The sequence below is a fragment of the Macaca mulatta genome, chromosome 19, assembly GCF_049350105.2.
Source record: "Macaca mulatta isolate MMU2019108-1 chromosome 19, T2T-MMU8v2.0, whole genome shotgun sequence".
Classification (NCBI taxonomy): domain Eukaryota; kingdom Metazoa; phylum Chordata; class Mammalia; order Primates; family Cercopithecidae; genus Macaca; species Macaca mulatta.
This window is the reverse complement of record NC_133424.1, coordinates 56,344,865-56,416,466: the sequence shown is the minus strand read 5'-3', so window position 1 is coordinate 56,416,466 and position 71,602 is coordinate 56,344,865. Positions and strand designations below refer to the sequence as shown.

The 71,602-nt window shown below is 40.6% G+C and overlaps 3 protein-coding genes and 2 long non-coding RNA genes across 19 annotated transcripts in view; 2 read left to right on the top strand and 3 right to left on the bottom strand.

The window, feature by feature from the left end:
- ZNF222 (zinc finger protein 222) overlaps positions 1–1,301 on the bottom strand; it is a 14,034-nt gene extending 12,733 nt beyond the window's left edge. For 2 of the 6 annotated variants that reach the window (XM_028839330.2, XM_028839332.2), the window contains exon 1: positions 1,168–1,301. Coding sequence is in view for 1 of the 6 variants with exons in the window: in XM_028839329.2 (XP_028695162.1) it covers positions 1,168–1,209 (42 nt within the window). In the remaining 5 variants the exon portion in view is untranslated. The other 4 variants (XM_077983202.1, XM_077983200.1, XM_077983201.1 and 1 more) reach the window with 4 other exon arrangements.
- Positions 1,302–1,387: 86 nt separating this feature from the next.
- Positions 1,388–9,812, top strand: LOC106994790 (uncharacterized). The gene is made up of 3 exons (XR_001441475.3): positions 1,388–1,531; positions 1,627–1,748; positions 6,061–9,812. It is a non-coding gene; the product is annotated as an uncharacterized LOC106994790 (long non-coding RNA).
- On the bottom strand, positions 8,184–36,774 carry LOC711566 (uncharacterized). 5 transcript variants are annotated; one of them, XM_077983187.1, is made up of 7 exons: positions 36,512–36,774; positions 33,653–33,752; positions 30,524–30,650; positions 30,263–30,355; positions 24,827–26,070; positions 19,480–19,509; positions 8,184–11,302 (listed from the first exon to the last, which is right to left on the bottom strand). In XM_077983187.1, the coding sequence occupies exons 2-7, from the start codon at positions 33,665–33,667 to the stop codon at positions 10,691–10,693; spliced, it is 2,121 nt and encodes a 706-aa protein (XP_077839313.1). In that variant the 5' UTR covers positions 33,668–33,752; positions 36,512–36,774; the 3' UTR covers positions 8,184–10,690. The 5 variants fall into 5 exon arrangements, with proteins under 5 accessions (XP_077839313.1, XP_001107945.2, XP_077839315.1 ...); XM_001107945.5 differs by lacking the exons at positions 19,480–19,509; positions 24,827–26,070; positions 30,263–30,355; ... (1 more) ...; positions 33,653–33,752; positions 36,512–36,774 and adding exons at positions 13,292–13,378; positions 13,546–13,672; positions 15,378–15,460; positions 19,003–19,190 and having other exon boundaries at positions 8,184–11,886; XM_028839326.2 differs by lacking the exons at positions 8,184–11,302; positions 19,480–19,509 and having other exon boundaries at positions 22,325–26,070; positions 36,613–36,774.
- LOC114674061 (uncharacterized) lies at positions 19,266–26,435 on the top strand. The gene is made up of 2 exons (XR_003725018.2): positions 19,266–19,861; positions 22,950–26,435. It is a non-coding gene; the product is annotated as an uncharacterized LOC114674061 (long non-coding RNA).
- A 3,149-nt stretch (positions 36,775–39,923) lies between the features above and the next one.
- On the bottom strand, positions 39,924–65,698 carry ZNF221 (zinc finger protein 221). 6 transcript variants are annotated; one of them, XR_013410784.1, is made up of 7 exons: positions 65,526–65,698; positions 57,979–58,061; positions 55,684–55,810; positions 55,441–55,533; positions 52,995–54,961; positions 51,611–52,364; positions 39,924–46,344 (listed from the first exon to the last, which is right to left on the bottom strand). XR_013410784.1 is itself a non-coding variant. In XM_028839323.2 (5 exons), exons 2-5 carry the CDS (start codon positions 57,991–57,993, stop codon positions 53,406–53,408), a joined length of 1,791 nt encoding a protein of 596 aa, XP_028695156.2. In that variant the 5' UTR covers positions 57,994–58,061; positions 65,516–65,698; the 3' UTR covers positions 52,988–53,405. The 6 variants fall into 6 exon arrangements, 2 of the variants coding, with proteins under 2 accessions (XP_028695156.2, XP_077839318.1); XR_013410785.1 differs by having other exon boundaries at positions 51,620–52,364; XR_013410786.1 differs by lacking the exons at positions 39,924–46,344; positions 51,611–52,364 and adding an exon at positions 50,386–51,606 and having other exon boundaries at positions 52,599–54,961.
- Between the last annotated feature and the right edge of the window lie 5,904 nt (positions 65,699–71,602).

The following is a 71,602-nucleotide window of genomic DNA, read 5'->3' as shown; positions in this document are numbered from 1 at the left end:
GAATCGCTCAACCTGGGAGACGGAGGTTGCAATGAGCTAAGATCACGCCACTGCACTTCAGCCTGGGGGACAGCAAGATTCCCTCTCAAAAAAATAAAAAAAGAAAAAGAAAAAATAAAATAGTAGATAAGACTAAAAAAAAAAAAGCCAAAAACAAACAAAAACTCCTACAGAAGTCCAAGCCCCTAAGCCTTGCCTCAAGGTGCCTTCAGTCAAGTCCTAACTATGTTCTCCACCTGTCCCTAGCTAGTTTCTCTGCCTCAGTGAGAATGCATTCAAGAGATGATCAACTCAGGCTGACCTGGACTGCCTAGGTTTCAACCGCTGCTCCACCTGTGTCTTACGCCTATCTTTAAAATTAAAAAGGCTGTACCTCTCCACAGTGCCACTGTGGAGATCATGTATTTTGGGGTATAAAGTACTTGGAATAAAGTTACCAATTAAGGCTTAATTATTATCGACACCCATACCCGAGGGACAAATCCTACACCCTCTTGGTTGAGGTAAGCATCTCTGTCAAAGAAAAAAGCCAAAGATCACTCACGTAGAGGTTTGCCCTCAGTAGCCAAGAAGTCCCCTTCCTGCTGCTCTTTTAGAAAGGTCGGGGTCGGGGAAAACAAAGCTGTGAAACACCCTGACCGTTCTGCGGTCCCCCATAAAAGTTAAATGCTCCCCTCGCTTTCCTAAAAAGAAGTCAGAAGGCGTCAGGGATCGTCCAGCGTCCTGTAGGGATCAGGGAGAAGGGTCGGGGCCCCGGCAGCTGGAGCTCTGACCCCATCCGGGGACCTGACAGGCTTCGTGGGAAATTAACAATAGACCATCAGACAACGAGGGACAGGGACTGCTTTTAAGGCTCTCATTTGTGTTACCTCTTTCAGGTCCCAAAACGGTTCTACTAGGAGGGTCTGAAAAGTCGCGTTACAAAACAAACAAACAACAACAACAACAGCAAAAAACCAGCAATGGAAGATAAACGGACATTAAGTGACACTCCACGCCACACTGAAAGAGGCCGCAGATGTAGGAAGGAGGGAGGCGGACTGAGCGAGGTCAAAGCAGGGCACACAGGGTCGCGCCAATCCCACTCCCTGAGACGCTAGCACAGACCCCCGAGGCCATAAGGCTCAGCGGACCGGAGCGGCAATCCCCGCCCTCGCCCCTCCAAACCTCTGCTCTCCGCCCAGGCTTCTTTTCTCCTGAATCGATCATTGGGTGGTTGCGAGCTCCGAGCAAAGGAGACTCGTTCGGAAGGACTCGCAAGATATGGAAATAACTCAAACTACTATGGTAAGTGAAATAGCGACGTCACAGTTGGGGACCGGAAGTGCTCGAGCCTCCACAGAGCGTCTGGACTCCACTTCCCAGAATCCCCCGGACTCGCCCGTCTGAGACAAAGGGCCCGCGACTCAAACAGAGCATCTGGACTCTGTCACTCTAACTCTGCAGCAAGCTTTCCTGAAGTGGAGTTGGAGATAGCATCTCAGTAAATGTCCTGTACCCACTACTTATTGAGGACACACCCTGTTGACTGGTGCGTGCAGTCTCCATTCCAAACCCCTATTGCCATTCCTATCGCTTCCATAAAGCCTAAGAAATCAAATATTTTCTTTCTCTGCCTTCATCTAGCTAAAAATTTTCATGGGACACAATTCTGGGAAGTGAGACATTAGGAGAAGTGAGCTGTCCTCTCCTGACAAGAGATGTGCTTGGCAGGCTGTGAGGAGAGGAGGAGTTACAAGAGTAAAAAGGTAATCATCTCAGTGGACTGTAGGTATTGGCGAGGTTCTAATGTTACTGATGCTAGCATGCTGGTGGGACCAAGGTGGAAATACAAGTCAAAGTTGTTGGAAAGTAGTGCTGCAAATTATTATGGAGGAATATTTGCTAGAAGATGACAAGATCTAAGATATGACCATGGGAGAGGAGAGAGTATCCGTTGGTATTTCACATGAATTTTAGGTGGATTTTTTAATTTCTGAGAAAAATGTTACTGTGATTAAGGATTGCATTGAATCTATAGATATAGATATTGACATCCTTGCAATATGAAGTCACCCAATCCATTAATAATGGATATATCTCCATTTATTTGTGCCTTCTTTAATTTTTTTTTTTGAGACAGTGTCTCACTCTGTCGCCCATGGATACCAGCTTAACTTCAATCACGTGCAAAATACTACTCATTCACAGCTTCTCCCTCTCCCCAGTTTGTACAACTGATGTCATATATTATGTCTATACGTATTGTCTACCCATTCACTAGATTTATCTCTCAAGTTTGAAGGACAGTTTGGGTGAATGTTGAATTCTCAATAGACGTGTGTGTGTGTATGTGTGTGTATGTGTTTTTAGCAAAGAATATATCATCTCGTCTCAGATGTTTGCTGAGAAATCTGCTGACATCTTCGTTAAGGACGTCTTTGTACATAACAAGTGACTTTGGACTTGCTGCTGTCAAATTTTTCATTTGTCTTTGGTTTCTAACGATTTTTTAATAATATGCCTCAGTTGGGTCTCTTTGTGTTTATCTTACTTGAAATGCATTGAACTTCTTGGATTTACAGAATAATGTGTTTTTCTTATTTGAGAAGTTTTCAGCTTTTATTTCTGTAAATAAGCTCTCTTGGCTTTCTTTCTCTCTATCCGGGACACCTATAATGCACATAAGGTCCTTTAGGCTTTGTTTACTTTTAATCACTTCATTTCTTTTTGCTGCTGTGACACAGTAATTCATAGGACTTGTCTTCATGTTCAGTCACTCTGAAGGTAATGTAGTAGGAGTAGGGGTCATGATACACTTATCTGTGGCTTCAGAGCCTACTCAAACCCAATCATATATATGCCACTTACAAATGGGATACCAATGTGCACATAAAATTTAAAGACAAGGAATGACCAACTGCACCCAATTCATGATGGAAAGCTTGGCGCACATGCTAATTTGGTAGGTTATGGTTAAGTGCTCTGTCTCTTCTAAGACCACTAGCAAAATCATAAGCTGCTTTTCCAAAGAAGAGTAAGTAGGCTGGGGTTGGTGGCTCATACCTGTACTCATTGCTTTGTGAGGCTGAAGAACGAGGATCTCTTGATGCCAGGAGTTTGAGACCAGCCTGGGCAACAAAGCAAGGCCCTGTCTCTACCAAAAAGAAAAAGAGTAAGTATATGTAGAGGATGACTGGGCTTTGCTACAAAATCTCATCCATTTGTGGTTTGATTCATCAAATGTGACCAGCTGATGGCTCCAAACGTCATTCTATATCACTGATATTTCAATTACTTTTGAAAATCCTGGTCCATAGTGTCCTAGGGGTAGAGAAACTTACATGGCAGCTAGGACACATTACACAGTCTTATCGTATCTTAGTCGAGGCAAAATGTTTTGGGGTCAGACAAAAAAGGCAGAGTAGCATATCCCAATGAGGAATAAGTAGCATCCAGTAGCCAAGGAGGGCCCCTAGACATTGTGACACTTTGGTTGTAGGAATACCATATGCTTCTTGCCCTATACATTAGAAGGGATATCTCAATAGTCCCACATCAATGAACCTATGGAAATTTTACCAAAATGGAAGGCCTATGAATATTTATAGGATTTGTTCTTTCTTTCTGTCATGCATGTGTCTTACTAATATGCCTAGTAGTTCCTACTTTCTCCTCACCATGTCTGATCATCGTATCAATGTGCCATTTGACAATGAAGATTCAGTCATTGCCCAAAAGAGTGATTATTTCTCCTTTTATATACTCAGTCACAGGTTTATGGCCATGGTTTCCTGTGGAAAACTCTGAAATGTATCAGGGCCCATACTCATCTAACATTGGCCTCCCCTTTATATAAGTGAATGTGGATTTGTAAACTGGACATGTCTTGGAATTGATTTGAGAGCTGTGACAATGTTAGGTGGTTGCAGTTAGAGTTCTCTTCCCCTGCAATAGAACTCTTCTGCCAATACAAACCCAGTGACAGTATCATAGATTTCCCATCAATTTATTTACTATGAATACCAAGATCAACAAGGCGAAGTTAAGCCCTGCAAAGTGATTGACCTCATCTTCTTCTTTCCTTCTTCTTTTTTTTTTTTTTTTTTTTTTCTGAGACGGAGTCTCGCTCTGTCACCTAGGCTGGAGTGCAGTGGTGTGATCTTGGCTCACTGCAAGCTCTGCCTTCCGGGTTCACACCATTCTCCTGCCTCAGCCACCCAAGTAGCTGGGACTACAGGCACATGCTACCACACCTGGCTAATTTTTTTGTATTTTTAGTAAAGACAGGGTTTCACCATGTTAGCCAGGATGGTCTCGATCTTGTGATACGCCCTACTCAGCCTCCCAAAGTGCTGGGATTACAGGCGTGAGCCACGGTGCCTGGCCTTCTTTCCTAATTTCTGAAGCCCCAGTAGGAGCATCCAGGAAATATACTATACTGAAAAGTTTGTCTACTGTGTCCTAAACTAACAAATTCATGGTAACCAGAATCATTCCAATAGGCATTTTATTAGGATTATTCAATATGATATTTGGCATATTATCACACCGTGCCTTTGACAACCAGTTCCCTATGTTGCACTGGAAATAAAGTCAATAGTGCTCTTAAATTTAGTAAGAGTAGAAATCCAATTCTAGAAAACACAATCAATTCAGAAAACTCATCCTTAGGGTGCTCTTCCTCTGGAAGTTCTTGTGGGGCAAAATGTCTTTTGGTCAGCATTCAACCAGAGAAACAGAATCAGTATGACATATACAAGCAATTATTGCAAGGAACTCTCCTTTGGCACTGTGGATCTGGCTAAGTCTATTAGTCTGTTCTCACACTGCTATAAAGAACTACCTGGCCAGGTGCAGTGGCTCACACCTGTAATCCCAGCACTTTGGGAGGCCAAGGCAGGTGGATTACCTAAGGTCAGGAGTTTGAGACCAGCCTGGCCAACATAGTGAAATCTCGTCTCTACAAAGAATACAAAAATTAGCTGGGCATGGTGGCACACATGTGTAATCCCAGCTACTCGGGAGTCTGAGGCAGGAGAATTGCTTGAACCTGGGAGGTGGAAGTTGCAGTGAGCCGAGATCACACCACTGCACTCTAGCCTGGGTAACAGAGCAAGACTCCGTCTCAAAAAAAAAAAAAAAAAAAAAAAAGAACTACCTGAGACTGGGTAATTTATGAAAAAAAGAGGTTTAATTGACTCACAGTTCTGCAGGCTGTACAGGAAGCGTGGCTACGAGGCCTTAGGAAATTTACAATCATGATGGAAAGTGAAAGGGAAGCCAGCATATCTTACCATGGCAGAGCAGGAGAGAATGAGAGCAGGAGGAGGTGCTACACACTTTTAAAACAAGCAGATCTCATGAGAATTCCATCAAAAGACAGCACTAGGAGGATGATGCTAAATCATTAGAAACCACCCCCATGATCCAGTCACCTCCCACCAGGCCCCACCTCCAACACTCTGGATCACAATTCAACATGAGATTTGGGTAGAGACACAGAGTCAAACCACATCACTAAGCAATTCCAAAATGCATATGGCTGGCCACCAGAAAGGTGAAGATGGAACTCTAACCCATGAGAGAAAGATGCCACCAGCAGGTGTGGTATTTTTTCATTCAGAGAAGCTTCAGCTCTATTCTAAAGGATCTTCAAGTGATGGATCAGGCCTACCTGTATTTAGCATAATATCCCTACTCAAACCAACTGATTATGGGCTGAATATCTACAAAATACCATCACAATGTCTATATTAGTGCTTGATTAAATAACTAGGGACTATAGTCTATGCACTATAAATCCATTAAAATCAATTATCACACAGATCTTCATCAGCAGAAAACTGCCTTTTGAGTTTTTCAAAAATTTTTTGTATCTTTTCCTCAGAATCTACAGAAAACTGTTTAATGAAAAAAATAATATTCAGTACACAAGAGTACTACAGATATTAAAAGATGAGATTGGAAGTCTATTTATTAAGAAAACCTTTAATATTGTCAAATCAGAACAATCTCGTTAGAATCTAGCATACTTAGTATATTCATTTTGTAAAATCTACATTCCTCTTCCTTTTCCAGGTCTCTCTCTAGAAGAGAATTCACTAAAGAGTCTGGCATTGTTTTCCACCTGATAAGAGACACTTACCATCTATTCTCTGAAGCTTGCTACCTGGAGGCTTCATTTGCGTAATAAAAACCTTGGTCTCCAGAACCCCTTATCATAATCCAGACACTCTTTTCTATTGATTCCAGGACTTTAGATAACTCTTTCAACCAATTGCCAATGAGAAAATTTTTGAATCCACCTATGACCTGGAAGCACCTCCATGGCCAACTTCGAGTTGTCCCGCCTTTCCAGACCAAATCGATGTATACATGTATTGATTGATGTTTGCTTGTAACTTCTGTCCCCCTAAAATGTATAAAACCAAGCTATAACCCAACCACTTTGGGCACATGTTCTCAGGACCTTTTATGGCTATGTCATGGGCCTTGGTCACTCATATTTGGCTCAGAATAAATCTCTTTATATTTTGTAGAGTTTGACTCTTTTTGTCAACACCATGGTGTATAACTCTGAATTGGCATCCAAACCAGGTCTTTGTTCTAACTGGATCCATAGCAACAGAAGCTCTGCTGCTGTCATGCTATGTTTCCTGCCCATACACCTCTGGTTTTCAAAGGATCTGTTTTTTTTGTTTTGTTTTGTTTTGTTTTTAATTTTTTGGGATGGAGTTTTTTTACCCAGGCTGGAGTACAATGGCATGATCTTGGCTCACTGCAACCTCTGCCTCCTGGTTTCAAGTGATCCTCCCACCTCAGTCTCCTGAGTAGCTGGGATTACAGGCATGTGCCACCACACTCAGTTAATTTTGTATTTTTAGTAGAAACAGGGTTTCACCATGTTGGCCAGGCTGGTTTCGAACTCCTGACCTCAGGTGAGGATCTGTTGCTTTAGAAGACCAAAAACAAACAACCTTCACAACATACGTATATCTATTTCAATCTCTGAAATCACCTTTGTAAAAATTTTAACAGTGAGAAAATTATGACAGTGCAAGAGATCTCATCTAACCAATTCCATCTTGCTTTTAACCACCAAACTGCCCTTGGTAATTCCTGGGCATGGGCCAAGCTAACTTTGGGAGGAATTTAGTTTATTGTTTAAATAATAGCCCTTTCCCCAAACTAAACTGCCTTTGTAATACGATTGAAAGGCCCCACTAGTTTAGGAGGATGAGAGGGGCCTGACTTCTAAGATAATATATGTAAACGATTACCAGCCATTATTCTGATTTCCAGCGTTATTCCAGAGGTCTCAAAATTTGCAACTTCCCCAGTTACTCCAGTAAATAACATCACTATTGTAGAACTAAGACCGGCCTTTTGAGATGTCTTTTCAGGCTTCTGCATTTCTGACAACTGGATGGCCCCACCTAAACCCATGACTCTTGACTCAACTGGTCCTGTGGCCCCCACTCAGAAGTGGACTTAGTGCCCAAGGACCATTTTTAACATCCCCAGCCAATCAGCAGCACCCATTCCGTAGCCCCCTGCCTGTCAAACTATCTTTGAAAAACCCTAGCCTCCAAATTTTCAAGGAGGCTGATTTGAGTAATAATAAAACCCCGTCTCCCATTTAGCCAGTTCTGTGTATTAAATTCTTTCTCTATTGTGAATTCTCTGTCTTGATAAATCAGCTGTGCCTGGGCACTGGGCAGGATCTCCAGTATTTGCACACTCCCTGACTTATCCCTAAAGAAGCATCACATGCTTTAATTACCAAGACAGTTAACCAGACTTCATCAATTTATCTGCATATTCGAAGAACCAGAGAATATTTCTTTTCTTTCCTTTTTTTTTTTTTTTTTTTGAGATGGAGTCTAGCTCTGTTGCCCAGGCTGGAGTGCAGTGGCATGATCTTAGCTTACTGCAAGCTCCACCTCCTGGGTTCATGCCATTCTTCTGCCTCAGCCTCCCGAGTAGCTGGGACTACAGGCTCTCACCACCGCACCTGGCTAATTTTTTGTATTTTTAGTAGAGATGGGGTTTCACTGTGTTAGCCAGGATGGTCTCGATCTCCTGACCTCATGATCCGCCAGCCTCAGCCTCTCAAAGTGCTGGGATTACAGGTGTGAGCCACCGCGCCTGGCCCAACTAGAGAATATTTCATTTTGAAATGACTTCCAGGCCCCTAGTCATTGTGAACTTACGTCATATGACAATATAGAGCAACTTTATTCTGAGATTCTGAGTCCTGATAGGTAAGTGATTAACATTAATAAGTTTGCAAATTTATTGCACAAAATTTACTACTTTGATAAAACTGATATTCACTGAGAAATCTAAAAATGCATAAAATTATAAAATGGAAAAATACCAGCAGCAAATATTCATTGCCAGAGGAAAGAATACTTGTTCACATATTACGTATATACACACGTATATACACATTAAAAAGTCTCAGAAACACACAAAGATATTTGATTATGTTATGAAGGTTACAGTCTGATTTCACAAAGCTCACATTATGTTTTTCTCCTTTTACTGTATGTCTGGTGCCATCATTTTATTGGTCTCATGTTATAGGAATAAATGCTTTTCACATAAATTCTTGTAGAATACTTATTCCATTTTAAAATGGGGTGATATCATCCACGTGGTTTCCTACTTTTCACAGTTTTAACATCATAATTGTAATTTCCTATCCCATCATTTCCAGATAAAACACTTGTACCTTATATATTCTGATATACACTGCTTACAAAAGACTTATTTTTACTGCCAACAATAAAGAAGAACATGTAAATGTCACTCCTACCCCAACCATGGATACATTTGACGAAATTACCGAACTCCCATAGGTTTCTCTTAGTATTTCATAGAGATAGGAAGAGAATATTAGGTTAGGTTTCCAAAAATTGTCAAATTGGCATAGCTTCTACCTGAGTTGTTTGATAAAATAAATGCTACCACAATTAGAAGGCCGTCATATCAAAGCCTGCATGAAAATACACAAGAAATCATGTGAATTCAGAACTGAGGAAGTTTTTTCCAATGTAACTACATCTGCCACGTAAAATTACTATAAATTTTGCCTTAACACTGTTGAAAAAATGTAATTGTGAAATATGCAGTGGACTGTTATTGCCAAGTTAACAAACCATTTTCAGCCTGTAGTGTGAGAAATTACAAATGATTGTTGAATTTATATTATATGCAACCAATGGAACATTAGACAAAGCCACTAGTAGTAAAAATCCAACTTCAGAACAGAGGATGAGGGGAAGCCAGCAGCCAAGTGCAATAGGGTAGTATTACCCAAAATAATGCTTTGGATTGCAGTACTGAGTATATTCTGCATTTTAACTCAGGTGTCTCTGAATTATTTTTTGTAGATTTCCTCTCCTAGATACAATTTTAAAATATCACATTTTCTCCTTTTGAGTCATTTAACACATACTAAACATGTAAGTGCTAATCAGTGTTAAGGTCCTGAAGATGCAGAAAACAAGGTACCTGTAGTTGACATTCTAGTGGTCATCAATTTTGACATGTTCATCATTAGGGTTTTGTAAATGTGTCAACAAACTCTTATTCTAAGGCCTTTCTCCTGAATGACAAGTGTAAATGTCAAAGTTCTGTTTGCAACCCTACTGCACAATTTACAAGAGTTCTCTACTATGATGGTCCCAGGATGATGGGAGTATGCTGAGCTATGGTAAAACAGTGAATTTAACTTAAATGTTTTCTCTCCTGCAAGACTGGATGAAATATATCACCAGTATGACCTGTGATAAATTATGATATAAACATACACTGAAGTGTTTACCATATGCCTCTTTTTAATGTTTTGCTCCTTTGTGAACTCTCAGATGAGATTATAGACAACTGAGCAGAGACTTTATCACACACCTCATTACTAAGGATTCTGTCCAATGTGGACATTCTGGTGCAGTTGAGGACTTGAGGCCTGAGGTGGTATGAGGCCATACCACCCTAGCCACACTTTCATAGTTTTGCTCTTATGTCAAGCCTCTGAGGCATAAGATTTGAGTGATCTAGCAATCCCACTATTGAGTATATCCAAAGCAAAGGAAATCAGTATGTGGAACAGGTATGTACACTCCCATGTTCATTGGAGAACTATTCTTCACAACAGTTAAGACATGGAACCCACCTGTGTGTCCATCAATAGATAAATGAAGAAAAGGTGGCATATATACACAATAGAATACACTTTGGGCATAAAAAGAAAACAAAATTGTGTCATTTATGGCAACACAGATGAGCTTTGGAGGACATTATGTTAAACAACATAAGCTAAGCAAAGTAAGATAAATACCAACTGTCCTCACACACATATGGAAGCTAAAAAAGTTGATTTCATAGAAGTAGTGAGTAAAACAGTAGTTCTAGAAGCAGGGAAGTGTAGGGGTTAGGTGAGATAGCCAAAGATTCAGTAACACGATACATAAGTACAGCTAGATAGGAGAAATACATTCTAGTGTTCTAAAGCACCAAAGGTGACTATAATCAACAATAATTTATTGTTTCTTTTCAAATCGCTAGAACAATGGATTTTGAATTTTCCCAAAACAAAGAAATGGTAAATGTTTAAGGTAATACACTAATTACATCAATTTGATCATTACACATTATATACACATATTAAAATTTCTTACCATATCTCATAAATATATACAACTTACATATCATTTAAAAATAATGATAAAATTATATCCAGATTCAAGCGCCTCTTGTAGCGCTTCCCACAGTCCTCACATTTGGATGAGTTTTCTCCATTGTGGTCTCCTTGTTGGTCTTTACAGTATGACCGGTGTACAAGCCTCTTTCCACAATCCTCACATTTGAAGGGTTTTTTCCGGCAGTGGAGTTTCTTATGATTCAAAATACTTGAAGCCCGGCTAAAGCTCTTCCCACATTCCTTACAATTATAAGGTCTCTCTCCAGTGTGGACCCTCTGGTGCAAGTTAAGACCTGACTTACTAATGTAGCCCTTCCCACACTCCTCACATCTGTATGGTTTTTCTCCACTGTGGATTCGCTGATGAATCAAAAGATATGAGGACCATCTGAAGCTCTTCCCACATTCTTTACAATTGTACGGTTTCTGTCCTGTGTGAATCATCTGATGCTTATGCAAATCTAGCCTATCAATGAAGGCTTTTCCACACTCCTCAGATTTGTACAGTTTCTCTGCTGTGTGGACCATGCAATGCCTATTAAGACTTGACCTAAGACAGAAGCACTTACCACATATTTCACATTTGAATGGCTTCTCCCCAGTATGAATTCTCTGATGTTTCTGAAGCTGGAAATCGTGAATGAAGGCCCTCCCACATTTCTCACAAATATAAGGTTTCTCTCCTGTGTGTAATTTGCAATGAACTTGAAGTATCGCTCTACATCTGAAGGCTTTCCCACACTGCTCACATTTGAATGGTTTCTCTCCAGTGTAGACTCTCTCATGAGTTTGCAGACATGAACTCTGACTGAATTCCTTACCACGCATGTCACACTCAGAGAGTTTCTCTCTCAAGTGAACTCTCTGGTGAATACGAAGAGCTGAGATGTAACAGAAGCTTTTTCCACACTCCTTGCATGTATGAGACTTCTCTCCTGAGTGTAACTGCTGAGGAAGATCAAAGATGGCAACATCACTGAAGGATTGTTTACACTTCCCATTCTGTGAAGGTTTCTGTCCTGTATGAATTATAGATAGTTCTGCCTCAACCTGGGAGGGGACATCACCTTGTTCAAAGAAGTGAGAATTATTTATGATGGAGTCTTGAGACTGGGTTAAGTCACTTGCAGTTTGTTCCCAGATTTGCTGGCAAGGGCAGTCTTCATGTGGTCCTGCTTCCACAACAGTCCTGCCTCCTATAAGGACACAGAATGAAGAGATGTGGACAAATGAAGCCTTTGTTCAGTGTTTTTAAGATTTCACACTTAGGATATGGCATTCAACTTTAATGAATGTTCAGTTTATGTTTTACCCATGCATCTTGTTTTCTAGTTTGTATGTGACCAATTTATAACCCCACCATGTCTCATATGTAAAATCCTTGATGGAAGTTATAGACTCAATTAAAAAATTGATATAATATATACATTTTTTTTTTTTTTTTTTTTGAGACGGAGTCTCGCTTTGTTGCCCAGGCTGGAGTGCAGTGGCCGGATCTCAGCTCACTGCAAGCTCCGCCTCCCGGGTTTACGCCATTCTCCTGCCTCAGCCTCCCGAGTAGCTGGGACTACAGGCGCCCACCACCTCGCCCGGCTAGTTTTTTGTATTTTTAGTAGAGACGGGGTTTCACCATATTAGCCAGGATGGTCTCGATCTCCTGACCTCGTGATCCGCCCGTCTCGGCATCCCAAAGTGCTGGGATTACAGGCTTGAGCCACCGCGCCTGGCAATATATACATTTAATTAGTTACTATTTCTAAGGAATTTTCTGGTCAGTCAAAAATCTTGCATGATAAATTGCATGATAAATTACTAAATGTTCATAGTGAAATATAAATCAAAGGGAAATTTAAGGAAAAGCAATAACAAAATCAATAGTTTATATGTCTGTGTTTATGTTGTATATCCTTATATAGAAGTTACCCTAAGTAAAAAGAAGTCAGGACTTTGTCCTCAGCATCTGAGGGGTAATCTCTAGGATCCTGACATATCATGCTGGAGGAGAGTGACTTTGTTTGTTAGAGTGCCAATTCTGGATCATTCTGGATAGTGAAACAATATGATTTAGGGTTGTGGCTGGCCACTCATTTCCAGGGTGAGGGGTGGGAGACCGTCCTCCCCATGTCAGAAAGAACAACAATGTTTGTTGTTTAATCTGTGAAGTCTGTTGTTACCAGCAACAGGGAATATAGCGGCCATGACAGGACAGAAAAACAGCAGGGAGGAGAACATGGCTGGAAAAGATGGTGCAAGGGGGAGAGGACAAATGTAGTCAAGAGGCAGCAGGGGATGAAGAACAGACCACAGGGTCTTTAAAAGCCAATAAAGAGGTTGTAACTTTAATAACATTAAGAAACCATACAGGCTTTTGGACCAAGGAGTGGAAAACTGACTTGCATTTCCCAAGGATCATTTTGGCTGCTCTGAGGAAAACAGATGTCAGGGTAGAAGGGAGGGAACAGGACCACCAGCCAGAAAGGGGTTGTAATAAACTAGGAAAGAGATTGGGCAATTTAGATCAGGGTGATGTAAGTGGGCACATTCAGAAGTAAAACAAACGGGCAAGTCATGTACAGGGATGCACAGTTGCTTGCTTCTTACCTGAACTTCCCTCTCTTTGGGTTGCTGTCTCCATCATCCAAAACTTTTCTTCCCTTAGGAAGTGGAAAGGGTGGAACGGTTGATGCCCTGTGAACGTGCAAAGTCATGTGCTTAATCCCAATTCATTCTAGGTAATATCAAGGTAAAATTTATTGGAAATGTAGGTTCCCACTGCATACACAAACTTGAATACTCTAGGATACAAAGCCACTCCTAGGGCCTGATGTTCCATTACAGAGGGTGCCTATGCTCACCCACTGACAGCAGGTTTGTGAAGTTCTCAAGCATCACATCTTGGTACAGCTTCCTCTGGGCAGGGTCCAGCAGCCCCAGCTCCTCCTCAGTGAAGAACACAGCCACGTCCTTGAAGGTCACTGCCTCCTACAACATCAAGATACATAACCTCAATCCTATGACCATGGACTACTGGGGGAGGAGCGGCATTGAGCAGGCGGAGAAGAGAAGTGGAGGTCAACTTATAGATTGCCCACTCATTCTGTCTGTATCCTGACAATGATTTTCCTGAGCTCCACCAGAAGTGCAATCATGAAAAAGACCTCCTGTATTTTTACTTTGTGCACTTACTGAGTCTCCTTGTAAGTAACCCCTTAGGATTTCAAATGGTGCATCCTGGGCTACACCTATATAGGTTTCAATGAATCTTGCCAATTGCCCCAGTTGCCCCAGCAACAATGAGCAATTCAGTCTCAACCTTGTTTGTTGAGGCTTATTGTCCTCCTCTCTCAGACCCAAACCCTGAATGCTATCACTTTTCTTTAGTATTTGCCAAATTAACAGGTTTTAAGTAACTATTTTCAAAGTGGCCTTGGATCCATTCTCCCCACTTTCTTGTTTACAGGTCTCAAGAATAACCATAAATATGCTAGTTATGCAATGTCCTTCCTAGGGAAGATAACATCTTTTTATTTTTATTTTTTATTTTTATACCTTCTTTGATCCTAGTCCAATCCATAAAAGATAATATCTTGAGTTAGGGAGGAACTGCTTAGTAAGTAATGTTGCCCCTGAGGCATATAACCTGGGACACGCTGCCTCTTGGGGTGGCTCAGCTATGGTGCAAATGGGGCATATGCAGTCATGACTCCACCCACTCTAGGCAGCTTTCTTGAGCCTTGGGGGACTGGCTCACAGTGGATCATAGGCTTCTGTTGTCCCTTGCTACCTATATGTAATAAATCTGCTTTATGTAATTTGTCATATATGAGTGTGCTCTCCCATGGTGGGCTTCCCAAGTCTGTAACTAGTGAACCTGTTCCATGGAATTGGTGCAGCCAGCAGGGTCCAATTTGACAGAACTCTGGACCGGCAAAGGGGGAGCACTTATATCCTGGGCAATTGGCCCAGTGCAGTGATGGCAGCCTGGGGACGCAGGCTGGCTGGACAGCAGCTTGATGATTTATAAATAAGACAGAATGATAAGTGGGACACAGGCCACCCCTCCACAGATGTGAGCTGGCTGCATGGATTGAGACAGAGAGGACAGAATATGGAAACACAGGAGCTTGGCACATGATCCGCTGATTGAGACACCTTAAGTAATAGCTCATTCCTAGGGCCAGAGGACTCAGGAAGTGGGTGAAGTAGGTCAGAGGGTCCCCGGAGCATCTAAGAGGGATGGAGCCAACATGTGTGATGGGGGTCTCCACAGAAAGGGGGACTAACTATCTGATGGACAAGTATGAATTAAAACCAGAAGGACATGTTATCTTGGTGTATAGCACACTCTTGACACAAGGAACTCCATCATCAATACAAATACAGTTACAAATGTACAAGGAACAGCACAGGAAGAAAAAACAGACTAATTTGAGAGCAAGGAGGTAAAGAAGTGGGAGTACTGTTCTTTCCTACTAATTTTTCTACTCCATAATGTAACGGTAAAAAACAAAACAAAAACCAAAAACCAAATGCAAAGCCAATAAAAAAGAGACAAAGGAAGCAACTGGCACATAACAGGTCCCAAATGCCCTTTTCCTCCTTGAGTCTTCCCAAGACAGAGAAAAATGTATGACAATATGAGCAATAAGATGGAATTTTAATAGCAAGAGAGGTGAGCTCTACTCACCTTGAATGTGGTCATTTTTCCTCCTACTTTTTGTAATCTTCAGAGTCCTGAGTAATGGAGCATGAAGGAAGGTGGAATCGTGCCTGGAAAATGCCAGAAACAGTAAAAAGAGAGACATGAAAAGGTGGCTGGGGATGCTGTGTAGCAACATGGACATGTATTATGAATGATCACAGCAGCATTATTCATACTAACCCAAAAACTGTACACAACCAAAATGCCTTCCTCTGGGTAAATGGATAGAAAAATCATGGTATATCCATATACCATGGAATCTAATTTGGAAATTAAAAGGAATGAAGGACCAACTCATGCTACAACATGCATGAACCTTGGAAACATGCTAAGAGAAAGAAGCCAGTCACAACAATCCATAGATTATATGATTCCATTCATACGAAATGTCCAAATAGGCAAACGTATACATAGAGGAAAAGTAAGCTAGTGGTTGCTCCAGATTTGGGGTGAGAATGACGTTTAATTGTAAATGGGCACAGAGTCCAACTGGGGGACTCTGAATTATGATGATGGTTACTCCACTTTACGAAGTTCCTAAAGATCACTGTACTCCTGAAATGAGTGAATGCTTTATGTAAAATATACCTCAACAGAGTTGAAAAAAAAAATTGCTAATCTACATGTAATTTACCTTCATAAGACTGAATTCTGAGTCCATATTGTTGGCAGATTTATAGTTAAACAAACAAATGAATAAATGAGCAGAACCAGAAGCTCATCTTTAGTAGAATGCTCACTAATAATGTATCTTCCAATAAGAAACTTTAGTTTTTTTAAAAAAGGTAACTTTATAGCAGACAAATCTGAAAGACATCATCTTGGCCAAGTGAACATAGTTGAGATCACCAGTGAAGGGACAAACCGACATCATGTGAACCCTGTTACATTGCAATAAAGAGGAAACTTCATCACTTGTGCGATATCCTTACCAACAATACACAATCTGAAACTAAACATGAAATACATCAAACTCCAAATGAACATCTTTCTCCAAAATAACCTTCCTATTAAAACAAAAAAAACACCATGTTTATAAAAGACAAAGACTGTGGAATCTTTCCAGACTAAAGAAACTATGGAATGTGACAACGAAAGACAATGCATAAACTGGACTTTGAATGGTATTGCAGGTGAAGGGTGGGGCAGGGGACACTCATAAGGACTTAATTTTTTTATTTTTTGAGATGGAGTCTCGCTCTGTCACCCAGGCTAGAGTGCAGTGGTACGATCTCAGCTCACTGCAACCTCCGCCTGCTGGGTTCAGGTGATTCTCTTGCCTCAGCCTCCCGGGTAGCAGGGATTACAGGCGTGTGCCACCACACCTGGCTGATTTTTATATTTTTAGTAGGGACAGGGTGTCACCATGTTGGCCAGGCTGGTCTGGAACTCCTGACCTCAGGTGATCCACCCCCTTGGCTTCCCAAAATGCTGGGATTATAGGCATGAGCCACCGTGCCTGGCATAGGACTTTAAATGAAAAATTGAACAAATTTAAATATCTAACTACAAATTAGATAACAGGATGTTAGGTAATATGCTATCCAACCACTATCTAATGAGTAACACTACAACTACTAGTAGTCTTTTAACAGATCTGATATGTAATAGATAACAATATTATTTACTATCTAATATTATCTAACATGTTATGTGAAACCCTATACCATCCCTTCCTAAATACCTCTTACCAAAACGCCCACATTTATCATGGCTTCCTTGCTGCAGAAAGCTATAGTCAGCTGTCTCTGGTTAGTGTTGTTACTGGTGGTATTTGGCTGATTGTCATCAACAAAGCAACCTGGAAAAATGTAAACAACTGGCAAATTTGGATAGAGTATATGAGAACTCCTTATGCAATTTTTGCAACTTTTCTATAGCTTTTAAATGATATAAAAATGAAAATATTTTAAATATCAGGAAGTAGTCATAAGGATAATGCGAATAATAAAATTGAGCATGATATAATATGGCAGTTCACTAGTTTATTCTTTTTTTTTTTTGAGTCTCACTCTGTTGCCCAGGCTGGAGTGCAATGGCGTGATCTTGGCTCACTGCAACCTCCACCTCCCGGGTTTAAGCAATTCTCCTGCCTCAGCCTCTGGAGTAGCTGGGACTACAGGCATGTGCCACCACGCCTGGCTAATATTTGTATTTTTAGTAGAGATGGGGTTTCACTATGTTGGCCAGGCTGGCCTCAAACTCCTGACCTCAAGTGATCCACGTGCCTTGGCCTCCCAAAATGCTGGGATTATAGGCATGAGCCACCTCAACCAGCCTCACTAGTTTATTCTCTATTAGCAGTATTTAAAATTTTCTATAAAGACATACATTAAAATATAACAATTTTTTTAAATGTTTATAAACAAATAGAGAAATAGACGCAAAGAAAGACTAAAAAGAAATCAATTAGAAGCTTAACAGTTACTATCTTTACATCTTAGATTCATGGGTAATTTAAAAACTTTTTCTACTCCTATTTCTCGCATTTCAGACTGGTCCACAATGATACAGTTCCACAACAATACGAAATACTTGGAAAACGTGAAACAAAATAGTTGAGAAAAAAATTTTTAAATTCCTAGAAGTCCAAGCCCATGAGCCTTGCTCTCAACGTCCTTTCAATGAAGTCCTAACTTGCTTTCCCCACAAGTCCAGCTAGTTCCTCTGACTCAATGAGAATGTATCCAAGGGATGATCAACTCAGGCTCTGACCTGGACTGCCTAGGTTCCAACCCCAGCTCCACCTCTCACTAGTTGGGTGCTATGCACCCTGTGTCTCACTCTCATCTTTAAAATTGAGAAAAGCAATACTTCACAGAGCCCCAGTGTGGCCTAAATTTATTTGTATAAAGCACTTAGAATGAAGCTACCAATTACGGCTTAATGATTATCAACACCCATGCCCGAGGACACACTCTCGGTTGAGCTGAACATCTCTGTAAAAGAAAAAAGTCAAGGATCAATCACATAGAGATTTGCCCTCAGTAGCCAAGAAGTCCCCTCCCTGCAGCTCTTTTAGAAAGGTCAGGCTGGGGAAGGCGAAAGTTGTGAAATACCCTGACTGCATCGCGGTCCCCCATAAAAGTTAAATGCTCCCCGCCCTTCGCGGAAGGCGGACGCAATTCTGGCTTTCCTAAAAAGAGGTCAGAAGGCCTCCTGGGATCATCCAGCGTCCTGCAGGGATTAGGGAGAAGGACCAGGGCCCCTGCAGCTGGAGCTATGACCCCACCCGGAGACCTGACCTCTTCGGGAAGTTAAAAAGAGACCACCAGTCACCAAGTGACAGGGGCTGCTTTAAGGTTCTCATTTGCGTTACCTCTTTCAGTTCCCAAAAACGATTCTACTAGGATGGTTCTAATGTCCCCATTACAAAAAATAGCAATGGAAAGTATAAGGACATTGAGTAACACTCCACGTCACACTGCGAGAAAGAGGTCGCACACGTAGGGTGGAGGGAGGCAGGCTGAGCGAGGTCAAAGTTCTGGAAACGCTCAGAGCAGGGCACAGAGGATCCCGCCAATTCCACCCCCCGGGATGTGAGCACAGCAACCCCATCCCAGAAAGCTTCGTGGACGGGAACAAAACCCCATTTCCCGCCCCACCAAACCTCCGCTCTCCGCCAAGGCTTCTTTTCCCTTGCTTGGATCATCGATCATCTGGTCGTTGCGACCCCAGGCAAAGGTGACAAGTTCAGAAGGGCCCGCCAGACGCAGAAATGGCTCAAACTACGCGGTTAAGCAGCAACCGCAGGCTCACAGACCGGAACCGCTCGCGCCTCCACAGAGCGTCTGGACTCCACTTCCCAGAATTCCCCGGTTCAACCGCCGGCGTCAAACCGCCACTCCATGAAGTTGATGGACTACAGTTCCCAGAATTCACTCGTCCACCCGCCTGAGCCAACCTGCCCGCGACTCAGAATGTGTCTGGACTCCACTTCCTCCAATGCGAATGGAAAATGTCTATAAGCTCACTCTTCAGCGGGAAGTGTTGGACTCCGCGGTGCTCGTTGACTACACACACCGCAATGCCCACCGGGAACGTATCCCATATATCTGAGCGCCTGGTGGGGAATGTGGACTGTGACCCTGTGAGTCGTCCTTCTCTCTCCCTGAGTCTTTGAAAGAAAATATTGTATAGACAGGAATTCCTGAAGTCTAAACGTCTCCCACGATGACAGGAGTGTTATTGGGAAGAGAACAAACGAGGAGATAAAGTCTTCAAGGATTAGGATAACCTGACGATGGGAGGTTAAAACTAAGGGTTTAAAGGATGAGCCAGGTGGAATGGTTTGGCAAGGGCAATGAGGAGCATGAAAACACCAGCCCCTACTCCAGAAACTATGGGACCACTGGTTTGGCAGGAAAAGCCACCCCCATTTGAGATCACAACTACCAGTGGAGAAGCGGTGTCGTCATGGAATAGCTATCTTCCCATAAACTTTTCATGGTATTCATATTTCTCCTTAGGTGCAGAAACATCAAATTTCAGCGAATGTAGTGAATTGCTCAGTACCTCAGAGCAATAATGACTGATGAAGTGCTAGGCATTAGTATCAATCTTACATTGAGATTGTAAATGCAGTAAAACGGGAAGATTCTATAGGTGAGGGAGCATGTTTTATTAAGAGTTTCTTCCTGGCCGAGTGCAGTGACTCAAACCTGTAATGCCAGCCCTTTGGGAGGCCCGGGCAGGACGTTCCCTTGAGCCCAGGAACTGGAGACCCCCCAGGGCAATACAGGGAGACTTCATCTCTGTAATTTTTTTTTTAAGTGGCCAGGCCGGGTGGCCTGATCTTGGGACTACAAGTCTCAAGTACTCAGGAGGCTGAGGTGGGAGGATCGCTGAAGCCCAGGAGTTTGAGTGAGGCTGCAGTGAGCTATGAGGCCACCACTGCACTCCAGCGTAGGCAACAGATACCTCAATAATGAAAAAAATTTTTTTCTTAAGTTTCTTCCTATTTCTTGGTGAAACATAATTTCTTTATTATAGTTCGCAATTTAAAAACTGGCATTGGTTAAAAAGATAATAGTATAAAGCTAAATTAGGAAACAATTCATCTAAAAACCTGTTCTTTTGAAGGTAACCTGATTTTTTTCTCCCTATAAACATACATTGGCCTATAAACCAATATTCTTCTTTTAAAAAAATTGAGTCTACTTTTTTTAATCTATTTTTCTAAACTAAAAACTTTTCATAATTTTGTTTAGACACAAAAATAAGGTGACTGTGCCAACTTTATGATACCAAACATCCACTCTCTGAAAACTGACTGATCACTATTCATAAGCCAGTTATAGCTGTATCCTTGATCTAGTTTGCCTTCCCGAAAGATAAAATGTATTGACACACTCTATCATAGCATGCAGGGAACTGAGCCTAAGAGGGTAGGGGCACTTGGTATCAAAGGTCCCTTCTGCTCCCCAGGTCCTTGCACTCTGGGTCTGTGATGGGAGGAGCAGCCTCTATGATCTCTGAGATGCCTTTGGGGTCATTCTTCCAGTGTTTTGGACAGTAGGTCCTGCCTTCAGTTGACATGACCAATCCAAACTAATCTCATAAATCGATTGCTTATCTCTATCCTTGTTTTATCCAGAACAGGCTTTCTAATTTTTTTTCCAAAGTAGATAGGCTGTGAAATTTTAGAATTCTTAGTTCTGTTTCCCTTTTAATTAATAATTCTGACTTTCTGTGGGGTTCCTCCCACAACACATAGGAATTCTGGGAGATGCGATTCAAGCTGAGATTTGGGTGGGGACACATCCAAACCATGTCACTGATGACAATAACAAAAGCAACAGGGAAAGGACTCCCTATTCAATAAGTGCTGCTGGGATAACTGGCTAGCCATATGCAAAAGATTGAAACTGGTCCCCTTCCTTACACTATATACAAACATCCAGCTGGGTGCTGTGGCTCACCTCTGTAAAAACTGGTAATAATGTCCCCACTTTTGTGTCTGATTTTAGTTACTTAAGTCTTTATTTTTTAGTCAGTCCTGCTAAAGTTTTCACAATTTTGTAAGTCTTTCAGAATAACCAACTCTTGGTTTGGTTTTCTTTGTATTGTTCTTCTCTATTTTATTTATTAATACTTTAATATTTATTATTTCCCTCCTAATCACTTTCTGTAAGATTCTCTTTTTCTAGTTCATGAAAATAAAATTAGGCTGTGGATGTCAGATCTTTCTTCTTTTTTAATATAAGCATTTGCAGGTATAAATTTCCCTCCTTCTACTGCTTTTGCCTCATTCCAAAAGTTTTGGCCATTGTTTTCATTTTCAGTTGTCTCCAGGTATTTCTTAATTTCACTCCTGATTTACTCTGACATATTATTTAAGAGTGTGTTGCATGCACACGTATGTTTATTGAGGCACTATTCACAATAGTAAAGACTTGGAACCAACCCAAATGTCCATCAATGATAGACTAGATTAAGAAAATGTGGCACATATACAACATGGAATACTATGCAGCCATAAAAAAGAATGAGTTCATGTCCTTTGTAGGGACATGGATGAAGCTGGAAACCATCATTCCGAGCAAACTATCGCAAAGACAGAAAACCAAACACTGCATGTTCTCACTCATAGGTGGGAACTCAACAATGAGAACACTTGGACACAGGGTGGGGAACATCACACACCGGAGCCTGTTGTAGGATGTGGGGAGAGGGGAGGGATAGCATTAGGAGATATATGTAATGTAAATGATGAGTTAATGGGTACAGCACACCAACATGGCACATGTATACATATGCAACAAATCTGCACGTTGTTCACACGTACCCTAGAACTTAAAGTATGAAAAAAAAAAAGAGTATGTTGTTTAGTTTCCACATACTTGTGAATTTTCCACTTTTCATGATGTGATTGAATTTCAGTTTTTGCGATCTAGATTATAATTGGAAAAGACTTTTTTATAGTATTAGACTTTTGAAATTATTAAGATGTTTTATTGAATTTATTACAATGTTTTCAGCCTGTGAGAAAAAATACAAATTATTGTTGAATTTATATTGTATTCAACCAATGGAACACTACAGAAAGCCACAAATACTAAGAATGCAACTTCTGAATAGAGGAGGAGGGGAAGACAGGAACCAAGTGGGAACAGATATTATCAAAATAATGCTGTGAATGCAGTATTTAGTGTACTCTGCATTTCAACTCAGGTGTCCCTGAATTATTTGTAGATCTCCTCTCTTAGATACAATTTAAAAACATCATGTTTGCTCCTTTTGATTCTTTTAACACACAGTGAACACAAAATTATAATCAGTGTTAAAAGTTGTGAAGATAAAGCAGAAAACACATGTTGCTGACATTCTAGTGGTAATCAACTTTGATATGTTCATGATTAGAGTTTTGTAAATGCATGAATGAACTCTTATTCTAAGGCCTGTCTCCTGAATAACTGTAACTGTCAAACTTTTTTTTGAAGCCCTACTGCACAACTTAACAAGGGTTCTCCACTATGACAGTCCTAGGACCACTGGGGTATGCTGAGCTATGGCTGAAAAAGGTTTTAACTTAAACAAATGTTTTTTCTCCTACAGGATGAAATGTATCATCAGCATGGATTCTGTGATAAATTACAAGATACGAACTCAAAGGGAACTGCTTTCTATGTGCCTTATATTTTAATGTTTCTCCCCTTTGTGAATGCTTAGGTGAGATTGTAGTCATGAAAACTGAGTAAAAACTTTATTACATACATTACTGAGGCTTCTCGCCAATGTGGACACTCTGAAGTTGAAGACTTGAGGCCTGAATGAAGCACATACCACCCTCCCCACACTTCTATAGTTTCTCTCCCATGTGGAGCTTCTGAAGCCTAATAAAATTCAAGTGATCCAGCAATTCCACTATTGGTATATCCAAATGAAAGGAAATCAGTATGTCGAGGAGATATCTGCACTCCCAGGTTCATTGTAGCACTACTCACAAAAGCCAGGATATGGAATCCACCTAAGTGTCTATCAATACATGAATGAAGAAAAGGTGGCATATATACACAATGGAATCCTCTTTAGACATAACAAGGAAACAAAATTTTATCATTTGTGGCAACATGGATGAGTTTTCAAGGATATCATTAAGTCATATAAGCCAAGCAAAGAAAGAGAAATATTGACCTCCCTCATATGGAAGTTAAAAAAAGCTGAGTTCGTAGTAGAGAGTAGAAGAGTGGGTGTAGAGGCAAGGAAGTGTAGGAGGTAGGTGAGATGGCCAAAGGCTGGCTAACAGATACAAAAGAGGTAGAGAGGAAGAATTTATACTGTTCTGCAGCACTAAAGGTGACTATCATCAACAATTATTTACAAATTGCTAATAATGTGTTATAGTCTCACAAATGCACCACACTGTAGCAGTCTCTCTTGTGATGTATCACTCGGAGCTCTTAATCTCATGTCCAAGATGATTAAGAAGCACGGACACAAGGGTGAAATTGGAGTAAAAGTTTAAAAAGTGAAAGAAAAAAAGCTCTCCACAGTGGAGATGGGGACCCAAATAAGTTGCCCACTACAAGGCTGGGATCTGGGGTTTTTATGGACTGGGAAGGGGAAGGAATGCGCTTAGCCTGCCGGCTGTCCTGGAGAAAGTGTGATTCAGCTTGGTCTGGGACCTTGGCCTGGGACCAATCAGGAACTGAAGTGATGATTCATAAGGGCTATTCAGCTTGACCGGGGACCAATCAGGAGCTGAAGTGATGATTCATAACAGCTATTCAGCTTGGCCTGGGACCAATCAGGAGCTGAAGCGATGATTTATAGAGCCTGGGCTTTTCCTTTTCCACAAAGGAAAGTGCCAATCTGAACCTACTGAAACCCACTATGTTCATGCCCATAAAAGAAGAAACTTTTTCCTGGGAGCCTGCTGATTATACAAAGGACAAAGGCATTTCTGTGTCAGGTCTTGTTCCCTTAACTGAGTGAGCCGGAGGTTTGTGCGAGTTTTTACCTGAGTGAGCTGGAGGTTCTTCTATCTGTGCAGCCACGGGCATGTCTCCAGGCACAATCCCCTGTGCTAGTTCCCTTATCCGTGCCTGTAGCTTGATTTTCTTCCCCAGGCTGCTTTTTATGTTATGTGGGGATGAGGCACTGACCCATGCGGTGGGGGCTCTCCAGGGACCCTTCCCTTGCTGTCTACTAACTCCTCTTAAGTGGATTTTGAATTTTCCAACACAAAGAAATGGTAAATATTTGAGGTGATAGATACACCAATTACACTGATTTGATCACTATAAATTATACGCACACATTAAAACCACATTGTACCCCATAAATATGAATAATTATGTGTCATTTAGAAATAACGATAAAAGTATATCTAGATTCAAGCGCCTCTTGTAGCGTTTCCCACAATCCTCACATTTGGATGGGTTTTCCCCACTGTAGTCTCTCAGTTGGTCTTTACGGTATGTCCTGTGTACAAGCCTCTTTCCACAGTCCTCACATTTGAATGGTTTTTTCTGGCAGTGGAGTCTCTTATGATTCAAAATACTTGAGGCCCGGCTAAAGCTCTTCCCACATTCCTTACAATTATAAGGTCTCTCTCCCGTGTGGACCCTCTGGTGCAAGTCAAGATTAAACTTAGTAACGTAGCCCTTCCCACATTCCTCACATTTATATGGCTTTTCACCATTGTGGGATCTCTGATGGGAAGACAGTTGTGAATTTGTATAAAATCCCTTCCCACATTCTTCACATTTGAAGCTTTTTTCTCCACTGTGGACTCGCTGATGGTTCAAAAGGCATGAGGACCATCTGAAGCTCTTCCCACATTCTTTACAATTATATGGTTTCTCTCCTGTGTGGACCACCTGATGCTTATAAAAATCTAGCCTACCAATGAAGCCTTTTCCACACTGCTCACATCTGTACGGTTTCTCTCCTGTGTGGACCATGCAATGCCTATTAAGTGCTGATCTCTGATGAAAGCTCTTATCACATGTATCACACCTAAATGGTTTTTCTCCTGTGTGAACCATGAAATGGCTCTTAAGTCTTGACCTAAAATGGAAGCTCTTACCACATATGTCACATTTGAATGGCTTCTCCCCAGTATGGATTCTCTTATGTTCCTTAAGCTGGGAATCATGAATGAAGGCCTTCCCACATGCCTCACAAATGTAAGGTTTCTCTCCTGTGTGTAATTTATGATGAACATTCAGTGCTGATCTACGACTGAAACCTTTCCCACACTGCTCACATTTGAATGGTTTCTCTCCAGTGTGGACTCTCTGATGAGTCTGCAGATGTGAGCTTTGACTAAATTCCTTGCCACACACATCGCACGTAAAGAGTTTGTCTCCCATGTGGACCCTCTGATGAACATGAAGAGCTGAGATGTAACAGATGCTTTTTCCACACTCATCACATGTATGAGACTTCTCTCCTGAGTATAACTGCTGAGGAAGATCAAAGATGGAAACATCACTGAAGGACTGTTTACACTTCCCACCCTGGGAAGGTTTCTGTCCTATGTGAATTGTGGGCAGTCCCGCTTCAACCTGGGAGGGGACATCACCATTTTCAAAGAACTGAGAATTATTTATGATAGAGTCCTGAGACCTGGTTAAATCTTTTGCAATTTGTTCCCAGATTTGCTGGCAGGACCACTCTTCCTGTGTTCCTGCTTCTGGAACAGACTCCAACTCAGTTTGGATCTTGCTTCCTATGAGGACACAGATTTAAGAGATGTGTACAGGTAAAGCCTTTATTCAGTGCTCTCAAGGTTTCACACTTAGGACATGACATTAAACTTCAATGAATACAGAGAACATTCAGTTTGTGTTTTCCAAGTACACCCTGATTTCTGGTTTGCGTGAGGCCAATTCAGAACCACATCATGTCTCACATGTAAAATCCTTGATAGAAACAATAGACTTAATTTTAAAATATGATATACATTTAACTTGTTACTATTTCTAATGAATTTCCTAGTCTAGTCTTGCGTGATAAATTATGAAAATAAAAATTTATGTACATAATGAAGTATGAATAAAAAGGAACTTTAAGGAAAAGCAATAACATAATCAATACTTTGTATATTTGTGTTTATGCTGTATATCCTTATAAAGAAGTTAACCTAGGTCAGGTGCGGTGGCTCAAACCTGTCATCCCAGCACTTTGGGATTGATCATTTGAGTCCAGGAGTTTGAGACCAGCCTGGGCAATATAGTGAAACCCTGTCTCTACTAAAACTACAAAAATGAGCCAGGAGTGGTGGCATACTCTGTAGTCCCAGCTACTTGGGAGGCTGAGGTGGAAAGATTGCTTGAGCCTGGGAGGTGGAAGTTGCAGTGAGCCCTGGGTGACAGAACAAGACCCTGTCTCAAAAAAATAAAAAATAAAAATAAAAAAAATGCTGGGTGCAGTGGCTCACACCTGTAATCCCAGCACTTTGGGAGGCTGAAGTGGGCAGATCACTTGAGGTCAGGAGTTCGAGACCAGCCTGGCCTTGAAACCCTGTCTCTGCTAAAAATACAAAAATTAGCCAGGCGTGGTGGCACATGACTGTAGTCCCAGCTACTCAGGAGGCTGAGGCAGGAGAATTGCTTAAACCTGGAAGGCAGAGGTTGCAGTGAGCTGAGATTGAGATCGTGCCACTGCACTCCAACCTGGGAGACAGAGTGAGACTCTGCCCAAAAAAAAAAAAAAAAAAAAAAAAAAAAAAGTTAACCTAACCAAAAAGAAGTTGGGACTTCGTCCTCAGCATCTGAGAGGTAATCTCTAGGATCCTGAAGTGTCATACCTCAGGAGAGTGTCTTGGTTGGCTTGAGGGCAAACAATGGATCACTCTGCATAGTGAAACAATATAATTTACGGTTATAGCTGGCAAATCCTTTGGGGGCTTGGGGGTGGGAGATGCTCCTCTCCATGTCAGAAATAACAGCAATGTGATTTAAGGTGGAGCTTTAGGTCACAGAGAGTTAGCAGACCAGGAGACTGATTAACCACCTAGGAATCAATCAACCAATAATGGCTCCGTAATGGAGACCCAATAATTACTCTGGATCCCAGCACTCAGGTGAGTTTCTGTGACTGACAGTACTTTGAGTCTAAGTCATACCTTCATACTGGGAATGTAATACATCCTACTCTGCCAAGAGAATACAATAGAAGGTCCACATTTGGTTCTTCTCATCTGGACCCTGTCTTATTTGGTTTTTCTCTAAGTATAATATACATCTTTTCCCTGTAAAAATCAGTCAGTGAGAATAAAAGTATTCAGTGAGTTCTGAGAGTTTAGAAAATTATTGAATGTGAAGGTAGTTTTGAAAACCTCCCGAATTTGCAGTTGGTGTGAAGTTAGAGCAGTTCTCTGTAAAACGTCTCAGTAAATTTTGTAGTTGGTTGAACTCTTCACAATGTTAAACATCAAACACCTTGTAGTGTTTCTATGTACACATTCAAAATAGTATCCCTGCACAAGAATTTTGCACAGCATATGTAAAATGCTTAATCTTACTTTTCTGTATTGATATGGACAGTAACTTGGTTATCTCAAAGAGTACAGGGACAGACAACTGCAGTTCTGAGGGGAATCTGAAAGGCTGTCCTTCCAGGGGTCCACAAAGGAGATGTTCCTGATCAGACAATCAAAAATGTGAAGAATCACATGGAATGAAAAGAAAGCCTATGATGCAGATAAATAGGACTTTATAACTTTTTACATTGAAGACTACACATTAGTGAGCTATGAAATACAGTTAAACTCTGCAATAAACATTTACAAAAAAGAACTGGAATGTAAATTATCACAGCATCATGACAAGCAGGAAAGTGATCATTCCATGAAATGCCTCCTAGAGTCACTTGTACACATCTACAGGCATGAAAAATATTTGTCCGGGTTATATTGAAACATGTGCTTCTTACTATGGCTCATACTCACAAAAACATTCAAAAATTTGTCAGGCTAATTAATACCAAGTCCTGAATTAAGTAAATTCTTCCAAGGGAAAGTCAAGTTGCAAAGGTTGAATCTTGGAAAGGATTAATAGGTAAGCATGTACCTATTGGTATACAGTAGTACACAGATATATTTAATACACTGTCACTTATAAATAAGAGGTCTTGGCTGGGCATGGTGGCTCACGCCTGTAATCCCAGCACTTTGGGAGGCCGAGGCGGGCGGATCACCTGAGGTCAGGAGTTTGAGACCAGCCTGGCCAACGTGGTAAAACCCCACCTCTACTAAAAATACAAAAATTAGCCAGGTGTGGTGGTGGGCACCTATAATCCCAGCTACTTGGGAGGCTGAGGCAGGAGAATCACTTGAACCCAGGAGGCGGAGGTCGCTGTGAGCCAAGATCGCGCCATTGCACTCCAGGCTGGGCAACAAGAGCGAAACTCCATCTCAAAAATAAATTAAATAAATAAGAGGTCTTTAGGGAGAAAGGAGAATCTTCAGGATGTTTCTAGTTTGAGAAGGCAGTTTCCCAATTCCTACCAGGTCATAAAGTTCACCAGTTCAAAATATAGCACTAAATCTATAAAAATCAAGAAAAAATTGTGTAAAATCTATCCTTTAATGTTTTTGACAAAATTTGTATGACACAAAGATGCAGAAATATACATATTTATGAAGAAAGAGGGCCAGAAATAAAGTAAATGTTCAGCTACGTGACTTGTGTCCCCTCATCCTCATTCTTCCCCCTTCTAGTAAGAAGGAGAAATCTGGGGCCAGTGAAGTGCATATAGACTTTGGAAAAGGCAAATGGACTGCAGATGGGTAAATCTTTCGAACGAAATGTAGCTGGAAACCCTCATTCAAAAAGAATTTCTTCCCAGATATAAACATGCTCCCTATGGAAAGTTCCAGTGTAAGTCTCAAGGAAGGCATCTTACTCAGTGTGGTCATAAAAACAATGCTTAGAAGTTTCCATGGGATGTGGGTCAGTTGTACACACCTAAAACCAATCATGTCAAGGGAACCTAAGAAAGTCAGAATTGGATAAGCAGCAATCAGCAGGCCAAAAAATCTGTTGAGCAACATACAGTCAGCCTTCCTATTATGTTACACAGCAAGAGGGATTAAAATGGCAGAGGCCATAAAGGTCATCAGTCACCTAAGCAGAAGGCAGGAAGATCATCCTGGATTATGCAGGAGTGACTAATACAATCACAAGGGACCTGAAAGGTAGAGGGCAGAGGCTTAGGAAGAGTGGCAGAGGGAATGGGATTATGGAAAAATGGTCAGAGATGCAAAGTAGCTGCCTTTGAAGATGGAGACATGAAACAAGAGCTAGGGAGTGTGGACAGTGCCTAGACGCTGGTAAACCAAAGTGAAGCTTTCCCTGCAAGAACATCCAGGCAGGAACAAAGCCCTAGGGATGCTTTGATGTTTGCCCAGTGAAATGTATCAGACTTCAGGCCTAAAGAACAGAGAGATAATAAATATTTTTGTTTAGTCCACTAAGTTTGTGGCCATTGGTTACCACAACAGGCAATACAGTGTCCTTGGCAGGACAGAAACAGCAGGGAAGAAATGTGGCTGGAAATGATGGAGAAAGAGGGAAAGGACATATGTAGTCAGAGAGGCAGAATGGGATGAAGAGCAGACCACATAGGTCTCTAAGATGCACTTAAAGAGGTTGTAACATTAATAAAAATAAGAAGTTATAAAAGCTTTTGAGGAAAGGAATGACAATCTGACTTCCATTTCCTAAGGATCGCTTTGGCTGCCATGAGAATAGATATTAGGGTGGGAAGGGTGGGAACAGGGCCACCAACTGGAAGGCAGTTGTAATAATCCTGAAGGAGACGTGGTCATTTACATTAGAGCAATGCAAATGGGCACGGACAGAAGCACAACAGGTAGGAGAGTCATGTACAAGGACGCACAGATGCTTAGTTCTTACCTGAATTCCTTTCTCTTTGGGTTACTGTCTCCATCATCCAAAACTTTTCTTCCCTTAGGAAGTGGAAAGTATCTTGGTGGAATGGTTGATGCCCTGTGAATAGGTAAGGTCACGTGCTGAATCCCAACACATTCTGGAGTAATATTTAGGCAAAATTTACTGGAAATTTAGATTCCCAATGCACACTCAAACTTGAACACTCTACGGTACAAAGCCACTCCTTGGGCCTGATGTTCTGTTACAAAAGATGCCCGTGCTCACCCGCTGAGAGCAGGTTCCTGAAGTTCTCCAGCATCACGTCTCGGTACAGCTTCCTCTGGGCAGGGTCCAGTAGCCCCAGCTCCTCCTCAGTGAAGAACACAGCCACATCCTTGAAGGTCACTGCCTCCTACAACATCAAGAAGACATAACTTCAATCTTATGACCAAGGACTACTGCGGGAGAAGCAGCACTGAGCAAGGGAAGGGGATGAGTGGAAAGTTGTTCTCAATACTGAGAGAAGTAGGTGAACTTAGATTTCCCACTCATTCTGCCTATATCCTGACAATGACATACACTGATTTACCTGAACTCCACCAGAAGTGCAATGATGAAGTCCTGTACATTTACTCTGTGCACTCATCGAGTCTACTTGTATGTAACCCTGTAGGACTCTACATGCTGCATTCTGGGCTTCCCATATATAGGTTCAACAAATCTTGCCAACTGCCCCAGCAACATTAAACAATTCAGTTCCAACCTTGTTGGGTAAGGCCTATTGTCCTCTCTTATATTCAAACCCTGGTTGCTATCGCTTTTCTTTAGTATTTGCTAAACTAGCAGGTTTTAGGTAACTGTGGGTAATTTTCAGAGTGGCCTTGAATCATTCTTTCTTGCTTATAGTTCTGAAGAATAAACATAGAACATGCTAGTAATGTAATGTTCCTGTCCTTCCTATGGAAGATAACGTCTTGAGTTAGAGAGAAAGTGCCCAGTAAGTCATGTTGCCCCTGAGGTATATAACCTGGGGTGGGCTGCCTTCTGGGGTACCTCTGCTCTGGTGGAAATGAGGTCAAGATTCTACCCACCCCAGGAAGTTTTCTTCAGCCTTGGATGGCCACCTCACAGTATGTCCTACACTTCTGTGCTCCCTTGCTGCCAATCCGTAGGTAACAAATCTGCTTCACGTAATCTGTTGAATGAGATCGTGTTCTGTCTCACAGGACTCACACAAGTTGATAATCAGTGCACAGTGAACCTACTCCACAGTACTTGTGTGGACAGCTGTGTGCGACAGTTATGTAGTGTGTCTTCTACTCTCAAGGTACAAACCACAAATGTTAATCGCAGCCCTCAGTGTCCTGATCAGAAGCCAGAATGCATCATTGCACATCCTAAGGGTCTGTCCCTTCCTATCTGTGTGGCCTTAGACATGTTTGCCTACAGGAATTAGTTTCCTCTCTAAATAATAGTCCTTATTTGGCACAGTATTTTAAAGGATTAAACAAGGAAATACATAGCATTTGGAAACATCTGTGCCACTGACTAAGTGTTTAATGAACATTAGCTGGAATCATTTTTACTGTTGTTACTAGCATTATCTATTTCATGGCTGCATAGTATTCCAGAGAACTGATGACCTACTTTTAGCCACAGTAAAGAATATTTAATTTTACATATTTTCCATTATCAATCCTGTGAAGAGATCATTAAGTAATGATGTAGTAAGATGTAAGAACATCTTACTCTCCTCTCTTATTGTTTAAAATAATAATTTCAAATGAAAATTAAAACATCAAAAAATAAGCACATTTAGAACAGTGATCATATAACTGCATGCTTTCTTCCTAGTTTTTTACCTACCTCCATAATCTTTGAACAGAATACAAGTACTTTGCTTCTCTTTATCATGGCCAAGAGCAGGTTATAAATATTCCCGCAGTCTTGGTAATCTGATTGGGGGAACAATTCGTTCTATTATTCTCACTTATTTTATTATAAATGAACACCATCACTTTTGAACGTTATTGGACATCGCTAGTTTTCCTTTTACACTGGCCTTTTAGTGTCCTTTGTTCCTATCTGGAGTTTTTCCTTTATTCTGTGCTCAAGGTTTTGATTTTGAATTTTATTTTCTTTAGGTATCCATGTGGCAAACATTTCTGCCCCAGGTCATTATTTCTTCTGGTAACATTGTGTGAGGCATCTTTTGCCATAAGGGATTTAAAGATTTTCTATAATAACTATGGTAATCAGTGTACTTCAGTGCTTGGAGTAGATGCCATGTCAGAGTGACATGTGACAAGAAGTCACACCAAGTAGGGACAGGGAGGAGCAGCACCACTAGGGACACCATCACTCAACAGGGAACTCCTGACACCCACACCACAGGGCACAGGTTGCTCAATGGAGAATTCTGTCTCTCTCCTTGTCTCTCTTTTTCACTTGAGCCAAATGGCTAACACTCCTGACCTTTGGTTGCCTGTGTACCCCTGAGCAGGTTTCTCATATTTCACCTGTTTAAGAAGAAGAAGAGACCAGGAACCTCCTCATTCTGCTGCTCTGAGGAGTAAACGTAGTAACAGAACACAAGTGACTGGCAAATCTTAGTATCACTGGACATTTTAAATGAAGGTTTTCCACTACTTTGGTTAAACTGCTTACTACATAAGTGAATTAGAAGAGACCAGTAAATAAAGCACACGGAAAGTATGACTGAGACAAGGAAAACACAGAATCTAGCTCTTCCAGTGTGAAAACTCCGACAATATTTGTGTGGAGCAGCAGTTATATCCTGTTGTTCTGTGCCCAGTTAAAATATTCTATCTGCACAACAGCCAATGTGGTACATATCAAAAGTACCCTTTCAAAATTGAGCTAAAATGGCATATGGTTGTCAAAATTAATTTTGTGGGAAAAGGTTATAGATAGGAAAGCTGTCACTGCAGTGTTGCTTAAAATAAGTCTATGAGCGTGAAGTAGTTATAAATAAAAAGATACATCAGTGTAATAAGAATATGATGTAACCATAAAAACAGAAGATTATATAACATATAAAAAAGCACAGTTTACAGTTAGATGTATATCATCAATACAAATACAGTTATGAATGTACATGACAAACAGCAAGAGAAGATAAAAATGGATAATTTGAGAGAGGGGAGGTAAGGAAGTGGGAGCACTGTTTCTACTAATTTTCTACTCCATAAAATAAATAATGGTAAAAAAACAAAACAAAACAAAACCAAAAACCAAATGCAGTCAACACAAAAGAGATAAGGAAGCACCTGGCACACAATAGGTCCCCAAATGCCTGTTTTCCCCTTGAGTCTTCTCATGACAGAGAAAAACACATGACAATATGAGTAGTGACATGGAATTTTAACAGCAAGAGAGGCACGCCCCGCTCACCTTGAATGTGGTCATTTTTCCTCCTACTTTGGGGAATTTGCAGACTCCTGAGTGATGCAGTTTGAAGGAAGGAGGAATCCTGCCTGAAACATGCCACAGTCTGCAGAAAAAGACACATGAAAGGGTTGCCACGGATGACACCCAACAATACAGATGTGTGTTGTGAATCAGCACATGAACGATCACAGCAGCATTATTCATAATAATTCCAAACTGCACACAACCAAGATGCCTTCCTCTGGGTAAATGGATAGGCAAATGGTGGCATATCCATACAATGGAATCTTATTTGGAAATTTAAAGGAATGAAGTGCTGACTCAAGCTACAACATGCACAAAGCTTGGAAACATCATGCTAAATGAAAATCACAAAACCCATGGATTATATGATCCCATTTATATGAAATATCTAGAACAGATAACAGTTATATATAGAGAAAATAAGTTAGTGGTTGCTCCAGATTTGAGGTGAGAATGAGTTTTTATTTTTTAAGAGATGGGGTCTTGCTATGTTGCCTGAGCTGGTCTCAAACTCCTGAGCTCAAGCTATACCTCCCACCTCGGCCTCCCAAAGTGCTGAGATTACAGGCATGAGCCACCATGCCAGGCCTGAAAATGAGTTTTAACTCTAAGTGGGCACAAAGAGCCCAGTCGGGAGATGAAAATGGTCTAAACTGAATCGTGATGATGGCAAAACAGGAAAAAATGTAAACAATTGGCAAATTTGGGTAAAGATTATATGAGAATTCCTTAAACTATTTTTGCAACTTTTCTATAGCTTTGAAATGATATAAAAATGAAAGGTTTTAAACTATCAGGAAATAGTCATAAGAACGGTAACAATGGGAATAATAAGGATAAGCATGACATAATATGGTAGTTTGCTAGTTCATTCTCCATTAGCAGTGTTTAAAAATTTCCATGGTTAAAGAAACATGGGAAAACACAGTAAGATATTATAACAATTTTTCAAATGCTTATAAATAAATATACAAATAGACATAAAGACAGACTAAAAGGAAATGGGGGAGAACTGAAAGTTCTATAACTTGTATCAGACAGTTACCACCTTTACATCTTGGATTCATGGGTAATTTAAAACATGTTTTCTCCACATGTTTATCTAACTTTAAACTGTTCCACAATGATATGGTTCCACAATACAAAATCCTTATAAAAAGTGAAACAAAATGTTGACCAAATTTTAAAAGGCTCCTACAGAAGTCCACGTCCATGAGCCTTGCTCTCAAGGTCCCTTCAGTCAAGTCCTAGCTTTTTTTCCCAATCTGATTCCAGCTAGTTCCTCTACCTCAATGAAAATGTATCCAAGGGATGATCAACTCAGGCTCTCTGACCCAAACTGCCTAGGTTCCAACTCCAGCTGCACCTCTTACTACTTGGGTAACTATGCACCCAGTGTCTCACTCCCATATTTAAAATGGAAAAGAATGACCCGGCTTGGTGGCTCACGCCTGTAATCCCAGCATTATGGGAGGCCAAGGCAGGCGGATCACGAGGTCAGGAGTTCGAGACCAGCCTGACCAACATGGTGAAACCCAGTCTCTACTAACAATACAACAATTAGCCGGGCATGGTGGTGCACACCTGTAATCCCAGCGACTCAGAAGGCTGAGGCAGGAGAATCGCTTGAACCTAGGAGGCGGCGATTGCACTGAGCTCAGATCCCGCCACTGCACTCTGGCCTGGGCGACGGAGTGAGACTCCGTCTCCAAAAGAAAGGGGGGGGGAAGAGCAATAACTTTTCGCAGAGCCACGGTGTGGTGTAAATGTATTTATTGCCATAAAGCCCTTAGAATGAAGTTACCAATTAAGGCTTAATTATTATCAACACCCATGCCCAAGGATACATCCTATACACTCTTGGTTGAGGTGAGTATCTCTACAAAATAAAAAAAAACCGGCTCGGCGCAGTGGCTCACACCTGTAATTCCAGCACTTTGGGAGGCCGAGGCGGACGGATCATTTGGGACCAAGGGTTTGAGACCAGCCTGGCCATATGGCGAAACCCCGTCTCTACTAAAAATATAAAAATTAGCCGGGCATGGTGGCGCGTGCCTGTAATCCCAGCTACTTGGGAGGCTGAGGCAGGAGAATCACTTGAACCCGGGAGGCGGAGGTTGCAGTGAGCCGAGATCGCGCCACTGCTGCACTCCAGCCTGGGCGACAGAGCAAACCTCGTTCTCAAATAATAACAATAATAATAATAATAATAGCAGACTAACAAAATAAATAACACTTTTTTAAAAAGAAAAAAAGCCAAGGACCACTCATGTAGAGAGCTTTGCCCTCAGTAGCCAAATCCCTCCCTGCAGTTCTTTTAGAAAGGTCAGGCTGGGGAAGGAGAAAGCTGTGAAACACCCTGACTGCGTCGCCGTCCCGGATACAAGTTAAATGCTCCCCTCCCTTCGTGAAACGTGGATGCAACCCTCGCCTTCCTAAAAAGAGGTCAGAGGCATCAGGGACCATCCAGCGTCCTACAGGGATCAGAGAGAAGGGCCGGGGCAGCTGGAGTTCTGACCCCACCCGGGGCCCTGACCACTTCGCGGGAAACTAACAGGACACCAAGTGACAGGGGCTGTTAAGGCTTTGTTTTATACCACAACTTTCAACTCCTAAAACAATTCTATCAGGATGGTCCTAAAATCCTCACTTAAAAAACGGCAATAGGAGGTGCAGGGAGATTAACACCCTACGTTATATTGCGAGAAAGAGGTTGCACACTTAAGGTGGAGGCGGACTGAGCGAGGTCAAAGACTTGGAAAACCCTGTAAAGAGGCACACAAGACTAGACAGGGTTCTCCCCCGCCCACCGAACCCGCGACGACTCCTCCGGTGGACCTGCGTACAGCCCCCAACGCCAGAAGGCTCCATCGACCGCAACGAAAGCCCCCTTCGTCCCCCGCATCTCCAAACCTCAGGTCTTCGCCAGGGCTTCTTGCCCCCTTAGTTGACCCCCAGGTCGTTAGGCGCCCCCCAATAACTGGTTCATTTTCGCAAAGACCCGCAAGACACAGAGTTGGCTCGAACCACCTTGTTAAGTAAAGTAGTAAAGTCCTGCTAGGAGACCGGAAGTGTCCGCTATGCCACAGAGCGTCTGGACTACACTTCCCAGAATCCACCGAATCCTCCTGCCTGAGCCAAAGTTCCCACGACTCCACAGAGCAAATGGACTCCACTTCCCAGAATTCATAGGTCCTCCTGCCTGAGCCGCAATTCCCACGCCCCTCAATATACTCGCGAAACGCCTGCGGGGGCCAAATTTCCCGCGCATTCACGGGGCAACTGGACTGTCGCAGGCGTTTCGCGGGTATCTTGGGAAATGGAGTCCATTTGCTCTGTGGAGGCGTGGGAATTTTGGCTCAGGCAGGAATTCTGGCCTTTCAACCTATATTTTTATTTTGAAATAATGGAGTCTCATGTTCTGTATCAATTTTTCTGAACTAAAAAAGAAGACTTTTCATGGTTTTCTTTAAAGTGACTACCGCAGTATGAGGAACACTGCTCTGAAAATTGAGTGAATGCTATTTCTATACCAGTTACAGCTGTATCCTTGCTCTGTTCTGCCCCAACAAGAGACAAAAATTTATTGACACGCTCAATCGTAGTAGGCAGGAAACTGTGCCTAATATATTAGGGTATATCTGGCATCAAAGGCCCTTTCTGTCCCCCAGGTCCTTGCACTCTGGGCCTGTGATGGGAGAAGAAGCTGCCATAATCTGTGAAATGCCTTTGGGGTCATTCTTCCATTGTCTTGGACAATAGGTCCTGGCTTCAGTTGACATGGCCAATCCATACTAATTTCATGAATTAGTTGCTTAACCATACCCTTGTTTCCTTCAGGTTTCCTTTTTTTTTTCCCCAAAGTAGATAGGTTGTAAACTTTTATAAATTTTAGTTCTGTTTCCCTTTTAATTGATACTTATTTCAGTCATTTCTCACTTCTTGCCTTTTACTATGGGTAGTCAAGATTATTCAAGCAACAACTTCACTTTGATTAGAAATTAATTCGAATAAATCTTCAATTATATCATTCACAAATTTTACCTGCCATGAAACACTAGCACCTGAATATAATTCAGTCAAATTCTTTGTCCCTTTATAACAAGAAGCTCTCTTCTCTTCCAATAACATGTTCAACTTTTCTGAGGTCTTCAGAATGGCCTTTACTGTCCATATTTCTACCAACATTCTGATCGTGACCACCTAGGTATGCTCTAACAAGATTTATGCTTTCTCTACAGTTTTCATTCTCTATTTCTGAGCCCTAACCAGAATTGTCCTCATCAGTCCATTCACGGCACTGTAGGCTTTTCCTAGCATGCATGTAAAAACTCTTCTAGCCTCTATCCATTACATAGTTCCAAAGAGATTGCTACATTTTTAGGTATTTGTTACAGTACCAATATTTTTAGTCACAAAATACCATAGCTTGCCTGGCTTTTAAACAACAGAAATCTATTCTTCACAGATCTGGAAACTGTGATTCAAGATCCAGGCACTGGCAGATTTTGTGTCAGGTAGAAGGCCACTTTCTTGTTCATATGTAGCACCATATTGCTGTGTTCTTTTGGTTGAAGTGACAAGCTCCTTGTGGCATTTTTTATAAGGGTATTCATCCCATTCATGAATGTTCTTCCCTCATGACCTAATCACCCTCCAAAGGCCCCACCTCCTATTACCATCACATTGAGAGTAACAATTTCAACATATGAATTTTGGTAGGCCACAAACATTAAGACCATTCAATATGCATCATGTAGTGTCAGAATTACTAATTCATATCATTGTAAAAAATAACTCAAAAGTAGAGTTCAACATTCTTTGTAGTTCTTTTTGTGTTTAGACTGAGGATATATAGTCAAATACTGTACTGTTTAATAAGTTGCTTAAATTACTTCTTGCCCTCACTTTTAGACTGTTTATGTCATTGACTTCAAATACATTTAGGTTAATTTGTTATTCTATGATTTTAACTTTCCTCGTTTTTCTACAAAGAAATCTCATTCTTGATTTTATATTATTGGGTATGTCAGTCATTAACATGTTCCCATAAGTCAATGCTCTACCACATATTACTCTCAGAGAACTGCCACTCCCCTCCCTCCTACCCCTAAACCACTTCCATGGTGTTGCCACCTAACACTTTTATGTAACTAATTTTATTATTTTCATTATCACTTTTTTTTAACAGAATAGATGTGTTTCTTATATTCCCTTTTTACTTAAATGTTAAGATAGTACACTTCTAACTCTTCTATGTTCACATAATAACATCTTGGAAATCACATCATATAGAGTAATTTATTTTTAAAACTGAATACATTCCATTGAGTGGTTTGTTTAACAGGGCTCCAATTTATGACTTCCAATATTTTATTATTACAAATAATGCTGTAGTAAATACACTTGTACATGTATATATTATCCCTGTTGAAGATATATCAGAAGAGTACATCCCAAAAAGCAGGATTGAAAAGAGAAGATGTTAATAGAAATATAATTTGTTGCATATTGTCAAGTTGCCTTAATTTTTTCGTACCATTTCCATTTCCAGAAGTAATGTATAAATATACTCTTGCCTTGAAACTAGCTAACAAAATGTGTTATTACGGCATTTTTAAAGTTTTGCCAATTAAATGGTAAGAAGTGTATTTAAATTTAGTTTTAATTTACATTTCTTGTTTTTTAAGTAACATGGAACATTTTTGCATATTTCCTGTGTCAGTATTATTTTTCTTCTTGTAAATTGTTCAAATCTATTACCCATTTTTATGTTGAGTTTTTTTGGTCTGTTCTCCTCAATTTTTTTTTTAGAACGAGGTCTTGCTATGTTGCCAAGGCTGGTCTTGGAGTCCTGGGCTCAAGCGATTTTCCCGCCTCAGGCTTCTAAAGTGCTGAGATTACAGGTATGAGTCACTGTACCTGGCCTCTTCTCAATTTTTAATTATTATTTATTTAAGATGTTAACACCTTTAAAGTTTTTATTGTAGTATATTTTATTGACAAATAATACTTATAACTACTCATGAGACATATAATGATGTTTTGATACATATAATATACAATGATCAGATCAGGGTAATCTGCATATCCATCATCTCAAACATTTATTATTCCTTTGTATTGGGAACATTCAATGTCCTCCTTCTAGATATTTGAAACGATATAATATACTGTTAACTACAGTTGTCCTATAGCGTAGCATTAGTCCATTCTCAGACTCCTATAAAGAACTACCTGAGATTGGGTAATTTATGAAGAAAAGAAGTTTAATTGACTCACAGTTCCACAGATTTAACAGAAAGCAAGACTGGGAGGCCTCAGGAAACTTACAATCATGGCAGAAGATGAAGGGGAAGCAAGCAAGTCTTTATCATGGCAGAACAGGAGAGAGAAAGGGAGAGCACATGAAGGGGGAGGTGTTACATACTTTTAAACAACCAGATCTTGTGAGAACTCTATCATGAGACAGTACTAGGGGGATGGTGCTAGACCATTAGAAAGTGCGCCCATGATCCAATCACCTCTCACCAGGTCCCTCCTCCAATTCAACATGAAATTTGGGTGAGGACACAGTTCCAAACCATATCTCTTGGCAGATTATTAATTTATCTCCTATTTTTGAAGGACAGTTTCACTGAATTTAGAATCCTCAGTAGACTTTTTTTCTTCTGCATATTAGAACATATCATCTCCTCAAAGGTTTGCTGAACAATCCACTGATTATCTTGTAGAAGATTCCTTGTACATGACAAATTAGTTTTGTTTTGCTACTTTCAAGGTTCTCCTTTGTCTTTGGCTTCCAACAGTTTTATTATACGTGTTTCAGTGTGTGTCTCTGGGTTAATCTATTTTGAAGTCCGTTAGGCTTTCGGATTTGCAGATTCATATTGCTCAAATTTGAGAAGGTTTTAGCCTTTATTTGTTTATGTATTTATTTTTGAATTAGCTTTCTGACTCTCTCTCTCCATCTGGGACTTCTATCATGCATACATTAGTCCAACTGATGGCGTCCACAATGTCCCTTAGGTTTTGTTCACTTTTATTAACTCCATTTTAATTTTGCTGCTAAAACAATAATTTCGTATAACTTATCATGTTCACTCATTCTGAAGTTAATGTAAAAGGATTAGGGACCATGGGCCTAGAATCACTTACCTGAAGCTACGGGGACTGCTCAAACTCAATCTCATGTATACCGGTTCCAAATGGAATGCTGATGTGCACATGCAATTTAAAGACATGGAGGGGCCAGTCCGGGCGTAGTGGCTCACGCCTGTAATCCCAGCACTTTGGGAGGCCGAAGCAGGTGGATCACGAGGTCAGGAGATCGAGACCATCCTGGCTAACATGGTGAAACCCCATCTCTACTAAAAAAAAAACACAAAAAATTAGCCGGGCATGGTGGTGGGCACCTGTAGTCCCAGCTACTCAGGAGGCTGAGGCAGGAGAATGGCGTGAACCTGGGAGGCGGAGCTTGCAGTGAGCTGAGATCGCGTCACTGCACTCCAGCCTGGGCAACAGAGTGAGACTCTGTCTCAAAAAATAAAAATAAAAAGTAATAGTAAAAATTTAAAAAAAGACATGGAGGGGCCAACAACACCCAATTCATGATGGAAATCTCTGCTCACATGCTAATTTGGTAGCCCATGATTAATTGCTCTGTCTCCACTAAAACCACTAGCAAAACCAAAAGCTGCATCTCAAAAGAAGTGTAAGTATATGTTAAGAATGGCAGAGCTTTGCCCCCAAATCCTATATATCTGTGTTTTAATTTACTAAGTGGGGCCAGCCAAAGGCTCAACCATCACTATCTTTCATTAACATTTTAATCACTTTTGACTCTTCTGGGTCATAGGGTCCTGATGGCAGAGAAACTTACATGGCAGCTGGGACACACTGCACAGACTTATCTTGGGTGAGTCAAAATGTTTTCAGGTCACAAAAAATAGGCAAAATAGCACACCTCAACGAGGATTAAGTAGCATACAATAGCGCTAGTGGCCCACTAGGCGTTGTGATGCTATTTTTTTGGTTGTAGGAAGGGCTATATGCTACTTGACCTACACCCAGAAGGGATATCTCAATAGGCCTACATCAGTGAACTTGTGGAAATTTCACCAAGGCAAAAGACCCATGAATTATTATAAGATTTATTTCTTCCCTCTGATACGTATGTATCTTACAAATATGCCTAGATTCCTTCCTGCTTCCTTCTCACCAGGCCCAATCATCGAAATATAAATGTGCCATTTCACAATAAGGAGTTAGTCATTGCCAAGATGTTTGAATATTTCTCCTTTTGACTACATAGTCACACGGGTTAATGGTTGTAGGGCCTTGTGAATTACTCTGCAATGTACCAGGGTCCATCCTATTTCAGAACTGACCTCTCATTTATTGAAACAATTGTGGATTTGTAAACTGGACATGTCTTAGAATTGATTTGGGAGATGTGATTCTGTTAGGTAATTCCAGTTGGATTTCTGTTTACCTGCAATAAAATCCTCCTGCCTATACGAATCAAGTAACAGTGTAATAGACTTCCCATCAAGTTATTTACTATGAATGCCAAGATCAACAACACAAGGTTAAGAAGCCATGCACAATGGCTGAAGCTTTCAGGTTATTCTGGTTGAGCTGGAATTTGATGCCTTGACCTCATCTTTTTCTGTCCCACTTTCTGAAGCACAAATAGGAGCAACTAGTAAATACCACCATAGTCCTTTGTTTGACTATTATGTCCTAAACTAACAAATTCATAGTCATCCAGAATCATGCCTTCTATAGGTATATGCTTGGGATTATCCAATATATTTGGCATATATTTATCACCATGTCGTGGTTTTAACAACCAATGCCCTATTTTCCACTGGAAATAAAGTCAATAGTGCCTTTAAACTAAAACAGATGAGAAATCCAATTTGAGAAAACACATAATTAATTTAGAAAACTCATTCTTAAGATTCTCTTCCTCTAGAACCATTTCTGGAACAAAGTATCTTTTGGTCAGTGTTGAAAGAGAGTAATAAAATCAATATAACATATTCAAGTGATTTATTGCAAGGAACTTTCTTATGCCACTGTGGGACTGGCTAAGCAATTGCAAAAACCGAATGGCTGTACCCCAGGATGGCTCAGATGGAACACTAACTCATGGGAGGAAGATGCTACTAAAAGGTGCAATTTTCTTTTTTCAAAGAAGCTTCAGCTCTACTTTTAAATAATTTCAAGCGATTCATCAGGCCCACCGACATTATCTCACATAATATCCCTACTCAAAGCCAACTGATTATGGGCTAAGTATCTACAAAATGCCTTCCATATATATATATTAGTGCTTGATTAAATAACTAGGGACTGAAGTCTAGGCATGTTGTAATTAAAATTGATACCACACAGATCCTCATCAGCAGAAAACTGTTTAAGGAAAAATTAATATTCAGTACACCAGGATACAGCAGGCAGTAGAAATGAGTAGAAATGAGGTTGGAGGTCAACTTATTTATACAGCCTTTAACATTAGTGTCAAATTAGGACAATCCTGTTAGGAGCAAGTATGCTTAGTGTGTTCCTAGTTTTGTAAAATTCTATACAATTGTTACCTATGTGCATATATATGCTGAATTATCCTTACCAAAATATTCATACTTCCTATCTTCCACTTTCCTTTTTAGACTTTTCTGTACCAACGTGATTGTTTCCAATGTCTAGGCATTATTCTTGCAAGTAAAATCATTGTATTTTTACTATAAAATTTAAAAAAACAACAAATCTATCCAGGAAGTTATTGTCATAGTGTATCAAAAAAAATCCACAAATGTTGTGGCATTTAACTCAAACCTTTAAATGGATATCCTACTGATATGATCAGAGATTAATAACTTGGGAAGCTTCCCTCATTTTTCAAACACAGAGATTGACACTCTGCAATAATTCCCAATTATAACAGTGTACCCAATTTCAAAGTTAACATGGTGAACTAGCCAGGTTCACACACATAAAAGGGATCCAGTCCATGCTGAGAAGTGGCAAGAAATACTGGCCACACAAAAGCTCAGGTACTACATATGAAGCTAGGTATTCAATATTCAGTTTTATTGGGAGTCAAATACTCATGCACTCTGTGAGACAGAAATATGAACAATTAAAAAAAATCAGCTGCTCCCAGGTGTTAATGTCATCTTGTGACCAATTTGAGGACCCAGGCACACAAGAGGGTAGATGGAAGGCCTACCTATGATATTTTTTGTTATAACAAATACTTAAAAATGTAATCTGATGAGTTTTCTTTCACAAATAATTACCTTAGAGATGAACTATTATGTTATCTGGTGATAGTTTAAGGAAACCCCACAAGACTGCAGGCCCTACTGTTCTGATACCATGTGCACAAAAAGTTAACAGAGCAGGCATAAGTCAGACTGCTAACTTTAAAAAGAGCTGTTCACAACACTGGCCTTTGGCTGGCGTCAAGGAACATGGGGTTTGAGAGTTACCACCTTTCAATAATGGGTAAGAGTGGTTCACCATGCCTAAACTCTACAATGCAACTTATTCGGAACACTTGCTCTTCTTCTTACAGTTGGGAATCTTGGTATGCACTAGACAGATACCTATATAATCAATCTCAATAAGAACCTTTGCTGCTGGTTGCTAATGAGCTTCCACTGTAGAAATTTCACAAGTAGTATCACAATTCAATGCTGGAGGAGTTAAGTCTTATGTAACACCATGCAGAGAGGACTCTGGTAAGTTTGCTTCTGGTTTCCTCTAGACAACTGCTGATGAGCCATTTCCCTTTACAGATTCTGTTTTGTATCTTGTCACTGTAATATTGTTATAAGTACAACTATACTCTCAGTTATTTTAGCAAATCACAGAACCCAGAAGTAGTCTTAGGGACCTCCAATCTATTATCCAAACTGGCACAGCATGAATACAGCATCATGAAAAGATATTATTTAGAAAACTAATTATGAAAAGCTTATGAATCTCAACTAGACACTTTGAAGAATGACTTTTAACCTAATACAGTTAAGTTGGCCGGGCGCGGTGGCTCAAGCCTGTAATCCCAGCACTTTGGGAGGCCGAGGCGGGTGGATCACGAGGTCAGGAGATCGAGACTATCCTGGCTAACATGGTGAAACCCCGTCTCTACTAAAAATACAAAAAACTAGCCGGGCGTGGTGGCGGGCGCCTGTAGTCTCAGCTACTTGGGAGGCTGAGGCGGGAGAATGGCGTGAACCCGGGAGGCGGAGCTTGCAGTGAGCCGAGATCATGCCACTGCACTCCAGCCTGGGAGACACAGCCAGACTCCGTCTCAAAAAAAAACAAAAAACAAAAAACAAAAAACAAAAAAAACAGTTAAGTTATACCATGGTGTATAACTATGAATTGGCACCCAAATCAGCTCTTTGTCCTAGCTGGTTCCACACACTAAGAGACTGCTGCTGTTGTGTTAAGTTCCCTGATCATGCACACCTGTTCTTCAAAGAATCTGTTTTTTCAACCTCCACAACCATATATACCCGCATTATTTCTATCACTAGGATTTGCTTGCTTCCTGACTTATGCCTAAAGCAGAATCACACACATTAGTTATGAAGGCAGTTGACCACACTCATCAATCTGTATATCCAAATGACCAGATACATTTTTTTAATTTTGAAATATGACTTCCACATCCCTATTCCTTAATTTTGAACTGTCATATGACAATGTAGAGCAATCTTATTCAGAGTCCTTATAGGTGATTAATATTAATAATTTTTCAAATTTTTGTTCACATAACTGCTTTGGTAAAATTGGTGTTCAATGAGAAATTTTAAAATGTGTAAAATTATAAAATGAAAAATTCCAGCAAATACTCATTGCCAGGGAAAATGTCAGAATATTCATTCACAAACGATGTACGTACACACTAAAAATAACCAAATAAACAAACCCAGAAACACAAAGACACTTAGAAGACTACAATTGGATTTCCTAAGGCATACATTATGTTCTTCTTTTTTTATTGTACATCTATTTCATCACTTTACTGGCTTTGTGTTATACGAATAAATGCACTTCACACAAATTCCTGTGGTTGAACACTTGTTCTTTCCATTTTAAAATGAAGTGACATCATCCGTGTAGTCTACTAATTTTCAGAGTTTTAATGTTGTAATTTTCTATCCTATGATTTCCAGGTCGAACAGTTGTACCTTATACTTACTGCCATATACCACTTTCCAAAAGACGTATTCTTCTGGCCAACAATGAAGAAGAGTATGTAAATGTTACTCCTGCTCAAATAATGAATACATATGATGAAATTATCAAACTCCAACAAATTTTCTTGGTAGCTCATAGAGATGGGAAGAAAGACTGAGTAATAAGGTTGCCAAAAATTTTCCTTTGAATTTGGTAAAGCTTCTACCTGAGAAGTCTGATAAAAGAAATACTACAGCAATTAGAAGGCAGTCATATTAAAGCCTGCATAGAAACACAGAACCACAAATCATGATCAATTCAAAACTTATTAGGAATGTTTTTTTTTTTTTTTTTTTTTTTGAGATGAAGTCTCGCTCTGTTGGCCAGCCTGGAGTACAGTGGCACAATCTTGGCTCGCTGCAACCTTTGCCTCCCAGGCCCAGGCGATTCTCATGCCTGAGCCTCCCAGGTAGCTGGGATTACAGGCACACACCACCACACCAGCTAATTTTTGTATATTTAGTAGAGACGGGGTTTCACCATATTGACCAGGCTGATCTTGAACCCTTGGCCTCAAGTGATCCACCCACCTCAGCTTCCCAAAGTGCTGGGATTACAGGAGTGAGCCACCATACCTGGCCTTTACTAGAAAAATTTTTGTCAATGTAACTACATCTGCCACATTAGAAGTGTTACTGTGAGCTGGGTGTGGTGGCTCATACCTATAATTCCAGCACTTTGGGAGGCTGAGGTAGGAGGATTGCCTGAGCCTAGAAGTTCAAGACCAGCCATGCAACATGGTGAGACTGTCTCTATTCCTTAAAAATAAAAAGAACAACACACACTGGGGCCTCCGGAGGGGTGGAGGGAGGGAGAACATCAGGAAGAATAGCTAATGGATGCTCAGCTTAATACCTAGGTGATAGATTGATCTGTGCAGCAAACCACCATGGCACACACTTACCTGTGTAACAAACCTGCACATCCATAAAAAAGTTTACTCTGAATCCTGCCTTAAAACTGTTGAAAAAATTTAATTGTACAATATGCAGTGGTCTGTTATTACAAAATCTTTTCACCTTGTATTGTGAGAAAAAATGACAAATGATTGTTAAATTTACACTGTATACAATCAATGGAACACTAGACAGAGTCCCAAATAATAAGAATCCGACTTGAGAACAGAGGATGAAGGGAAGCCAGGAGCCAAGTGGAATAAGATAATAATCAAAATAAAGTTATAGATGGCAGTGCTGAGTGTACCCTGCATTTCAACTCATGTTTCCATAAATTATGTCTTGCAAGGTTTCTCCTTTTTAATACTATTTTCTTTTCTTCAACTTTTATTTTAAGTTTAGGGGTACATGTGCAGGATGTGCAGGTTTGTTACACAGGTAAGTGTGTGCCATGGTGGTTTGCTGCACAGATCAATCTATCACCTAGGTATTAAGCTGAGCATCCATTAGCTATTCTTCCTGATGTTCTCCCTCCCTCCACCCCTCCGGAGGCCCCAGTGTGTGTTGTTTCCCACCATGTGTCCACATGTTCTCATCATTCAGCTCCCACTTATAAGTGAGAACATGCAGTGTTTGGTTTTCTGTTCCTGTGTAAGTTTGCTGAGGATAACAGCTTCTAGCTTCATCCATGTCCTGGATGATCTAATTTCTTTTTATGTTTGTATAGTATTCCATGGTCTATATGTATGACATTTTCTTTAACCAGATTATCATTGATGGGCATTTGGGTTGACTCCATGTCTTTATTTTGAGTAGTCCTGTAATGAACATACAAGTGCATGTATCTTTCTAACAGAATGATTTATAATTTGAGGGTATATATTACAGTAATGGTATTGCTGGGTGAAATGGTATTTCTGCCTCTAAATCTTTGAGGAATTGCCCCACTGTCTTCCATAATGGTTCAACTAATTTATACTCCCACTAACAATGTAAAAGCATTCCTTTTTCTCCCCAACTTTACCAACAACTGTTGCTTTTATACTTTTTTTTTTTTTTTTTGAGACACAGTTTCACTGTGTTGCCCAGGCTGAAGTGCAGTGGCATGGCCTTGACTCACTGAAAACTCTGCCTCCTGGGTTCAAGAAATTCTCATGCCTCAGCCTCCCAAGTAGCTGGGATTATAGGCCTGCACCATCACATCCAGCTAATTTTTGTATTTTTAGTAGAGACAGGGGTTCATTTCACCATGTTGCCCAGGCTGGTCTCCAACTTCTGACCTCAAGTGATCCATCCACCTCAGCCTCCCAAAAGTGTGAGATTACAGCACTTTGGGCCGCTGCACCTGGCTTCTTTTTGACTTTATAATTGCCATTTTGACTGACGTGAGATGGTATCTCATTGTGGTTTTGATTTGCATTTCTCTAATGATAGTGATGTTGAGCTTTTTTTCATGTTTGTCAGCTGCATGTATGTCTTCTTTTGAGAAGTGTCTGTTGATGTCCTTTGCACACTTTTTAATTTTTTTTTCTCATAAATTTGTTTAAGTTCCTTGTAGACTCTGGATATTAGACCTTTGTCAGATGGACAGATTGCAAAGATTTTCTCCCATTCTGTAGGTTGTCTGTTCACCCTGATAATAGTTTCTTTTGGTGTGCAGAAGCTCTTTAGTTTAATTAGATCCCATTTGTAAAATTTTGCTTTTGTTGCAATTGCCTTTGGTGTTTTCATCATGAAAACTTTGCCTGTCTCTATGTCCTGGATGGTATTGCCTAGATTTTCTTCTGGAGTTTTTTTAGTTTTGGGCTTTATAAGTTTTCAATCCATCTTAATTTTTGTATAATGTGTAAGGAAGAGGTCCAGTTTAAATTTTCTGCACATGGCTAGTCAGTTCTCCCAGCACCATTTATTAAACAGGGAACCATTTCCCTATTGCTTGTTTTTGTCAGGTTTGTCAAAGATCAGTTGGTTGTAGGTGTGTAGTCTTACTTCTGAGTTCTCTGTTCTGTTCCATTTGTCTATGTGTCTGCTTTTGTTCCAGTACCATGCTGTTTTGGTTACTGTGGCCTTGGAGTATGGTTTGAAGTTGGGTTGCATGACGCCTCCAGCTTTGTTCTTTTTTGCTTAGAACTGTCTTGGCTATTTGGGCTATTCTTTGGTTCCATATGAATTTTAAAATAGGTTTTTTTCCTAAATCTGTGAAGAATGTCAATGGTAGTTTAATGGGAATAGCATTGAACCTATAAATTACTTTGGGCAGTATGGCCATTTCACAATGTTGATTCTTCCTATCCAGGAGCATGAAATTCAATTGCTACAAAAAGAATAAGATACCTAGGAATACACCTAACAAGGGAAGTGAAGGACCCCTTCAAGGAGAACTACAAGCCACTGCTTAAAGAAATCAGAGAGGACACAAATGGAAAAAGTATTAAAGTCTCCCACTATTACCCCGTGGGAGTCTAAGTCTCTTTGTAGGTCTCTAAGAACTTACTTTATGAATCTGGGTCCTCTGCTATTGGGTGGGTATATATATTTAGAATAGTTAGCTCTTCTTGTTGAACCCTTTGCCATTATGTAATGCCTTGCTTTTTTTTTTTTTTTTTTTTACCTTTGTTGGTTTAAAGTTTGTTTTGTCAAAAATTAGGATTGTGACTCCTGCTTTTTTCTGATTTCCATTTTCTTCATAAATTTTCCTCCATCCCTTTATTTTGAGCCTATGTGTGTCTTTGCACATGTGATGGGTCTCTTGAAGACAGCATATCGATCGGTCTTGGCTCTTTATCCAGCTTGCACTTCTGTGTCTTTCAATTGGGGCATTTAGCCTATTTACATTTGATATTAGTATCATTACATGGGAATGTGATCCTGCCATCATGATGCTAGCTGGTTATTTTGCAGACTTGTTTATGTGGTTGCTTTATAGTGTCATTGGTTCTGTGTACTTCAGTGTGTTTTCGCAGTGGCTGGTAATTTTTTTTTCTTTCCATATTTAGTGCTTCCTTCAGGAACTCTTGCAAGGCAGGCCTGGTGGTGATGAATTCTCTCAGCATTTGCTTGTCTGAAAAGGATCTTATTTCTCTGCACATAAAGCTTACTTTGGCCAGATATTAAATTCTGGCTAAGAATTCTTTAAGAATGCTGAATATTGACCCCCAATATCTTCTGGCTTGTAGGGTTTCCACTGAAAGGTCTGCTGTTAGTCTGATGGGTTTCCCTTTTTAGGTGACCTGACCTTTCATTCTCTCTGACTGCCCTTTACATTTTTTCTTTAATTTTGACCTTGGAGAATCTGATGATTATGTGTCTTGGGGTTGATCTTCTCATGGAGTATCTTACTGAGGTTCTCTGCATTTCCTGAATTTGAATGTTGGCCTGTCATGCTAGGTTTGGAAAGTTCTCCTGGATAACATCCTAAAGTATATTTCCAACTTGTTTCCATTATCCCCATCTCTTTCAGGTTTCCCAGTCAGTCAGTGGTTTGGTCTTTTTACATAACTCCATATTATTTTTTTGGAGGTTTTGTTCATTACTCTTCATTCTTTCTGTATTCTTCTCTGCCTATGTCAGAAAGATAGTCTTTAAGCTCTGAGTCTCTTTCCTCTTCTTGGTCTATTCTACTATTGATACTTGTGATTGCATTGTTAAGTTCTTGTGTTGTTTTTGGCTCCATCAGGTCAGTTATGTTCCTCTCTAAACTGGCTATTCTGGTCATCAGCTCTTGTATTGTTTTATCATTGATTCTTGGCTTCTTTGCATTGGGTTATGACATGCTCCTTTAGCTTAGCAAAGTTCATTATTACCCACGTTCTGAAGCCTACTTCTTTCAATTCAGTCATCTCAGCCTCACCCAGTTCTGTGCCTTTGCTGGAGAGGTGCTGCAGTCATTTGGAGAAGAGGCATTCTGGCTTTTTGAGTTTTCAGCATTTTTTTGTGTTGATTTCATCATCTTTGTGGGCTTATCTACCTTCAATCTTTGAGGTTGGTGACCTTTGAATGGGGTTTTTGTGCGGTCTTTTTGTTGATGTTCTTGTTGTTGTTTTCTGCCTGTTTTCTTTTAACAGTCAAGCCACTGACTGTTAGCAACTGTAGGGCTGCCACAGTTTGCTGGGGTCTGCTCAAGACCCTAGTTGCCTCGGTTTTTCCTGTGCCTTGAGGTATCACCAGTGAAAGCTGCAAAACAGCAAAGATGGCAGCCTTCTCCTTTCTTTGGAAGCTCTGTCCCAGGGCGGTACTGACCTGTTGCTGGCCTGAAGATTCCTGTAAGAGGTGTCTAGAGACTCCTGTTGGGAGGTCTCACCCAGTCAGGAGGAACAGGATCAGGGACCTACTTATAGAAGCAGTCTGGCTGCTTTTGGTACAGCAGGTGTGCTGTGCTGGGGGAGGACCCTTCCTCATCCAGATTGCCCGGACTCTCCAAAGCGAGCAGGCTGGAACAGCTTTGTCAACTGAACCATAGAGACAGTGGTCGCCTCTCCCCTGGGAGCTCCATCCCAGACAGAGTTTAGATTTCTGTCAGTATAAGCCTGGCTGAAGTGACTGGAAGCCCCCCCAAAGGGAGGCACCATATAGTGGGGAGGAATGGGTCAGGGTCCTACTTAAAGAACCAGTCTGGGCCAGGTGCAGTGGCTCATGCCTGTAATCCTAGCACTTTGGCCGAGGCAGGTGGATCACCTGAGGTCAGAAGTTCAAGACCAGCCTGGTCAACACGGTGAAACCCTGTCTCTATGAAAAACGCAAAAATTAGCGAGGTGTGGTGGTACCTGACTGTAATCCCAGCTACTTGGGAGGCTGAGGCAGGAGAATTGCTTGAACCCAACAGGTGGAGGTTGCCAAGAGCCAAGAGCATGCCACTGCACTCCAGTCTGAGCAACGGAGTGATATTCTAACTAAAAAAAAAAAAAAAAAAAAAAAAAAAAAAAAAAGCAGCAGTCTGGGCATGATCTGGCAAAGCATGTGTGCTGTGTTGGGCAGGGGGATCCTCTCCTTGTCCAGACAACCTGGTCTCTCCAGAGCTGGCAGGCTGGAACACTGAGTCGACTGAACCACAGAAATGGTGGCCAGTCTTCCCCTCAGGAGCTCCCTCCTATTTCAGGCCGAAGCCTGTTGCTGTTGGTTGGTTGGAATTCCAAGTCAGTGGGTTTTGTGAGGTGCCATGGAAGTGGGGCCCACAGAATGTTGCTGCCTGACTCCCTGGATTCAGCCCCCTTCCTACAGGAGTATAAGGATGAATCTGCCATCTTGCCAGGAATTCTGGGGCTGGAGCATGTAAACCTCCTGGGTCTTTGTGTATGGCTGAGAGGCTGCTCTGCCAAAACTCCACACAGCTCTGTGTATTGAACCCAAGGCCCTGGTGGCATGGGCTCACAAGGACATATCCTGACCCGTGGGTTGCAAGGATCTTTGAGTAACATGGTTTCCTGGGCAGGGTCACATAATCATTCACCGCTTCCCTTGGGTGGGGTGAGGGTTCCTTTGGCTCCATGCCACACCAGGTGGGCCATCACTTCACCTTGCTTTTCTTCATTCTCTGTGGGCTGAATTGATTGCCTAGTCAGTCCCAGTGAGGTAATCTAGATATTTCAGTTGAAGGTACTGAATTCACTTGTTATTTTCATTCCTCTCTATGAGTACCATGAACCACAGCTGCCTCTAATTGGCCATCTTGGTCCATCCCAGGTTTCCTCTTTTAGATACAATTTTGAAATATGTTTTCTCCTTTTGATCCTTTAATATCACACCTCTGACATTTCTAAGATATGAAGCCCAGCTAAAGCTCTTTCTACATCTCTTACATATACCAAACACACATACAAAGTTCCAATCAGTGTTAAGGTTGTGAAGATTCTGCAGCAAAGATACGTACAGTTTACATTCTAGCTGACATCAATGTTGACATGTCCATCATTAGAGATTTGTAAATGCCAGAACAAACTCCTATTCTTTCTAAGGCCTGTCTCTTGAATAACTATAATTGCCAAACTTCTGAATGAAGCCCCAACTTACAAAAGTTCTGTGCTACAGTGGTTCTAAAACCACATGGGTATGCTGAACTATGGCTGAAACACTGACTTTAACTATTTTCCCTCCTGAGACTGTATGAAATGTATCATCAACATGGATTCTGTAATAAGCTATGAGATACGAACTCAAACTGAAGTGCTTACCACATGTATCAAATTTTTAATGTTTCTCCCATTGTTAACTCTCAGATGAGCTTGTAGTTGAGAAGACTATCACAGACATTGCATTACTAAGGTTTCTCTTGAAAGTGAACACTCATGAAGCTGAAGACTTTGAGGCGTAACTGAAGCACATGGCAATCTCCCCAAACTTCCATGCCTTCCCTACAATATGGACCCTCTGATGCATATCAAGTCAAGTGCCTGTGGTAGTACATCCTGTACTCCTCACATTTGTATGGATTATCTCCACTGTGGACTTTTTTCTTGGACTTTAAGATAGGATCTATGTTCAAAGCTCTTTCCATAGTTCTCACGTTTGAATGGTTATTCTCTGCTGTGGAAAATCGATGGGTCAGATGAGTTGAGGCCCAGCCAAAGCCCTTCCCACACTTCTCACATCTGTATGGCTTTTTTTCCACATAGACTTTCTGATGTAAATGGTGCTGTGAATTCTGAGATCTCTTCCCACACTCCACATTTCAATGGCTTTTCTCCACTGTGGAGTCTCTGATGTTTCAAAAGACATGAAGCCCAGCCAAAGCTCTTTCCACATTCCTTACAATTATAGGGTCGCTCTCCCCTGTGGACCCTCTGGTGCATGTCAAGATTAAATTTACTGTTGTACCCCTTCTCACACTGCTCACATTTGTATAGCTTTTCTCCAGTATGGCATGTCTGATGGGAATGAAGTTGTGAACTCTGAGTAAATCTCTTTCCACACTCTTCACATTTGAAAGGTTTTTCTCCACTGTGGAGTCTCCGATGTTTCAAAAGACAGGAGGCCCAGCCAAAGCTCTTCCCACATTCCTTACAATTGTAGGGTCTCTCACCCGTGTGGACCCTCTGGTGAAACTCAAGATCCAACCTCCTTTTATAGCCCTTACCACACTCCTCACACTTATATGGCTTTTCTCCATTGTGGGATCTCTGATGGGAAGATCGTTGTGAATTTGTATAAAATCCCTTCCCACATTCTTCACATTTGAAGGGTTTTTGTCCACTGTGGACTCGCTGATGATTCAAAAGACATGAGGACCATCTGAAGGTCTTCCCACATTCTTTACAATTATATGGTTTCTCTCCTGTGTGGACCATCTGATGCTTACAAAAATCTCGCCTACAAATGAAGCCTTTTCCACACTGCTCACATTTGTATGGCTTCTCTCCTATGTGGACCATGGAATGACTATTAAGTGCTGATCTCTGACGAAAGTTCTTGCCACATATATCACATTTGAATGGTTTTTCTCCTGTGTGAACCATGGAATGCCTATTAAGTCTTGATCTAACACGGAAGCTCTTACCACATATATCACATTTGAATGGCTTCTCCCCAGTATGGATTCTCTGATGTTCCTGAAGCTGTGAATCGTGAATGAAGGCTTTCCCACATTCCTCACAATTATAAGGCTTCTCTCCTGTGTGTAACTTGCAATGAACATTAAGTGCTGATCTACTATGGAAGCCTTTCCCACACTGCTCACATTTGAATGGTTTCTCTCCAGTATGGACCCTCTGATGAGTTTGAAGATGTGAGCTCTGATTAAATTCCTTACCACACACATCACACTTATAGTGTTTTTCTCCCATATGGACTCTCTGATGAGTACGAAGGGCTGAGATGTAACAGAAGCTTTTTCCACACTCATCACATGTATGAGACTTCTCTCCTGAGTGTAATTGTTGATGAAGATCAAAGACAGAAACATCACCGAAGGACTGTTTACATTCATTACACTGGTAAGATTTCTGTTGCACATGACTTATAGATAGTCCTGCCTCAATCTGGCAGAGGACGTCACCTTCTATGAATAACTCAGAGCTGTTCCTTATGGAGTCTTGAGACCTGGTTAGGTCACTTGCAATTTGTTCCCATATTTGCTGACAGGACCACTCTTCATGTGGTCCTGCTTCTGGAACAGTCTCCATCTCAATTTGGATCTTCCCTCCTAAAAAGACACAGAATTAATATATGTGGGCAAGTGAAGGCCTGTTCAATGTTTTCAAGATTTCACACTTAGGACATGGCATTAAACTTTAATGAATACAGGAAACATTAAGTTCATGTTTTCCGAGTGCACTATGGTCTTTGGTTTTCAAGAGACGAATTTAGAACCACATCACATCTCATACATAAAATCCTTGGTAGAAATAAAATACTGAATTAAATAATTAATAACATACACATATTTAACCTGTTACTAACTCTGGTAAATTTCCCAGTCTAAAATCTTGCATAATAAATTATGGAACTAATAAAATATGAACATGAATAATGAACCCAAAGGAACTTTAAAGAAGAAAGACAGTTGCAATAATTCAGGAAAGCAGTTTGGGAATTTAGACCAGGGTGATGGAAATAGGCATGGACAGAAGTAAAACAGATGGAAGAGTCATGTACAAGGATGCACAGTTGCTTGGTTCTGACCTGAATTCCCTCCTCTTTGGCTTGTCGTCTTCATCATCTGCAACTTTTCCTTCCTTAAGAAGTGGAAAGTATCTTGGTGGAATGGTTGATTCCCTGTGAACATGCAGTGACATGCTTAATTCCAACCCATTGTAGGTAATATCTAGGGAAAATTTACTGGAAACTTAGATTCCCAATGCATACTTGGAATACAAAGTCACTCCTGGGGCCTAACATTCTGTTACAGAGGGTGTCTGTCCTCACCTACTGAGAGCAGGTTCCTAAAGTTCTCTAGCATCACGTCTCGGTACAGCTTCCTCTGGGCAGGGTCCAGCAGCCCCAGCTCATCCTCAGTGAAGACCACGGCCACATCTTTGAAGGTCACTGCCTCCTAAAATATCCAACATACAAAACCTAAATCTTATGACCAACGATTATTCAAAGAAGGGTGGCACTAAGTAGGCAAAGGGGACAGGTGTGGTAAGTTGTCCTAGATCTTGAGGGATGTAGGTCAACATACAGATTTCCCACTCATTCTGCCTATATCCTGACAATGACACACACTGATTTTCATGAGATCCATCAGAAGTGCAATGATATAAAAGAAGTCCTGTACTTTTACTTTGTGCACTCATTGAGTCTACTTGTAACCAGCCCTCTAGGACTCTAAATGCTGCCTCCTGGGCTTCAGGTATTTAGGTTTTAGTGAGTTGCCAATTGCCCCAGTAACATTTAGCAATTTAGTCCCAACTTTGATAACGTCCATTGTCTTCCTCTCTTGTGTTGTCTTCCTTTCATCCTCAAACTGTAGATGCTGTAACTTTTCTTTAATATCTGTCAAACTAACAAGTTTATGGTGACCTGTGTGGGACAGCTATGCAGTGCATCCTTTATACTCTCAAGGCACAAACTACATACATTAGTTGCAGCATTCAATGTCATGATATGGAACCATCATGCCCAGAGCACATCCTAAAGCTCTGTCCCTTCCTAGACGTGTGGCTTTGGACAAGCTCACCTACATGCATTAGTTTCCTGTCTGTATAATGATTTTCACCTGGTATAGTTTTCTCAAGGATTGAAGAAGGAAATATATATAGCATTGGGAAAACTGTGTGGCAAAGACCTAAGTATTTAATAAATATTATCTATTTTTATTATTTTTAATTATAACTGTCATTATTGTTATTTATTTCATCTTGTTTCATATCTGCATAGTATTCCAGGGCAAAAATTATCTCTTTTTATTTAAATAATGAATACTTCATATTAAACATTTTTCATTATCAATCCTGTAAAGAAAATAATTTTATATACTCTTTATTCTCCTGATTATTTAAAATGTCAAATGAAAATTAGAATGTCAATAAACACATTTAAAATTTGATCACATAATTTCATACTTTCTTCCAAATTTTTTTACCTACTTCCCACTCTTTCCAGTGAACACAAGTACCCTTAATCTCCTTATAATGGTTCAGAGCAGGTTATAAATATTCCCATGGTTTTGGTAATCTGATTAGGAAGAAGAATTCATTGTATTAATATCATTCTCACTTATTTGATTATAAATGAGCAGAATGGCTAACATTCCTGACCTTGGTTGCCTGTGTGAATCTGAGCAGATTTCTCATATTTGATGAGTTTAAGAGGAACAAGAGACCAAAACCTGCATTCTGCTTCTCTGAATAAATATAGTAACAGAACACAGTGACTGGCCAATCTTCCAGTATCATTGGACATTTGAAATAAAGGTACCTACTACTTTGATAAAACTGCTTACTCCATAAAGGAATAAGAAGAGACCAATAAATAACATGCATACAAGGTATGATTGAGGTATGGCAAACACAGAATCTAGCCCTTCCTGTGTGAAAGCTCCAATAACAATATTTGTGGGAAGTGGCAGTCAGAGCCTGATGTGCTGTGCCCTGTTGAAATAATCTATCATCTATAAAACAGCCAGTGTGATACATGTCAAAAGTATCCTATCTTGTTTTCAGAATTAATTTTGGGGGGAAGGGGTTATATATAGGAAAGCTGTCACAGCAGTATTGCTTAAAACAGTAAAATTCCGAAACCACCTAAATGTCTATGAGTGTGAGGTAGTTAAAAACAAGAAGGTACATTAATTCAGTGGGGCTATGATGCCAATGTAAAAATGGAACATTATATTATTATGTAATATAAATGGAACATTATAATATTATGTAAAATGAGCACAATTTAAAATTAGAAGTATGTCATCAATACAAATACAGTTAAGAATGTACATGATGAAGAATATAAGATAACAACTAATTTGTGATCAGAGAAGAAGTGAAGTGAAAGAATTATCCATTCCTACTATTTTCTCTACTGCGGAAAAGAAATTATATAAGAAAACAAGAACTAAAACCAAATGGAAAGTCAACTCAAAAGCAACAAAGGAAGCATCTGGCAAACAAAATGCCCTCAAATGCTTGTTGTTCTCCTTGAGTCTTCCCAAGACAGATAAAAATGTGACAATATGAGTAGTAAGATGGAATTTTAACAGCAAGAGAGGCAAGCCCTACTCACTTTGAATGTGGTCATTTTTCCTTCTACTTCAGGGAATTTGCAGAGTCCTGAATGAAGCAGTTCAAATGAAGGTGAAATCGTGCCTAGAAAGTGCCAGGAAAGGCAGAAAAACAGACATGAAAGGGTGACTAGGAATGCTGCCCACCAACACAGACAAGTATTTTCAATTAGCGCATGAATGTTCGCAGCAGCATTACTCATATCCCCAAACTGCAAATAAGCAAAATGCCCTCCTATAGGTAAATGAATAGACAAATCATGGCATATCAATACAAACAGAATTTTATTTGGAAATTCAAAGGAGTGAAGAACAGGCTCATGCTACAACATGCACGAACCTTGGAAACATTATGCTAAGTTAAAGAAGCCAGTCACAAAACCCCATGGATTATAAAATTCAATTTTATAAAATATACAGAATAGGCAAATGTATATATAGAGAAAGGTTAGTGGTTGCTCCGGATTTGAGGTGAGAATGAGGTTTAACTGTACATAAGCATAAGGAGTCCAACTGGGGGGCAAAAATGATCTAAACTGAATTGTGATGATAGTTACACCACTCTTCAAAGTTCCTGAAGATTATTAAATTGTAAGCCTGAAATGGGTAAATTCTATGATATGTAAAATACACCTCAATAAAGTCGGAAATAATAATGGTTAATCTACATGTTATTTAACTGGATTCTGAGTCCATATTGATAGAATATAGTTGAAAAAACTGATGAATAAATTGGGGAGAAGTGGAAGCTAATCTTTACAGGAGAATGCCCACTAATAATGTATCTCCCATAAGAAACATTTCTATTTTCAAAATTTAATTAAAAAGCAACCTTTCATTGGAAAAATCTGAAAGACATCATCTTGGCCAAGTGAACAAAGTTGAGACCTCCAATGAAGGGAAAACAGATATCATGTGACCCCTGTTATGACACCTCAACACTTCTGTGGTATCCACACCAACAATGCATAATCTGAACCCAAACATGAAATACATAAATCCCAAATGAGTATCTTTCTATAAAATACTTTGCCTATATACTTCAAGGATGTCAAGAATAAAAAGACAAAGCTTGTTGAATCTTTCTAGATTAAAGAAGATTACAGAAATGTGATACCTAAAAGCAGTACATAAAATTGGACTTTGGATTGGGGGATGGGGGAAAACAGTTACAAGAACTTTAAAAAGCACAACAAATTTAAATATGGGACTTTGGATAGAAAAGATGATGGTGTCTAGCCATACCTAATAGGTAACAGAATTAACTAATATTGGTAGTCTTTTAATTGATATCTAGTATTTAATAGTGATATTATTTAATATTATATCTAATATTACCTAGCATGTTATATGAAACTCTATAGCCAGCCCTTCCTAAATGCCTCTTACCAAGACACCCCATGATCACCTTGGCATATGGGCTTCCTTGCTGCAGAAAGCTACAATAAGTTGTTTCTCATTATAAGTTTGTTCCCAGTGGTATTTGGCTGACGGATGTTAACAAAGCAAAATACAAAAAGTAAGTAATTGGAAAATTTGGGTAAAGAGCATATGAAGAGTCAGGTGCTGTGGCTTGAGCCTGTAATCCCAGCTACTTGGGAGGCTGAGGCAGGAGGATAGCTTGAGTCTAGGAGTTAAAGGCTGCAGTGAGTTAGGATTGTGCTACTGTACTCCAGCCAAGGCTCTTAAAGCTCCAACATAATCGTTGACTCCATGTCCCACATCCTGGTAGAAGGGACAGACTCCCAAAGCCTTGGGCAGCCAAGTAACATGACTGAGCAGTGGTTTCAGGACCACTTCTCAGAGGGCAGTGGTTCCCTTCCCACAGATCCATTAGGCAGTGCCCTAGTGGGGACTCTGTGGGGAGCTCACATTTCTCCTTGGCACTACCCTGGTAGAGGTTCTCTGTGGGGGCTCCACCCCTGTGGCAGGCTTCTGACTGGGATCTCAGGCTTTCTCATACATCCTCTGAAATCTAGGTAGAAGCTGCCAAGCCTCCTTCATGCTTGCATTCTGAGCATCTGCAGCCTTAACACAATGTGGAAACCACCACAACCATCAAGGCTTAAATCTTCTGGAGCTGCAACCCAAGCTGTGCCTGGGGCACTCTGAGCTGAGGCTGGAGACAGAGTGGCCGGATTCAGGGCACAATGTCTTGAGGCTGCTCAGGGCAGTGGGGCCCTGGGCCTGACCCTTGGAACCATTCTTTTCTCCTAGGCCTCTGGGCCTGTAATGGGAGGGACTTTCCTGAAGACTTCTGAAATGTCTTCCAGGCATTTCCCCCATTATCTTAGATATTACCACTTGGCTTTCTGTTAGTCACGCAAATCTCTTTTGCAAGTGGTTGCTCCACAGCCCACATGTATCACTCTTCTAAAAATGCTTTTTCTTTCTCTACCAAATGGCCAGGTTGTAAATTTTCCAAACTTTTATACTCTGCTTACCTTTTAAATATAAATTCTAACTTTAAGCCATTTCTTTGCTTCTATATATAACTGTAGGCTATTTGAAGCAGTGAAGCAGCCAGGCCACTTCTTGAATGCTTTGCTGCTCAGAAATTTCTTTTGCCAGGTACCCTAAGTTATCACTCTTAAGTTCAAGCTTCCAGAAATCTGTAGGGCATGAACACAAAGCAGCAAAGTTCTTTGCTAGGGCATAACATGGGTGACCTCTACCCCAGTTCCCAATCACTTCCTCATTTCCATCTGAGATCTCATCAGCCTGGACTTCATTGTCCATATCCCTACCAGCATTTTGATCACAACCACTTGATCAGTCTGAAAGAAGTTCCCATGGCTCAGTGAAAAAGTTAAAAAAATAAAAAAATAAAAGTTCCAAGCTTTCCCTCATCTTCTCATCTTCTTCTGAGCCCTCCAAACTTTTTCCAACCTCTGCCCATTAGCCAGTTCCAGAGCCACTTTCACATTTTCAGGTATCTTTATAGCAATGCACTGCACCTCAGTACCAATTTTCTGTATGAGTTCATTTCTGTGTCACTGTAACAAAATACCTGAGGCTGGGTAATTTATAAAGAAAAGAGGTTTAATTGGCTCACATTTCTTCAGGCTAGAAAAGAAGTGTGGTGCTGGCATGTGCTCAGCTTCTGGTGAGGCCTCGGCAAGCTTTTACTCATGGGAGAAGGTGAAGCAGGAGCAGGCATGTCACAAAGTAAGAGCAGGAACAAGAGAGAGAAATTGGAGGACCCAGATCTCACATGAACTAACTGAGAAGGAACTCACTCATCACCAAGGGGATAGCACCAAACCATTTATGACGGACCTGCCACCATGATTCAACACCTCCCCCTAGACCCCACCTCCAACACTGGAGATATGGAGGGACCAAACATCCAAACTATATCAAATGTAATTAAAAGAGAGGACTGGGTTGGATTCTGATGCTTGACCAAGCTCGAATTTTAGTGAATCTAAGCTTTAGCCACTTGCCTCAAAGCTGTCCCTAAGGGAAAAATTATGCCAGGACAACAGTAAGTACCTCTAAGACCTGTGGTTACCAAAAGTCAATCAATGTGTGGGAAGGGTAAAACCAAGAAACTGAAACTACAGTGTACAGTGTGAAAGAATTGTTTATTTTGTAGTTTCCTAAGGAACCTTTATTCAACTAGATTGTGAGAGAAACTAAGTAGTAGCATCTTTGGTTTTAAATGTTGCAGAGTTGAAGAGCATGTTTGGGTTTATGTAGGACCCACAGTTCACTATGAAACAATTACATATGGTGATACGTGATGCAACAATTACAGATGGTGAAATCTGATGCAAACACACAGGAGATGCGAAAAAAGAAAGAAAGAAAGAAAGAAAACCAATAGTCTTATCTATTTGGGGCTTCTAAAAGTTGGTAGGCCCCAAGGAAACTGAGTCACTGAGCTCGACCTCTTAACTTCCTTTTTTATTTTCTTGTTCCTGGCTCAGACCAGATAGCATCTAAAATAAAAGATTCTTTGTCTGAGATAAAAGACCCCTTTGACTATTACATCCCTAATGCAGAAATCCGTTCTTCCCAATAAAAGGAAACACTGCTATCGAATTTTTGTTAACTATGCATTAATCTTGTATAGAAAATGCTGACATCCTGTTAAGCTTCCTAGACCCTGCCTACATAATGACTCTCAAACCCTTCCACTTCAGAGCATTTATCCAATCTTTTGAAGTCCGTGTCCTCCCAGGTGGACATCTTCAAATTTTGTGTTTGAAAAAACTCAATATTTAACCACATTGCCTGAATCTCATTACCAATGTTAACAGGTTGTTCCCAAGGGAAGAGCCAGCCTGATCAACTGGATAAAAGGCATGGTAAGGTCTGCTTGCCCTGAAAAGGGGGACTGCTCAACTCACCCTATAAATGCTGGGTGGGATACCCCAGATGATGCAGCCGATACACTGCATGCAAGCCACGTGGGACTGAATATATGATGACTGGGATATTCATCTTCTGAATATGCTTCTTACCCAGGTCATGGTAAATGCTGTGGCTAAGGGGGCCCCTTTTGCATGGGTACCCCATGTGACTTTTGTAAAAAGAAAATCCAAATTGGAGACGGTTATGTCAGAAGTTTATAAAAAGAGGCATGTGGAGTTGGACCCCAGTTATGTACACACTCAGATGGATTTTAACGTAACTGGGTCAAATTGTAAAACCAGCTGCATTTGATTGGAATTGTTTATACATGGCCTGATCATGAACCTCTTGGGGAAACAGCTATGCTGAACTAGACTGATCATCAACAAAAGACATCCTTAAGTTGCTAACCAACTGACATGAATCATGGACTGTACTAAGACTTCCAGATATATAAACTTACGGTAAACATTTATAAGCCCCTGCCCAACCTTGCCTGGATAGAACAGGAAATGATTTAGCTGACTGCTAGATCTGTACTTCTTGATTGCAATTCACAAGACCCCACTTAAAATATCTTTTCTTTTGTTTGTGGCTCAGTGTTGATTTTATTTATTGGTTGACACCTTAACTCTTGCAAAATTGAACAACAGTCCTAGAAGCCTTATCAGTTTTGCTGTCTCAGTTTCCCTTTAAGGATATTAAAGATGTTAATAAAAAGATTACATTAATTAGCAAGAGGAAAAAGACAGAGGGCAGAGTCAAAGGACTCATCCCAGAAAGCTAGAGATTTTTTAAAGGTCATTTAGAAACAATGATAAAGGTGAAACTAAGAAGAAAGAGAGAGTGTCATGGGACTCCTTTCAACAGGGTGAAAATCTTCAGATCATTATGTTAAATTAAGTTTAGCCTAAAGCTGCTTTCTTACATACTTTAAATTAGGTATAAAGGTTTCTCCAGGCGGGGTGTGGTGGCTCATGCCTGTAATGCCAGCACTTTGGGAGGCCGAGGTGGGTGGATCACCTGAGGTCAGGAGTTCGAGACCAGCCTGGCCAACATGGTGAAACCCCGTCTCTACTAAAAATTAGCCAGATGTGGTAGTGTGTGCCTGTAATCCCAGCCACTCGAAAGGCCGAGGCAGGAGAAACACTTAAACCCAGGAGGTAGAGGTTGCAGTGAGCCAAAATTGCTCCACTGCACTCCAGCCTGGGCGACAGAGCAGGGCTCCATCTCAAAAAAATAAAAAACAAAAATAAAAATTAAAAAAGATTTATCCATATATAGTGAACTGTAACCTAACTGGAAGAGTAAACAGACTGTAACCTACTCTTGTGCCAATCACTGAGTTTTGACCAATCAAATGGAGGCAACTGTTCAAACAGGGATCAAATAAGGCAAAAGCTGAGCTGCAACCAAACTGGCTGTTTCTGTTTCTCCCTTCCACTTTTTGAATGTCACTTTCCTTTTTCTGTTTACAAATCTTCTTCAACCACACCGTAGCACTGAAGCTTCTCTGAATCTATTCTGGTTCAGGGGCTGCCTGATTTGCAAATTGTTTTTTGCTTAATTAAACTCTTTGATTTATCTAAGATTTTTTACTTTTAACAGTTTTATTAAGAAATGGAATAAATAAAATGGAAATTGATAAGGCTAAAACAAAGGTCTGAACACAGTAATATTGAAGGTTTGGTGGACCAAAGGGATCCTCTGCTGATCCCCCAATATTAAAGGGTTTCAAATAAGTTTGCTGTATTTACTCCAGTTTGGAGAAATTTTAAAACTTGTCTTTACTAACAGACGGGGTGGTGTGCGCCTATAGTTCCAGCTACTTGGGAGACTAAGGGAGGAAAATCACTTGAACTTGGGAGGCAGAGGTTGTAGTGAGCCAAGGTCGTGCCACTGCACTCCATCCTGGGCGACGAGAGTAAGACTCTGTCTCAAAAAATTTAAAAATGAATTAAATAAATAAATAAATAAAAATAAGCTTAATGGTTATTATCTTTATAGCCTGCATTCAGAGGTAATTAAACATTTTTTCTTGTCATATTTCTGTAATTTCTGAATGCTCCATAATATGGTTCTAGAAAAATACAAAATATGTGTAATAAGTGAAACAAAATAGTTGATAAAGTTTTAAAAGACTCCTAGAGAAGTCCAAGTCCATGAGCCTTGCTCTCAAAGTCGCTTCCATCAAGTCCTAACTTGCTTTCCCCACCTGATTCCAGCTAGTTCCTCTGCCTCAGTGAGAATGTATCCAAGAAATTATCAGCTTGGGCCCTGACCTGGACTGCAAAGGTTCCAACCCCAGCTCCACTTCTTATTACTTGGGCAACTATGGGCAAATAAGTCCTGCTCCCTTTGTCTCACTCTTATCTTTAATAGACGAAATGGCAGTACCTCTCCTACCATGTGGTGTACATGAATTTCTTTGTATAAAGCCCTTAGAATTGAAGATAGCAATTAAGACTTTCTTATCAATGCCCATACCCGATTACAGTATCCTACAATAGATGTGAACGTCACTGTAAAAGAAAAATGATAAGTCACACTCGCGTGGAACTTTGTTGTCAGTAGTCAAGGAATTACTCCATCTACCTCCAAGCAATCCTTTTAGAGAAGTCAGGAAGAGGAAACAATGCTGCGAAATATCATGGTTGTGTCACCATTCTTGACAAAACAGTCAAGACCCTCCCATCCTTCTGTGGAAATTGGAGATACCCATTCTTTTCCTAAATAAGAGATCAGAGAATATCCAGAATTTTCCAGCGTTCTGCAGGGATCAGAGAGAAGAGCCAGCTGGAGCTCTGACACCACCCCAGGGACCTGACCATTTCTCAGGAAATTAACAAGAGATCGCCATTCACTATAACAGAAACTGTTTTAAGACTCTTATATTACGTCTTTCAATTTCCAAGACAATTCTATTAGGAAGGTCTTAATATCCCCCATTTAAAGAAAAGCAAAGAGGCCCAGGGAGATTAAGTAACACCCCAACGTTGTACCGGGAGAATCGGCCCCGCACCAGTAGTGGAGGGAGGCGGATGGGGCGAGCTGAGAGCCCAAGAAACTCCCAAATAATGCGAAACGTGACAGGACCGAGTCCCAAACTCCCCCAGGACGCTAGGACAGCCCTAAACGCAAGAAGCCTCTGCCGCGGGGATCGCAAACCGCCGCCCTCACCCTTCCAAACCTTTGCTTTCCGACGGCGCTTCCTTTCCTCTAAATCTATCGCTAGCTCGTTGAGGGTTCCGCGAGTAGGTCCAGGAAATTCAGTAGGGCCCGCGAGACGCAGAACAGCTCAAACTATCACAGAATAAAGGGTAACTCTCGCAGCCTTAGCTCCCGCGACTCCACAGAGCGTCTGGACTACATTTCCCAGAATTCCCCGGATCCGCCTGCCTGACCGGAAGTGCCCGCAACTCCACCGACAGTTTGGACACTTCCCAGAATGCCCAAGGAGTAAACGTTCACAGTTTTACCTTCCAGGGGTAAGTGTTGCAACTCTACAGAGCTTCTTGACCACACTTCTTCCAAGTCCCCAGAGAAGGGAATCCCTCATCCCGAACGCCTGTGTGGTAATATGGACTCCTGCACTGAGTGTCGTCCTTACGCTTCTCTTGAGTCTTCGAGCAAAAATATTACATAAACAATGATTTCCTGATCGAAATATCCCCAATTATTGCAGAAGTATTACTGGAGAGTGAACAAATGTGGAGATAAATCTTCAAGGAACTAACAAGAAATTACTGCTTGAGGATCGTAGAGAACTGAAAGGAGGAAAATATTTAGTATAACCTGATGATGTGAGATTAAAACTGATAGTATGCCAATGTAATTTTAATTTACATTTCCTGTATTGTAAATCAAATAGAACATCTTTTCATATTTCCAAAGGCCATTATTATTATTTGGTAAATTGTTCAAACCTTTTGCCTACTGTACTAATGGCTTTTTGGCCTTTTCCCTCACTATTTAAATATTGTTTATACATTTGTAAAATAATTATTTTTCTTGCAAATCTTTTCTATTTATTTATTTATTTATTTATTTATTTTTTGAGGTGGAGTCTGACTCTGTCGCCCAGGCTGGAATGCAGTGGCGCAGATGTTGGCTCACTGCAAGCTCCACCTCCCGGGTTCACGCCATTCTCCTGCCTCTGCCTCCCGAGTAGCTGGGACTACAGGCGCCCACCACCATACTAGGCTAATTTTTTGTATTTTTAGTAGAGACGGTGTTTCACGGTGTTAGCCAGGATGGTCTCGATCTCTTGATCTCGTGATCCGCCCGCCTCAGCCTCCCAAAGTGCTGGGATTACAGGCGTGAGCCACCATGCCCGGCCCCTCTATTTTTTCTTTTGGTTTTATGGCTTTTTTTGCCACAAAAAAATAGTTCAATGTAATCTATAATTTTTAAAATATTTTTATTGAGATGTAATTCATAAAACAAACCATTTAAAAATGGACAGTTCAATGGCTGTAACATATGGTACATTCACAACACTGTGAAAACAACACTTCTTAAGGTTTAAAACATCTTCATCTCCCCAAAGAAAACCCCATACCCAGTAAGCAGGTCATTGCCATTGCCCCTAAGCCTCAACTGGCTACCACCAATCTTTCCATCTTACTGAATTACCTATTTTGGATATTTCATATAAATGGAATCACACAATATGTAACCTTTTGTGTCTGACTTTGCTTTAGTAGCATATTTTAAAGGTTCATCTACATCATAGCATGTATCGGTAATTTATTTTTAAAGATAAATAATATTGTTATGTTTTATACCACGTTTTGTTTATTGTTCATTGATGTACATTTGGGTTGTGTATAATGTTACTATGAACATTGATGTACAAATATTTATTACGCTACCTGCCTTCACTTCTTTTGTATATATTCCTAGATGTGGAATTAGTAAAGTGGGATATGATAATTCTATGTTAAACTTTTTGAGCAACCACAAAACCGTTTGCCACTGCAATTGCCACACCATATGTTCCAACCATCAATATGTGAGAATTTCTTCACATCCTCGCCCATATTTATTTTCCATTTTCAAATGATAGACATCATAGTACTTGTGAAGTGATAACACAGTGTTATTTTGATTTGCATTCTCTAGTGATTAATGATGTTGAGCATCTTTTTTTTTTTTTTTTAAGATGGAGTCTCGGTCTGTCACCCAAGCTGGAGTGCAATGGCACAAGCTCCGCTCACTGCAAGCTCTGCCTCTGGGTTCCCGCTGTTCTGCCTCAGCCTCCCAAGTAACTGGGACTATAGGAGCCCACCACCACACCCAGCTAATTTTTTGTATTTTTAGCAGGACGGGGTTTCACCGTGTTAGCCAGGATGGTCTCCATCTCCTGACCTCGTGATCCACCTGCCTCGGCCTCCCAAAGTGCTAGGATTACAGGCGTGAGCCACCGCGCCCGGCCAATGTTGAGCGTCTTTTCATATGCTTGTTGGTTGTTTGTATATCTGAATGTTTATTCACGTGTTTTCTGCATTTTTTAATTGGCTGGTTTATATTTTTGTTGTTGAGCATAAAAGTTTTCTTTAATATATCCTGAATACTAAACATCATACTGTATGGTCTTTTCACTTAACAATGTTCTTTTATGGGTACAGTTTTTAATTTTACTGAAGTCAAATTTATGTATTTCTTTTATTGCTTGTGCTTATAGTTCTATCTAAAATTTTATTGCCAAAAAAATCAAGATTTACTCTGTTGGGAACAGGCCCTAAAATCTGGCATAAACTGGCCCCAAAACGGTCCATAAACAAAATTTCTGCAGCACTGTGACATGTTCATGATGGCCATGATGCCCACGCTGGAAGGTTGTGGGTTTACCAGAATGAGGGCAAGGAATACCTGGCCCACCCAGGTATTTAAGACCACTTAAAGGTGGTCTTAAACCACAAACAATAGCATAAGATATCTGTGCCTTAAGCACATGCTCCTGCTGCAGATAAATAGCCAGAGCCCATCCCTTTATTTCGGCCCATTCCTTTGTTTCCCGTAAAGAATACTTTTAGTTAATCTATAATCTATAGAAATAATGCTTATCACTGGTTTGCTGTCAATAAATACGTGGGTAACTCTCTGTTCGAGGCTCTCAGCTCTGAAGGCTGTGAGACCCCTGATTTCCCACTCCGTACCTCCATATTTCTGTGTGTGTGTCTTTAATTCCTTCAGCACCGCTGGGTTAGGGTCTCCCCAACCAAGCTGGTCTTGGCAACTCTTATGGGTTCTTCTAAGAGTTTTATACCTTTTGCTCTTTTGTTCTCCACATCCTCACCAGCATTTTATATTGCCTGTCTTTTGTGTAAAAGCCATTTTAACTGCGGTGAGATGATATCTCATGGTAGTTTTGATTTGCATTTCTCTGATGATCAATAATGCTGACCATCTTTTCATATGCTTGCTTGCCATTTGTGTGTTTTCTTTTGAGCAATGTTTATTCAGATCTTTTGCCCATTTTTGATCAGATCATTAGATTTTTTTCTGTAGAGTTGAGCTCTTTATATATGCTGGTTATTAATCCCTTGTCAGATGGGTAGTTTGCATTTTCTCCCATTTGTGCATTACCTCTTCACTTTGTTGATTGTATCCTTTGTTTTCCAGAAACTTTTTAACTTGATGTGATGCCATCAGTTCATTTTTGCTTTGGTTGCCTATGCTTGCACTGTACAGATCAAGAAATGTTTGCTCAGATCAATATTCTGCAGATTTTCCCCAGTTTCTTATCTTTTTTTTTTTTTTTTTTGAGTTGGAGTCTTGCTCTGTCGCCCAGGCTGGAGTGTAATGGCGTGATCTTGGCTAACTGCAAGCTCCGCCTCCTGGGTTCACACCATTCTCCTGCCTCAGACACCATTATCCTGCCTCCTCCCAAGTAGCTGGGACTACAGGTGCCTGCCACCACACCCGGCTAATTTTTTGTATTTTTAGTAGAGATGGGGTTTCACCAAGTTAGCCAGGATGGTCTTGACCTCCTGACCCTGTGATCCACCCGTCTGAGCTTCACAAAGTGCTAGGATTACAGGCGTGAGCCACTGCGCCCAGCCCAAAGTTTTCTTTTATTAGTTTCATAGATTGAGATCTTAGATTTAAGTTTTTAATCCATTCCGATTTGCTTTTTATGTGGTAAGAGATAGAGGTCTAGTTTCATTCTTCTGCATATGGATATCCAGTTTTTCCAGCATCATTTCTTGAAGAGATTGTCTTTTCCTCATATGTGTTCTTGGCACATTTGTCAAAAATTAGTTATCCATAGGTGTGTGGATTTGTTTCTGTGTTCTCTGTTCTGTTCCATTGGTCTCTGTGTCTGTTTTTATGCCAGTACTAAGCTGTTTCGGTTATTATAGCTCTGTAGTATAATTGGAAGTTGGTTTTGTTCTTTTTGGTCAGGATAGCCTTGATTATTCTGGGATTTTTTTGTGGTTCCATATCAATTTGAGGCTTTTTAATTTCTATGAAGAATGTCATTGGTATTTTAATAGAGATTGCACTGAATCTGTAGATTGCCTGGGTAGTATAGACATTTTAACATTACTGATTCTTCAAATCCATAAACATGGGACAGTTTTCCATTTTTTGGTGTCCCCTTCAATTTTTTAAATCTGTGTTTTATAGTTTTTATTATAGATAACTTTAACTTTTTTGGTTGATTCCTAGGTATTTGATTTTATGCGTGGCTATTAAAAATAGTATTACTTTTGATTACTATTGATATAGAAAATGCAGTATATCCATACATTAAAATAGTATCAAAAACACTATGAGCAAAAAAAGAAAGCTGAAGAGTCATGCCAGATTAATGGTGACAGGAGAAACGTGACAGTTAAAAACGATTCATAAAAGTGGGCTAAACTGGAGGAAAATCAATTACAAGGACATTAAATTAAAAACAATAAATTTAAACATGGAGTTTAGGTTAAATAACATGTTATCAATATAACCCATTTTCTGATTTTGATCATGAAACTGATTATGAAAGAGAATGTTCTTGTTCTTAGAAAATATACTTAAATTTTAAGGGCTAAGGAAATGCCATCTCTATGGCTTAATTTCCAATGCTTTGGGGAAAAATAAAGATATAGATATGATAAAAGTGTGAAGGGGAAAAAAAGCCCACAACATCTGATAGCTAGCAGTGGCTAGTCCTTGGTGTTTTCATCTCATCATAATTTCTAGAACATTAACAATTATCAAACAGAACCATTCAGTGACAATGGTAGAAAAAGAAATGCAGCCCTTGTGGGAAGCTAGGTCAGGAAAAGAAAAAAAAAGCAGGGAAATACAGTGACTTCTGTTCTTGAGAAAACACAGAAATATTCTCCCATCTCTACTCCCCCATTTCGTCTTACTCCCCCAAACAATGCGGGGAGCAACTCTCTTCATTAAAAAAAAAAAAAGGGTCAGACACTGTTCCGCTCTCTACAGGAATCAAAGAGAAAGGCCAAGTCAAATACACATGGACCTCTGACGCAATGTCACGTTCACAGAGTTCAGGAAACTAAGCAGTTCCCAGGAAATTAAAGAGACAACCACTTACCACATCCCAAGGACTGCTTTAGGAAAAAAAAAATTTTTTTGTACTTTCTCTTTTAATTCTCAAACCACCTTATTAGGAAGGCACTACTATCATTCCACTATGCGGTTTCACTCCTCCTCACAGAAAACCAAAAACAAATATACAGTACTGAGATTATCACCAGCAATATCCCAGAGCTCAAATATAACAAGGAGACAGTTCCTAGGGCCACGGAGAAGTGAAAACACTCTGAGTAGATGGTAGGAGAATTGAAAAAGTCAGAGGAACAGAGTTTAAGCAACACACGCGGGAGGCCCTAACACCAGGGAATGGACGACCTTGCCTCGACCCAAACGCTCAGAGGTTCAGTTAAGGGGAACGCCTCCCAAGGCCCCTGACTCTTTTCCCCTAAATTGATGGCTGTGCCCTACCGGAAAACCTCGGAAGAGTAGAAAAAGCTGTACCAACACACCACAATAAGGGAAAAATTGGCTGCAACCTCCCCTCCAGGAGTGGAAGTTCATAAGACTCCAAGTAGTGTGCGCACTACACTTCCCAGAACTCCCCTGCCCTAGCCACCTGAGCGGAAGTGCCCCGGACGCCGGGGAACTTGTGGAAACTTCCTGGAAAGCCAAGGGAGAGCCCCTCCCACTGTCTCGCTGTCTTGGGTGGAGATGTTTAAGACCCCTCCGCGCTCTTGGACTACCGTCTCCAACATCCCCCTGAATAGC

What these genes read in the sequence shown, in the direction of transcription:
- LOC711566 (XM_077983187.1), bottom strand. An exon ending in CAGGAACCTGCTCTCAGCGG is followed by an intron (nt 30,356 to 30,523) that starts GTGAGCACGGGC and finishes ACCTATTCACAG; the next exon opens with GGCATCAACCATTCCACCAA. An exon ending in AGGACTGTGGAAAGAGGCTT is followed by an intron (nt 19,510 to 24,826) that starts GTACACAGGACA and finishes TTTCTTTCAAAG; the next exon opens with ACTCAGGGAGAGAGAAGGAC.
- ZNF221 (XM_028839323.2), bottom strand. An exon ending in TAGGAACCTGCTCTCAGTAG is followed by an intron (nt 55,534 to 55,683) that starts GTGAGGACAGAC and finishes GCATGTTCACAG; the next exon opens with GGAATCAACCATTCCACCAA. An exon ending in CCAAAGAGGAGGGAATTCAG is followed by an intron (nt 54,962 to 55,440) that starts GTCAGAACCAAG and finishes GTGTCTTTTTAG; the next exon opens with GAGGGAAGATCCAAATTGAG.